Consider the following 69,886-nt stretch of genomic DNA (forward strand, 5'->3'; position numbering starts at 1 on the left):
GGTCACCTCACCTGAACTTGCAGAATGTTTGGCGATGAGGAGTGCAATTCAGTTTGCTCAAGCAGAAGGCCATCAACATGTGACCATGGCATCTGACTGCTTATCACTAATCCAATGGCTAAATGACAAGATTTTGGATCGGTCAGCCATGGGAGCGGTGGTAGCAGATATCAAACAGCTCGCAGCTTCCTTTTCGTCATGCTCATTTCGTCATATTCCACGTGGTTTGAGTGGTGCAGCACACCTGCTAGCTCGATCTTGTGAGAACTCTATTTTTGCTGTTTTTTCATGATGTTATTCCGGAACTGATCCGGCAAGCTATTTGTACTGATGTTAAGGTTTAAATAAAGAGCCGCACTTTCTCTAAAAAAAAAGACTAGTCACTGCCACATGTCCGTGGAAAGGCTACAATGTGCATTCTTGCGTTCCTCATGCTTAAACAAGTTCGCTGGTACATTTGGGCAATGATGGTGTTCTGTGTCTAATTTGGGCAATGATTGAGTTCTGTGACCTAGTTGCGCACACCCTAGAAGTTGCTGTGCCTGTTGTTCTTGTTTATTTGGTGTTGGCAACTTTTCTTATTATGAATTTATGATGATCTGCATGCATTTTATTGGTTTGTTATTTACATATTGTGCTAAGTTTCTAGAGTGCAGAATGTTAGGCTCTGAGACCCTGTCACTTGTAAACATTCACGCAACTTATGTAACTTCGTTGTTGCTTGAATCAGAATGCTATTAAATCAAGCCACCTTCAGTTGGCAACAGTGGAGCAACAGAGAGTTGATGAGGATGTGATGAAACTTGTGAGAGTACACAAGGTATGTATCCTGGTTCCTTTGGTGCAATATGATACTTTGGTTATTTAACAATATGTTTTAATACAAGTCTTACTATGTGAAAACTGCAGAGAGAAAAACAAGCAGCTTTAAGCAAGATTCTGATGTTAGAACAACAGTTGGAGGCAAAACAGACACTTGAATTAGAAATACAGCAGCTAAAGGGAAAATTGGAAGTGATGAAGTATATGCCAGGTCATGAAGACTTGGAGTCAAAGAACAAAATCAATGAACTGAGCGATGCGCTGCAAGAAAAAATTGATGAACTGGATTCAATGGAGTCACTTAACCAAACTCTTGTCATTAAAGAAAGCAAAAGCAATATTGAAATGCAAGAAGCTCGGAAAGAGCTGGAAAATGTATGTACCTTCTTACTAAGTTGATCCAGTTCTGCGATGCTTAGGAATAAGTTGTTTCACTGATGAGATTGTTTTTCTTATTGCTCTTCAGATCGTACGGCCATTCATCTTTTCATCTTCTTTATATTGCACAGGGCTTGCTTGATCTTTCAGTTGGCCGAGCGCATATAGGATTCAAGAGGATGGGTGAGCTTGATCTGGAAGCGATTTCAAATGCCTGCAGGAAGTTTTCGAAAGAGGACGCTGAAGTTACCGCTGCCATTATCTGTTCCAAGTGGGAAGCTGAAATAAAAAATCCAGACTGGCACCCATTTAGGGTTGTCATGGTTGATGGGAAGGAGACGGTATGAATCTTCATCTTTTACCACTGCTTCTATACGTCGATTGCCAGTCGATTGCCAATGTTGAGTTAAGCATTTCCTGCTACATTTGTTAATTTTCTTTTAAATGTTGAGATGTATCTTCTCTTTCTTATGTTTCGCAGTTGCATTTTTGTTACTGGCATGCGTTATCTGTTAGCTTTTAATCTTGATTCGTTGCATCTTGCATGTAATTAGGTGTGTAGTTAGTCGAAGATTGGCTAGATGTTGAAAGTTTTCGTGCATGTCCTAGGCCGTTAGGTGCATATGCATGTGAGTCAGCCAGTAAGGTCAAGTTTGTTAGTGCCGCTTAAGAATAGCTTATAGCTGCATGCATTGGATCATAGTATGATGAGTGGTGGAGTTAGTGGCAGGTGACCAGGTAGTTCAGTCCTTGTATAAATTGTGGCATCGCGTAAATGGAAAGGCAGCCATTGAGGCACCAGCAAATACGATGTAGCCATGGTGATCACGAAGGAGGTTTTCTAGGCAAAGCATTGTTCTTCTTCCTTGGGTGTGTGCGTGGGTGTTCTTGAGAGAAACAAGAGAGTGAGAGGAAGAAGAAGAAGATGGGACTGCGAGATGCAGCTCTAACATTATCATGACTAGAGTTTTTCGTCTTGGATACTGCTATTGAGCATGATTTTACTGACAATCATTACCTGGGGTACCTTATTTGATCCATTTGTGCATCCCATGTTTTAGGAAATAATTGATGCTGATGACGCGAAGCTTCAAGGATTAAAAGAAGAGCACGGTGAAGAAATATATGCATTGGTTACAAAGGCGCTGCGTGAAATTAATGAGAATAACGGTAGCACCAGGTATCCAGTTGCAGAGCTGTGGAACTTCAGAGAAGAACGGAAGGCGTCTCTGAAGGAAGCTGTTCAGTTCGTCATGAGACAGTGGCGAATGAACAGGAGGAAGCGTCAAGCCTAATTATTCACCGCGCCGTTAGTTCTTGTTGCTCTGTGCTTCTAGCAGTAGCAGTGTCGCCATTATTGTTTAGAGAGCACTATTCATATCTGTAATAAGTCGAATAATCCATTTGCACTATCATTAGCGAACACGATCATCTGTGTAGCAAGTTGAATAATCATGCTCGAGTATCAGCATCAGCGAACAGTCTGTGACCTGTATCCATCAGAATAAGTTGCTTTGTGCCTTTGTTCACGCAGACATGCACCACCAAACTTTTCTTTCTCGACCCTGTACCTGGCCCAACCAGGGTGATTTGTTTTTGAAACGGAGGTAAAATCTTTACCTCATGTGCATGGTGTTTTTGCTCCTGGATGCATATGTTACCTATATTTATTAAATAATGTCAAAATATTTCAAAAGAAAATGTTGAGCATGCATTTTTACATCTTACGTTTTCACAAAGTTGTTCCATGAAAAACCGAATTGTTATATATCTTGTGCAAAAAAGACAAAAAAATTACAGGCCATGAAAAATGTCAATTTGTTATGAAACTGTAAGTGAGCATGTAGAATGTAGAGATATATGAGCATAATTTTGTTCCTGAATTTTCTGCAATTTTGAAATATGTTTTTTTAATAAAGAGAGCATCTACATCCGGAATCAAAAGTGCACTTCCGTTACCTCATCCATTAATTAATAAGAGAGAAGAAAGTACTCATTTTTTAGGAGAAAATCGGCCAAAAACCTACAATAATAGAACCAAGCTCAAATAAACCACGCCCACACTTACAGCCAAGCCTAGCAAAGACCTGGACAACATGACCGCACCAACACTACCCAACACAAAGAACCACCTGTCGACACAAACAAACTCCATCATGACACTCCAACACCGTGCCGACAAAGACATGCCATGCCATTGTGGAACACCCATCAATCAACTAGATTCAGGGTAGGTAGCAGCCAAGGCGACGAGAAAATCGCGAACTTCTGTAACGACGACACCTTCAGGCACCGTTGCTAGCAAGCGTAACTTAGCAACCCCAACACCAACAGAAATCACATGCCTCACTTCGTCGATGAAAGGAGACATAGCCTCATGTAGAATTCGACAAGGTGGCAACACAACCAAAACCTTATATCCACCTTTTCCATTTTCCACTATTCCCACTCATTCCATTTTCCTGCCTATTTCTTTTCATTTCAGAAGCTCAAACACCGTGTTTTCGAATATAGAACCAAAGTAGTTCTTGTGCGATCTAGACATAGGGCTACTGGAATCCATTACTAAGAGAGAAGTTTCCCGAGCTCTATCACACAACAGGACTAGATAGTCGCTCATGTTCCCGCCCAAGTCAACACCGTCGGATGCCTCATCTCGGGAAGCCGCACAAGAAGCACCACACAGCTCAGCTAGAGGGGATGACAGATGATGAATTTGCGATGGATGTGGCCCGATAGATCGAATTGAACAAAGTGGGCTGATGTATACAATTCAATAAATGTATGTGATTTCGAGAGTACACGAAAATAAATGACATAGAGTCGGCTATGTCGCATAGGTGTGGTTACCATACAAGCGTTTTGCAACAAATTTCATGAACATCTTGAGCAAATTCACATAGACCTGAGGGTGACAAGAAGATGGAGGATCAATTGATCTTATCATGTATTTTTTTTCTTAGTTAAAGGATGCACTAAGGATGTTTTGAAGCCAGAGTGATGATAAGAAAATCTTCACGATGCATTGCTTCAGGAAGATCCAAACTTGCGCAAAATAGGATCAAGTTCGACCGAATCTGCCCTCCTCGATGGCCTCAACCGGACGTCCTACCCGGAAATAGAAAGCAAAAGCAGAGAGGCACATTGCGGTACAATCGGCCTTGAAGAAGCACCGAAGATAAGATCATCGTCAAGGTTTCATCGAACTCTAGAGATAGAGACCTAACAAATAGTGCAAGGTCATGCTAGAAAAGGCTAACAAGAAGATCGAGTTAGAGACCGCAAGAGTAAGGTCTTGCTAGAAAAGGCTGACATGAAGATCGAGTTAGAGACCGCAAGAGTTGAAGCCGCCATGCCACCATGATCAATGTGGTCATGACAATGAAACAAGATTCGGTCAACATTTATAATTTTATAATTTAATTAATATTTCACATTATTTTGCTCTTTGAGGTGTTTATTGTTTTCTCTCTATATATTTGTTCCAGTTGGTTGACGCGTGTCGTCATGTACTCGTCACGAGACGGACTCGAAGATCTTGATGCCTATGCGACACGTATATTTCCCTCAACAAAAGTTCCCAAAAATTGGTCCCGTTCGTCCGTCGGCGACCTGCCTGGCGGCTGCAACGAGGAAGGTGGGCTCTACCCGCTCGCGCCCCCCGTGCTCGCCAGGCCTCTTCCTCCTCCACGCTTCCTCCGGGCGGCGGCAACAGCGACGCCCGGCCTCCAGCGGCAGCACCAGGAATCGGCAGTGGGGCTTCTAGTTCTCAGGTTGGCTTCCCTGCCTCCATTTGATGCCGCTGCCAGTTTCTTCTGCCTAATTTCGGAAGAGACCTAACTGGTAGAAACGTGTCATAATTTTCTTGACGACATTTTCGACATCTGATTTCTCTTCATCTGATAGCACACTGCAAATCGGCATATAAAGCCAGAAAGATCTAATTTACAGTGAATACAAGGAACAATAGAATCACCCAATGCAAATGCTCCTGGTCTTTTTGACACACGTTGCAACTTCTTGTTGCGGCCACGAGATCCACATGAACTAGAGTTTGAATTTTTCGGCTGGCGAGATTTTCTGTAGGTCGAGGTCAGGAGGGTTTCTAGAGAAATTGCTTGTCTCTTGTCAGTGTTGCAGTAGCAAGGAAGATACATCCTCATTTCACTTCAGTCTGGTTAAAAGGGTACTCTACTTGCTGGTTAGTGGGAGTGTGTGACTGGAGGTTCGCGTTTTAGATCTGAATGTTTCTTAGCCATCACCTGTGTGCCATCAAGTTCGGCTGCATCCCCTTTCACTTATCTCGGCAACAACCTCGTACTCTCCTGCCCCTGTTACGCCGAAGCCCTCAGCCTGTTCGACAAAATGCCATAATGCAATGTTTTATTCTGGTCAGTCCAGCGTGTGCTTCACACTGGGGAGTGTCGGGTGCGAAAGCTGCGCTTACCAGAACTACTTCGCGGTTGGCACCTTTTTTTTTGTGTGTGTGGTGCACCCACACCAAAGACATTGGTGTGACTTTCGTACTAGTTTGCAACATATAAACAGCTAAATATGTTGCTTTCTGCAACTTATATGAGCGCGCAAGAAAAACACAAGAGTGTGGGGGCAGGGTTCAGACAGTAAGTAATGCTATGCTGATCCGTATATGAGTTGATATTTGATACGACATATCTAGGTTTTCTTCAGAGTTGATATAATTAAAGTTCATTTCTATTGTTATATCTGAAACTACTTCTAGTCTATCACTATTGAGAAAATGTTATTCCTCTCTACTATGGCAAGTACATATATATATCCTTAATTCCTTATTGGCATTCCATAATGTTGACTGGTACAAAATACATTTATTATCTTGTTACAATATTTGTTTCATGTCTAGGTAATCAAGGTTTTCCTTCCTTTCTGAAAATGGAATATAATTCAGATGACAATTCAGAAATCAGCGATTCTGAGATTGATGAGCATGAAGACAAAATTTATGCAAGATTGATGTCAGGAGATTTAAAAGCTAATGATGGTGAGAGTTACAGTTGCCCATTCTGCAGTGGAAAGAACAAGAAAGATTACAGTATACAGAATCTTCTTCAGCATGCCTCAGGAGTAGGTGCAGCACCTAATCGACCCGCAAAAGATAAGGCAACCCACCGTGCCCTTGCCAAATATTTGAAGAATGGCCTTTCTGAATCCCTCGAGCCACAGTCGCAGCTGATCGCTGTGGAGCCACAACCTCTGCAAAATAGAAATGAGAAGTATGCGTGGCCCTGGATGGGCGTTGTAGCTAACGTGCCTACTGAATGGAAGGATGGGCGCCAGATTGGAGAAAGTGGAAATCGTTTGAAAGAAACACTATCATGCTTTTGCCCGCTGAAGGTTATTCCTTTATGGACTTTTAGAGGTCATACAGGGAATGCTATTGTTGAGTTTGCAAGAGACTGGAATGGTTACAGAAATGCACTTGCATTTGAAAAATACTTTGAGGCAGAAGGCTGTGGGAGAAACGGCTGGAAGCAAAAACAGAATCAAGGGCCAAAGCTTTTTGGCTGGGTTGCAAGGGCGGAAGATCACAGCTCTCCAGGGCTAATTGGAGACCACTTGAGGAAAAATGCTGACTTGAAAACTATCAATGAAGTTGAGAACGAAGGAACACATAAAGACAATAAACTTGTAGCTAATTTAGCTAACCAAATTGAGGTCAAGAATCAGTATTTACAGGAGCTTGAATTTAGATACAAGGAAACAGCTGTGTCACTTGAGAAGATGATGGCGCAAAGGCAACAACTTGTCCAGGCGTATAATGAAGGTTTGTGTTAGTTTTCGTTACTTTATCCATATATGGTGTAGGTGTGATGCATGTTTTTCTGTCGTCAGCACATCCATGTTTTAGTTGTTAAATAATCAGTAAAACTTATGACTACCAGAAATTTGGAAGATGCAGCAGCTAGCTCACAGACATTCTCAAAAGATCATCGACGAAAACCAGAATCTGCGTTCAGAACTAGAGTCCAAGATAAGCGAACTTAATGCAAGATCCAAGCAATTTGATGACCTTTCTGAAAAAAGTGATTATGAGAGAAGGGATCTGGAGCAGGAGAAGCAGAAGGTGTGTGGTTTATTGGCTTCTTGTATCTCATCTTTTGCACCCTTCTTACATCTTTTGAACTGGAGTCCAGTGGCCCCACTAATCCCCACATGCAGTGGCGAGCGCTCTTGGGTGCAAGTGGGACCATCGCATTTTGGGATTCCAGGAAAAGCGGGTGCACTGTCTATTTGGCATTTGGGGGTGTTCTGTGCATCAGCAAACTAACATGAGCACCCCGTTTGTTTTTTCCTGGGCGCGTCACTGACCACATGCCCATTGTGCTACCGTGTGCATTTTTACCTGTCACGCACCTCCTCAATAAGTTTGATGACCTAGCTGTGTAGGCCTTATGAGTTTTTGTCCTGTAAGCTGTGTTGCTTTTTACTCATTTATTTTCGGCTGAGAGCTAGTATTTATTATGGGTCATATTCATGCATCTATGGGTCTGATACCATTTTACATACTATGTAAGGCACTAAAGTTCAGAAAATTAGGCCCTGTCGATACGTGTGCAACTTCTGTAACTTTATTTTTTTTGCTTTGATCCAGAATGCTAGTAAATCAAATCATCTTAAGTTGGCAACAGTGCAACAACAGAGAGCTAATGAGGATGTACTGAGGCTTGTGGACGATCAGAGGGTACGTGTCCTGGTTCCATTCGTGTGATATGATGGTGTGGTTTTTGAACAGTATGTCTTGTATATTAGCATTACTGTATGGAAATTGCAGAGAGAGAAACGCGCTGCTTTAAACAAAATCCTGGAGTTAGAACAGCAGTTGGAGGAAAAACAGATGCTTGAATTAGAAATACAACAACTGAAGGGCAAATTGGAAGTGATGAAGCACATGCCAGGTCATGAAGATTCAGAATCTATGAATAAAATTAATAAACTTGGTGAAGTACTGCAAGAGAGGATGGACGAACTGGATGCTATGGAGTCACTTAACCAAACTCTGGTTATTAAAGAAAGCAAAAGCAGCACTGAGTTGCAGGAAGCTCGGAAGGAGCTGGAAAATGTACGTTTCTTCTAAGTAGACCAAAATGCACAGGCAATGTTATGTTGCTTCAGTGTTGCGATGAACTTATTTATTATTTTTCTTCGGATCTTATGGCCATTCATCCTTCCATCTGCTGCATGCTCCACAGGGCTTGCTTGATCTTTCAGGTGGCCAAGCACATATAGGGATCAAGAGAATGGGTGAGCTTGATGTGAAAGCATTTTCAAATGCTTGCAGAGGGAAGTTGTCGGAAGAGGATGCAGAAGTTACTGCTGCCATTCTTTGTTCGAAGTGGGAAGCTGAAATTAGAAATCCGGAATGGCACCCTTTTAGGGTTATCATGGTTGGTGGGAAACACATGGTAAGAATCTTCATTTGTAAAATCCACTGCTTGTACATACTCCTACTTCCACAGCTTCGAGTTTCTAGTGGTAAGAAACCGTAGAACTAAGTCATCTTGTATATCATCTATGACCATAATGTGCTATACTATGGTGTCCTGACAATCGTATGAATATTTTTCTTTCAGTGTATGTTACCTCTTATTTGACTTGTAATGGTGCATGCTGTGTTTTAGGAAATAATAATTGATGCTGATGACGCCAAGCTTCGAGAATTAAAAGAAGAGCATGGCGAAGAAATATATTCATTGGTGACGAAGGCACTGCGTGAAATCAATGAGCACAGTGCTAGCACAAGGTATCCAGTGGGAGAGCTGTGGAACTTCAGAGAGGAACGGAAGGCGTCTCTGAAGGAAGCTGTCCAGTGCGTCCTGAGACGGTGGCGAAGCAACAAGAGGAAGCGCTGAGCCAAATGTTGGCCGTCATGGTCAAGCAGCATGCTAATGGACATCATCAGCATGCTGTTCTAGTAGTATTAGTGTTCTCTGGTAGATCTGTAGATATGAGACGAGCAGGCGCTAGACCATGAGGTGACAAGCTGGCACCGTTTGTCTATCAGACTCTCTTCTTAAGCATTGGTCTATGATGTGCTATGTTGCTGAGAATTGAGAGGACTGCTTTTGTAAGGCTGTAATGGAAAAAAAACATTGTAATGGAACAAGCAGATGCAGCAGAAAGCCAAGGCTAGAGTTCAGTGTCCATGAATTCTGTGTGAGAAGTGAAAGTTCAGTACTGTCCATGCTATGGAATTAGTACGTTTTAAGACAAAGTCGGATGTTCAAAATGACAGCCAAAGAAACTGGCTTTTTCTTAAAGACTTCAAATAGCGTGTACCTTCAAAAACAAAACTTGAGTACTCTTCAAGTTAGCTGAAAACAAATACTGATACTACTCTTGAAAAGAAAGAAACAGATTGTTTGAACAGCTACCAACATGGCAGACTATACCTCAAAAGGAAGGAAGAAAGAAGAAGGAACGGCAGGATGTGTGTAGGTCGTGCGCGCATATGCTCCAGGAAAGCAAAACTGTGACGAATCCAAATGCGACACGTACATACGGCAGCGAAAATGTGCGATTCCCATGTCAAAAGAAATGTGCGATACTGTCCTTTACATGTAGCCGACGGACTCGACGATCCGCGAAGGTCCGCGTGTCCCCACGCACCCGCAGACGTGTCCCGGCAACTGCACAAACAAAATGACATCGGCAGTTACCTTCACGGCCAGAGACACAGAGACAGGGACCGCCAGAAATGGAGATGGCGATAGGAGGAGCAGCAGCAGCGGCAGGGAAGGTCGGCGGAGCGGCGGCAAGGAAGGCCGAGGGAGCGACGGCGTCAGGGGAGTACTGGAGCGAGGCGCTCAAGTCGTTCCTCGACCACATCCCCGTCTCCTCCGTGTCCGGCGCGGCCCAGTCCTCCTCTACCTCCCCAGGTACAAGAACACGGAGCACGCCGTCCTTTGATTTTGCTGGGTTACACTGGCGTTCTCAACTTCTCATAGCCGTCTTGGTGGTATGCAGCGTTGGAGCTCAACCTCGATGGCTCCGTGCTGGACGCCATCGGCTCCATGTACCGCGGCGACGTCGGCGGCGCTGTCATCGTCGACGAGGTCCACAGTACCCTCGGCAAGTTCGTCGATCGCGACATCGGCTTTGTTGATTTCCAGAGCCTCGCATTGTGGGCACTCGAAGTAAGTTCGCTTTTGCCTGCGTGTACAGCCTTTTTTTAGCATCTACGCTGAACTGCAAAGATTGTTACTTTTGCTTGACATCTAATCCTGACGACCAGTTCGTCGGTTGCATTGTTCGTAGGAGCTCGACAAAGTGAGCACTGAACGAGAAGAGAAAAGTTCTGACTTCCTCTCAAGTCTAAAATGCCATCCTCAGATTGCAGAAACGAAGGTACTACTGTCTGTCGATTCATTGCTGAAATGGGTCTAAAGAATGGAAAATATGATTTCTCAGTGTTGACAACATGGAGGGTGTACATTACTAATGTCTTGGTTGTTTCTCGGATGAACAAACAGATTGCCTGGTTAGCGAAGCTATTCCTATTGGAGCCGTTCTTCCCCGTTCGGTCCCATGACACGCTGTTCCATGCAATGCTTCTCTTCTCGAAGCACCAAAGGCTCAATGTGATACCTGTCGTTGAGTCGGTGAACTCGAGTGTTGACGGATTTGTCACTCAGGTAAGTACTATTTATTTGCCATTCGTGGCGATCTCTTCTTTTGAAGGCAGAATTGGATATGAAACTAACTGTCAATGAATGAATGGCACTAGAACGCGGTGATAGAGTTGCTTCTCCAGTCAAGTGGTCTTGAATGGCTGGATAAAATCGCGGATAAACAACTATCTGAATTTAGGTAAGACCTATCTATGCTGAAAATGACGTACCTATATGAATTTCAGAATTGCTTGTTTTCACTGAAGAACATGCTTGTTGCCAGGTTTGTTAACGCGAGCAAGCCTGTTTTGGTTTACTCGGACCAGACGGCAGCCGATGCATTCCGTGTTCTTTCCAAGGAGAAAACAGGAGTTGCGGTTATCGACAGGAACACTCAGTGTTTGACTGGAATGATTCAGTGCAGCGATGTGTACCTGCTGTTGGACGACAACTCCCTATTTAGCAACAGAAGGCAAGTTTTTGTTTTCTCGTCTCAGTGTCAAAATATCTGTTACTGACAAACAAAATTTCCTGTTTATTAGGACTCTGAGTTGTGAAGAATTCGTGAAGCTGAAGAACAAGAATGACAATGGCAGCGCAGAGCATTCATCAGCATCTGATAGCCAGAGCATCCTCAGCCTCAGAAGCAGAGCGCAGCAAAGAGCAGGCCTATCGGTAACGAACCGGAAATCGGACACCCTGAAGCAAGCAATGGAGAATCTAGCTGCTTCAGGAAGCAGCTGCAGCTTCATCGTCGGCGAGCACGGGCTCGTGGAAGGAGTCGTGACGACAAGAGACATCATCTCCGTCTTCTCCCCGCCGTGCATGGACTCCAGGATCGATGGGGGCACCTTCTTCTCGGCGGCGCTTGAGCAGGCCGGCTGCCGCGTTGAGAACGGGCAGATGATTAGGAACTCTAATTAGTTTTCTCCTTGTTTTGATTCTGGTCTACAGGTTTGCCTTGTAGACTCCTCGTTGTCCGAATAAAGTGTGCGCCTAAGGTGTCATGTGTTTCAGAATATATGTATAATAGAAATACTTTTCCAATCCGTATAAGAGGAAAGAAGGGTCCGGCAATAAGCAGTAGAAGAATAACCCGCAGAAGAAGTTTAATCGCTTCCGGAGATCGGAGCTAGCTAGTAATGATTTGGACAAACTGAATCTCGTTAGGGCAGAATGCAGATAACTCGGCAGCTGATCTGCTCTTTTATGTTTACTATATTAATATGTGGCGCTGTTAGAGCTACTACATCATGCTCTGTTTTATTAACAAGAAAAATGAATCAGTTGAGCGGTCGACCTCCCATTTGTCAAAACACTATCTTTGTTCAGATGATCTCAAGAGGCTAGGAGGGAAGAGCATCCCAGCCACATCTTTCAAACAACGGCGTCGGACAGACGGTCTGTGTAATATCCCAGGTTTAAAGACGATCGAGGGGTAGAAATTAGAAAGGTCTGTGTAATATCCCAGGTTTAAAGACGATCGAGGGGTAGAAATTAGAAAGGGATGTGCATTGCATCGTAAAATCTGGAAAAATTTCGCGCTTTTCTAAAAAAACTTGCATCTTAGAGGGAACAAGTTTCTCTCTCGACACCACTTAGGGTTAGGGTTTCGAGAGTGCGATAAACTTGAACCTATCTAAACTCAACTAGGGTTTTCGAGAAGAGAGGGGAAAAATCTACCTCTCAACTTAAGTTGCATGATTGAATTTAAACAAGTTGAGTTTGAATTATTAATTATATATACCATAATTCAAGTTTTAGATAATTCATTAATTAAATAGATAATCAAGTATATAAAATAATACCACACATATTTAAAGCTCATTAAGGAAAACTTGAGCTTTATTGATAATCACATAAAATACATTGTCAATTTACAATATCCCAAATTGAATTATGAATATTACAACACTTTACAGAAATTACAAGAAATGAAAAGAAAAATGAAAATTACAAAGATGTTCAAATAACTAAACTATTAGCTAGATTTCTTCAAGTGATTCTTGATCAACACTTAATCATCCAGATGATCCCTGCAAAATAAAACAACAATACAAAGAAACTCATTATGCCAAGTGGTATTGCCTCTTGGCAGGTTAGCAAAAGAAACCAGAAATTGAGAGATAATCTCAAGTCTGCCGAGGGAACCAGGACAGGACCCAAGTGCCAACTTGTGAGCATACAGGCAACTCACAAGGAGAGCTGCATGCTCTCCACACACACAGCCAGGGGAGGAGAACCCAGCACAGGCCTTGCTGTCGACCAAAGGAGTGAAGAGAGGGGTAGTATAAATACTTTTCACAACAAACCCTAGCAGCTCCATCGACAGAAGCTTCACCAGGGTAAGAACACAAGAACAGAAAGAACACATAACCAGCAAACCATCCAAAAACAGTTCCACCAAGAACTGCTCACTGTTGATCAAGTCACCATGGAGTAGATCAAGCACAAGCTAGCCAGGAGGAGCAGGGCAAGCAAACAAACCATCTAGAAGCAAATCCTCTACACCAACACCTTTGTCTAGGAGCTGGAGTGAGGTATAACCAGAGAATCATGAGCAAGCTTTGTTTTGCTCATAAATAAGCATATGCATCAATCACAGAAGCAAAAATGGGTAGAAACCCTGTTTGTATCATCACTTGGCTGCTAGCCATTTGGTGCAAGCAAACATGGGAGAGGCTAGCAGGAAATTATCCAAGGGAACACTGGTTGTGTGAACACAATGACACAACCAAGGAAATCCAACAAGGATGGATCCTATCCAGTCAACCCAAAATCACCTAGCACAAATAGCTAGCTACACCATCAGACAGATAGACAATATAGTGTCTATTCATGTTGTCAACATCAAAAGCCACTGTAAATCCAATCAAGGATCAACCAGATAGCATGTGAGAGCCACAGCAAAGCCACAGAGGGGGAGCTACCCTTGGACAACATCAAGGAGCTGTCAGGGCCACCTCAAAACCACAGATCAACACACCAAGTCACTACATCATCACCCAATAGGGTTCAGAAGTGAGCTAGGGTTCCCAACCAGTGGTTCGCATCCTTCTAGCTCCAATATATCAAGCAATAGGATCATCACTGACAAGCAGTTCACATTATTTATCCATTCAATTAAACAATGCTACACAGATAAATGAGATATATAAACAAACAGTGCACAGACACTTGCACATGATCCAATGGATCACTGCAAGCATCAGCAAATGCTTGAGCAAGCACAAACATACACCAGCACATGCCAGTGTGTCACACAGACACAAGGAAGAGTAACAGTGAGATACAAGCATAGAATAGCAGCCCTCACTAAGCTACTGATGATCATATGATCATCAGGAACTTGCCAGAGCATGTAAGAACATGCTAGAGCCAAGCCTAGCATCAATTCCTTGACCAGATAAGATAAATAACCACTATTCATTACCAAATGCATCACAGATAATCAAATGGGTAATATACATTTATATCCAGAAGCAAACCATCAAGAGGTGGAGCTGGATAGGCACAGCTATGCTCAATAGAACATTTCCAGGATTCACAGCTCAATACACAACATTCCAGGAGCACTGGCTCTTGCAAATTGCAAGGATTACACACAGTCATCAAGCCAGGGGCCAAGATTATGAACACATAGAATATACTAGCAGCAATAGCAATAACAGGAGCAAGCCAGTAAGCCATGAGCATCACTGGATGCTCATGTGTAAATACAAGAGTGCCACAACAAGGATACAACATGAACATAAGCAATTAGGAAGCACATAACCATGCACAGATAATCAAGTAGAGTAGCACATAGCAGCAACACACAGCAACATACGCACAGCAATAGCCAGCATCGCAGCAGCATCCAATAGAGCCATACCAGCAACACGACAGGATCTCTCCATGAGGAGGAGCAGCCCAACTCAAACTAGAAGAAGGAGGAGAAGAGCTAAGAGAGAAAGAGAGAGACGGGGGAGCACTTATAGGCGTGGCGAACGAAGAACGCGGCCATGGAGGCCACGGCGGCACACGCCGGGGGCAAGGCGGCGCCAGGCAAAGCCAGGCCAGGCCACGGCATCGCTGCAACGTCTAGCGCCACCACGACAACGCTCACAGCGGCGCCACGACACCAGGAACACCGGCGCCCGGTGAATCGCCGTGGTTCCGTGCGGCCGTGCGGGCAGATGAGTTGGGGACGAGCGGAGGAGGCGACGAGGGCCAGATCGACGCGGACCATCAGGTTCGCCGTCGAGAGGCGGTCCTTCTGCAACCAACCACGTCGCCGGAGCTGGCCGGAGACGGCCGGAATAATTCGGCGACGGCGGAGGCGACGCAAGTCGCCAGAGCGTCGAGGAGAGAGTTAGGGTTAGGGGAGAGGAGCGTCTACGACGCGACTGGGTCGGTTGGACCGAGCCCAGTGGGCTGGTCCAACCTAACCAGCTCGGACCACCTGACAGGTGGGACCCGAGGGTATTTTGGTCATTTCCAAAATAACCATTTAACCAGTATTTTCCCAGAATTTTACAAAATAAATATGACTCTAAAAAAATACATAAACATATGTAAACCACTCAGAATAAAATTCTCTATCATAATAAAATATAAAATAGAATTTTTGAGACAAATAAAATTGAACCATAATTAAAGGCAGAGAATAAAGATTAAAAATAATCATTAAAAATAACACACCATATTTTTAATGATAAAATAATTCCGTAAAATTCTTTTGGACTTTAAAAACACCCTGGCAACATTCCAAGGTAGTATTTTGCCTTAAACAGAGTATCCCTAAATTACTCTTAGTAATCACTTCCGACATGAAATAATAAAGCACCGGGAAGGGGGGAACAAACCCTAAAAACCAAAAGCATGCATATTTGCTTCTTTTACCATTGCCCTTATAGGACAATGATGCTTCTTTCAGAAACAGAGGATCAGGGTCAATCCAAAGCATCCAACTGCATTACATTGCAGTTGCCAGGCAAGTTCATCGCTGGCTCATGTCATTTGAGTATTTTTACCAAATTACTTGCAAAGTACTATACTTATCACTCTTGCATGAAAATCAAAGATACTATTTTCATAACTATGAATATGACTATATGGTTGGCAATGGAAACATGGAATGTGTTGATATGGTGGAGGTTCCATTGCAAGGGTTTATATCCATCTAGGATTAAACAACAAATGTCGTCCAGTGATTCTTGTGCTGTAAAACTCGTGTTAACCATAAGATCTGGAGTGGGACGGAGTAGTCAGTTGTGCTTCCACCTCTCGTTCATCAACGGGTGCGCTTGCCGTAGACACTTGAATCCCGAGGGATAAGCGGTAGGGTGGGAAACCCGTTCAAGTCCCCACGGTAATGCGGTCTATGATGGGTTGCAACGGCCGGCGAAGGTATCAGTCCGTCGTGCCTGATAGTAGTCGAGGTAGGATGGTATCCTTTGGATACGCTGGCCGGCGAGGACCCAAGATCGGAATTGCAACAAAGGGTGGGTGTTCGAGGTAGCGGAGGAGTATAACTTGGCTATGACCTTATACCGGGCCTCTCACCATTGGAAGTGTGGACGGGAAAGCTACCCGGTTGGCACCAAGGTTAAGATTTCTTATGGGTAAAGCAACACACCTCTGCAGAGTGTAATGAATCGTGACCTATCACTCATTGTTCCGGGTTTGGAACTGCAAACGCTGCCGGAAAGGAACTCCATGAAGTTCTAGTAAATCGGTGAAAGCTGATGGACATAGTTCTTTTGAATAAAAGCAACCTCTTGAAGAAATGATTACCAAAACCTGCATTGGTATTAGACTTTCGGGTCTGATATCGTAGCTAGTGCATTAAACACCTCTTTTCTATAATGAACTTGTTGAGTACGCTCGTACTCATACCTCTTGTAATCCCCTGCTTATATTTCCTGAATCGTCTTGAGGAGAACAACGACAACCAAGAAGGAGCAGATGGGATCTGCTATGAAGAACCAGACCTCTCCGGAGGTGTAGAAGGAGTAGACTATCTCATAGTCTACGGAGGCGGAGACAGTACCGAAGGGGAACAAAACTAGGATAGAGTAGTAGTCGTGAGAACCGAGCAGTGCGAACCCTCTAGCACTACACTGCTCTAGTAGAATAAATGTATGACCTGCTGAGACTACTGTATTGTAAGATAAGTCGGGTTCACCTGGAACCCAGGAGGATTCCTCTCTGGACCTAGGAGGAACTTCGTGATGATGTATATATATGATTTGTAATAATAAATGAATGAGTTATGGACCAGCTATGTTCTGTTGTACTACTCCGAGGAATGTAATATTTACGGATTGGTACTTCATGAATGTTATATCAACGACTGGCATACTACAACATGCAGTGGTATGCAGGGTCACCACAGTCTGGGAGACGTCGGCACGGGCTGCTTTTGGGAACGCCTTTGCCCAGGGACATCCCCCAAACGGCTTTTAAATAAAAACACGATTTTACTTTCACGACACAATTTAAATTTGTATTCAAATATTGTTATATAGTATTACAAGTTTGAATGAAGAATAACTAAATTTAAACTAGACAACAAACCTACCCGCCGTTGGTCGGTGGTAGGGATGGCACCCGCAGGGTATGGGTACGGGTGGAGCCATCCTATACCCGTACATGTCACTTTCAATCTTACCCATCACCCGTACCCATACCCGTTGACAGGTACAATGGGTACAAGTTTTTCCCATACCCGTCACCCGGCAGGGTAAATGGATACCCGCGGGTAAAAGTACATGTACTTACATCACATCAAATTGATAAAAAAATATGACATGAGGTGAAGCGATCCTAAATAAGGGACTAATCCTCATTAACCTACCAGCAATTATGAGATCGGAAAACGTGAGGTTTCAACCTAGCTATGTGAAGACGTGATTAGGGGTGAAATTAAGTACTTTAGAATATTATAACGGCCTACTTGTCAAATTTAGATGGGTACTTGGGTACGTGGATATGGGTTCTACGATCTCATATCCGTACCCGCTCTATCCGATGGGTATGATATTTTCCAATTTACGAACCCATGTGTAAAATTTTGTCCCATGCCCGTACTCCTATTAGATTTTTACCCGGCAGGTACGCGGGTCAATGGTACCCATTGCCATCCCTAGTCGGTGGCCGTGAGGCCCGTGACGGCCTAGCTTCGCCGTCGTTCTTCGCTCACGTCCTCCTCTCATCCTCCCGCCTCCTTCTCTCGGTATTGGACAGTGAGGCCTTAGCAGCGGCTCGGCGCTGGATTATCGTCAAGTGCCGCCTCATGCTAAAGTCAGCGTTCAGGGCGAGCCACTCTGCTTCTTCACGATTTTCTTCCAAGCGTTAAGCTCAAGGATATTTTGTCGCTCAGTCTTCATGAGGAGCCGCCCAGACTTCTTCGAAGGAAACTTCCTGCGGGTGACCGCCGTGACGCGTTGGAGGAGGTGCTGGTCAGCCTCCTCCAATGTGCGGGCGATGTTCCTCTGGTCGTACGCCAGCCGGCAAGACTAGAGTATTGCTGCCTGCTTTGGATTGGCCGCGGACTACTCCCGCTCGACCGTCTGTTCCTTGACATGTCGAGGAGGACGAGCTCCGCCATTTCAGCCCTGTCGAGATCAAGGTCATAGAGCTCAGGTTCGAGCTCCAGCGTTGCATGCTCCAGAGACGGAGGTGCAGACGCGGTGCGGCCGTCGCGGTTCAACATGGAGTAGGTGGTGGGAAGGCGGCGTGGCATCGTGGCTATGCACCCATGCCCTGTAGGCCGGGATGGCCTGAGGACGCTGAACATGTTATTGAACCACGCCAGACAAAAAACGTTCGATGTACCAAAAAAAATCTTTGGAGCTCTCTTTGAAAGACGCGGGTGAGATGCTGTAACCACGTGTATCTACTACGCTGAAAGGCACAACTCTACACATCGGCGTTTCAAACGTAAAGCTAGTCGGTGCACGTGCCATGCACCTACCTAACACTTGTAGTAGTATTAGGTACGACTACGAGCGCGGAACGTACGGTGGCGCTCTCGCGTGCGCATGCGGGCGGCGCTCACTCGCTCAGCTCTCTTATATATTGTGGACGAAGCCAAAATAGTTGCCAGGCAGCACGGAAATCTACAAGAGGCAGAAAAGAGCATCACGGGAATCCAGCTAAGCTCTTGAGTGGAAGATGAAGCAGGAGGTGAAGATCGAGATGAACGGCGAGAAGACGAGCGGGAACAAAGGGCCGGTGGTGGTGACCGGGGCGTCGGGTTTCGTCGGGTCATGGCTCGTCATGAAGCTCCTGCAGGCCGGGTACACCGTCAGGGCCACCGTGCGCGACCCTGGTGAGCGCTCTCTCCGTCTCTGTCCTTGGTCTCGCGCATACACGATGGCATGTAGTGTCATCGCATTTTGTTTCTTTCTTTCGTCTCAGGGAACGTGGAGAAGACGAAGCCATTGCTGGAGCTTCCCGGAGCCAAGGAGCGGCTGTCCATCTGGCGAGCCGACCTGAGCGAGGAAGGCAGCTTCGACGAGGCCATCGCGGGCTGCACCGGCGTCTTCCACGTCGCCACGCCCATGGACTTCGAGTCCAAGGACCCCGAGGTAAGCAGAATGGAGAGCATGCATCCATGGATGCCAACTGAAACGAAAGCTTTCCATCATCCAAGAAGCACCAACTTAACATGGATCCAAAAAAATTGGATGCTGCCGCAGAACGAGGTGATCAAGCCGACAGTGGAAGGGATGCTGAGCATCATGAGAGCGTGCAAGGAGGCCGGCACCGTCAAGCGCGTCGTCTTCACCTCCTCCGCCGGCACCGTCAACATCGAGGAACAGAAGAGGCCGGCCTACGACCAGGACAACTGGAGCGACATCGACTTCTGCCGCCGCGTCAAGATGACAGGATGGGTACGTGAGGCTTCTTCTGCTGCGCTCACATACTTGCTGCTACTTGTGGATACGACTGCCGTGCTCATCATGTCTCGGTTCTGTGTCGTCAGATGTACTTCGTGTCCAAGTCCCTGGCGGAGAAGGCCGCCATGGACTACGCCAAGGAGAACGGCGTGGACTTCATCAGCATCATCCCCACGCTCGTCGTCGGCCCCTTCCTCAGCGCCGGCATGCCGCCCAGCCTGGTCACCGCCCTGGCACTCATCACGGGGAACGAGGCCCACTACTCCATCCTGAAGCAGGTGCAGCTGGTCCACCTGGACGACCTCTGCGACTCCATGACCTACCTCTTCGAGCACCCGGACGCCAACGGCCGCTACATCTGCTCCTCCCACGACACCACCATCCACGGCATCGCCAGGCTGCTCAAGGAGAGGTTCCCCGAGTACGACATCCCACAGAAATTCCCGGGAGTCGACGACGACCTCCAGCCGATCCACTTCTCCTCCAAGAAGCTGCTCGACCACGGGTTCAGGTTCAGGTACACCGCCGAGGACATGTTCGACGCCGCGGTCTGGACGTGCAGGGAGAAGGGCCTGATTCCGCTCGGAGCGGAAGGGGCAGGCGGCAAGGCCAGCGCAACAAGCAAGCTGGGAGCTGTTCTTGTGGGCGAAGGTCAGGCGATTGGTGCTGAGACATAAGCGCACATTGCATTAAGAGAGAGCCCTGTAATTGGTGGGATATATTATGAACAGATTGTGGAATGCAAATAACTTTCATGACATAAAGAAGAACAAGGGATGCTATATTATTGAATTGGTAAAAAAATTGTTCCCCCTGAACCGCATATTTACATCGATATAAAAATGTCAACGATATAGCTATATGGATTTGACCTAATTTCCTGTTCTCCTAGAAATAAAAGAATGACCACCGCTGCCTATCTTCCCTCCTTAGCGCTCTCCGGAATTGAATTTGTTCCAAGCTTCCTGCAAAATGGCAGAAGATAAAAATTAGCCTCCATTATTGCAGCAAGCAAATGCACATTGATAATCAATCGACCTGGAGTAACTTTCTTTACGAATCGCTACACACAAACATATAAATTTCCAGGTTTTAACTAGTTTGGCTTTGATGAAAATCTGCCTGCGGTTTTCAGCTTTAGGCAAAAGGTGTTAACAACAAACACACCTTAAGAAGATCAAACACCTTCTCACAGATGTATTTTTGTCTGATGGTTGCACCCCTTTGTTGTAATTTGTCCGGATGGACACAAAGGGTTGCCTTCCTGTATGCTTTCTTGACAGCAGCAGCTGTAATGAGATCTGTGAGCGGAACCGACTGCCAGCCACTGTCTGAACCAAGTATCTGCCCAAAATAAAAATAAAAAGGTTTGAGAGTGATTTGATAAAATGTGTAGTCAGATTTCAATATCACTGGATGTGGACTCAATGCAGAATTAGTTGTAAGCACAGGTTAATTCAAGTCTGCTTCCATGAGAATATTTTTATCCAATGAAGTGGACAAACAGATAAGCCACAAGATATTAACAAATTATAACATAACTAAATGTTTGGCCAATATGGTCAATTTAGCATCGGATATAGTTCTTGCATGGGAAACATTTTTAAATTGACACCTAAAAGCTGCAGAAAAAAAAATGGAAACTGCCTTGCGAAGCTCTGTTGACTACTCCCATAACCCACCCTAACCTTGACATCTATCTTCTAGACAAACTGGACAAGTGAATATGTATCTGTATCCATTTCCCGACCAAATTGTCACTCAGTAGTCTATGGGTATCTTATAATTTTAGCAGAAGGAAACTTCACTTTCAGAATTCTGTTATAGCTTATTTTTATTTGTATTGTGCAAATGATTCCAAACCCAACTAAATTCTAAGTTCATTCATCTTTATACAGATTAGTAAGTAAAAGCTCCCAATTCTCAAAGTCGCTTCTTAAATCTACCGAAATGAACTTGGCACATGATTTACTGGAAGTTAAAAATACATATATTGCAAAATTAAACACAGTGAAACTGTGAAGTTAGAGGCCAACAAAAGAAATAATGGTTCAAGTAGATATCTTGTAAGTTGACATGCGTACATATTGTAACGTAGAGAGCAATGCTCGCAGATTTCCTTCCTTCCCATTCGACCATCTCTTGACTTCAGGATCAAGGAATTCAGACAATCTCTGCATCAAAAAATATATGAGTAACCAATAGTGGAAGAAATAATCTTAAGAAATAGTGCGGAAAAAATTCCTTCCTGGTGAGTGATAGCATAATTGTCTTACGTGCTTTTCTGTTTGCTCCCTCTGAGCCAGCATGTCCCGCATATTCTTTTCGGCTAGAGCTTTTTCCTGAAAATTGGCCATCATGAAACTACCAATAAATATACAATAGTAACAAGTAAAGGAGACAGAAAATCATTTGATTATACCGCTCGTTCAGCTGTCCGCTGGTGCCTCTCCGATCTTGCTTTGTGCCTGAGAGCTGATTCAAACTCGGTTTCTGTACATAAATGTCAAAACATACAAATAAGGCAAAAATAAATAAGTTCCCACAAATCATGATTACATAACATAGCTGCAAAAAGTACTACAGAAAATTTTACAATGACATGGAAAGTTTTTATTTCCCTGTTTACAGTGAGAGTAAGAATACCTTGATTAAAAGAATCTGAGCTTCTTCCATAGTTATTAGAAGCTGCCTTCTGTTCCTATTTATCGAGCATCAAGAGCAAGGATGAGAAATTATATAATGCAATATTGGTAGCTGCTTAGGGTAAATCAGAAGTATTCAGTTTGTTAACTGTGGCAAAAATCGTTTATAACCACATAAATCACATGATTAGCAGCCTTAATTTCCTTGAATGAGGAACTAACCTTTTCTATTCGCTCCTTAGCATCTGCAGCAGCCTTTGCCTTTCCGATTGCCCTCTCCCGAGCTTCCAAAGTTGCTCTCTCAACTGCTGCACGTTCTGCTTTTATTCTAGCTTCTCTAGAAGCCTTCTCTGAAGCTGGTTCATCACTTGCCTTATCTTTCACTCGTGCTTCTGCAGATGCTCTCTGTCGTGAAGAGGTAATCCTTTCTAAAGCTATTCTTTCAGCTGTTGCACGAGCCTCAGCAAATGCCCTCTCGTGAGCTTCTCTTGTAGCCCTCTGAACAGCAAGCCTGTCTTTTGCCCGCTCCCTCTCCCGCTCCTTCTCTTCCTCTAGTTCTCTTCTTGATTTCTCTTTACTTTGTTCTTTTTCACTTTTGCATTCCCTTTCTTTATCTTTATCTGATCTTAGGGAGACCTCATTTTCATTTTCATTTTCGCTTTCATTCTTTCTTATATCATCTCTCGCTTCAACTCTCTCAGCATCAGGGGTATCTTTTCTTGATTTCTGAGCAAACTTTGATGCACTATCCTCTGCCAATGACTGCTGATCCTTGAAATCTAGAGTCAATTTTCTGTCTTTGTCACCTCTTTCTTGCATTTTGTCTACAGTCTTTTTCCCTTCTGATGTTGTGTATCTTGTTGTCCAAAATCCAGTATCTGATTTTGTGCATTCCTCAATATTTTCAACGAAAGGAGTGCTTTCACCAGATGTCAGAGCACAAACAGATTCAGCATTCTGAGACAAGTGTGGCATGCTAGTGCATGCTTCTGAGAATGAAGGCTGCAGATCTTTTGAACATGTGCCCATCTTCATGGTATAATCATTGTAATCATCGGTGATTACTTCAGTTCCAGAATGAAGTACGCTATGCTCCCTACCATTCCTTGCAATTATTTCTGCATAGACATCATTTAGTCCTTTGGTGGTGTCAAGTTCCGTGGATGTTTGGCTCTCCTTATCATGGTTTAACGTTTCTTCCACCACTGTCTTCTCGCTATTCTCCGACAAGGTTTGTTTTGCTTCCATTTCGTTACCATGGGATACAAGATTCTCAACTCTATCCATTTTGTTTACCAACCCTTCAGGCGATCCCTGAGACTCTGGGTGTTGATCTGAATCTTCGGCAAAAGTATCACATGTTTTAACATTGCTTTCCATATCGCAATCCCCCAAAAATGTGTTCAACACTTCTGCTTCGTCATTTGCATCAGCATTCGAACTTCTGGGAGTATCATTAGCATCCTTTTCAGGAGATCCGGCATCCCAGAACACGTCTTCCTCTTGGAAATCATCATGCGGGCCTGTTTTCTCCTTAGTTTCAAATTCTTTCGTTTCTTCATGTATGGGCGTTTCCGATGGTACTTCGGTTATTTTTCCTTTTTCATTTTGCAGGCTTGCTTCAGCAACAAAACTGTTCAACTTGTCTTTCTCGTAAGTTTCAGCCTCCCTGTGAACTGTACTCGACATCTTCTGGGAACATTGGGTTTCATAATATTCCGCAGACTCTTCTAATGTTGCTACTTTCGCTTCTTCACACGGGCCTGCTTTCTCTTCAGTTTCAAATTTCTTCATTTCTTCATGGATGAGTGTTTCCAAAGGTACGTCAGATATTTTTTCTTTTTCATTCTGCTGACATGCTTCATCAACAGAACTAAACAACTTGTCTTTCTCGTAAGTTTCAGCCTCCCTGTGAACTGTCCTCGACATCTTCTGGGAACATTGGGTTTCATGATATTCCGTAGGCTCTTCTAATTTTGCTATTTTCTCTTGACTCGTCTCAATTTCACTAATATAAGGAACTTCCAGATGTTCATCTGATATTTGATTCCTTATAGAAGTGCAAGGTGTCTCGGCAGCACAAAGAATCTCAAGTTCCTCTTTATCATCATTTTCTTTGTTAGGATTTCCTACTAGTGGAGTTTCCTCAGTACTAGCAGCACAATAGTTTTTTTTACCATTGGCATGGTCTTCAGATATACAAGCCTCCAAAGAAAAACTGGATATGTGTTGGACAACATGCAGCTTTGGAGGTGTACTATTTATAGATGAAGTCTCAAATATCTTATCATTATCACGGCCTTTTGGAGAATTATTTTGCCCTACATATTTGTTAATGTGGGAATCGATTGTTTCTTGGTATACCGCTCTTTCCTCCCATGATGAAACTTCAGGAGCTGTAGAAGCCTTATGCTCAACCCCCAAAGAAGCTGCATCAGGTTCTCTAAGATCTACACGTTTCATTCTCAGCTCTGTTTTGTCATTACCATCCGACAAATTTCCATATACTTCCAAATCCCCTGTAGTAACCTCTTCTTTTGCTTTCTCAGCCTGGCTGTGCGTGATGAAGGGATTTGCTGTCAGACCATTATCATCTTCACATGCAGCTGCGTTAGTTGTGCATTTCTGATCATGGCTAATCCGGTCATAAAATTCAGCGCTGGATGCCCACTTGCCTAGTTGATCTACTTTACTGCCATCCTCCATCATCTGCTGAGGCTTCCCTGGAGGTAGAACTCCCTTCTCTTCATGACAACAGTCAACCATCTTAACTACACTATTGTCTCTGCATTTATCCAGAAAAGCCAGATCATCATAATTATTTTCCTCTTCTCCTAACCGTCTCAAGGTCTCATTTTCTTCAACTAAATGCACCTCTTCAAGACTCTTATCTTCCTTGATTTCTGTCGATTTTGTGCCTCTATGATGACCTGACCTCTTCCGGAGTTTAAAACTATCGCCTTTTCTCTCCATCAATTCTTTTGCAGCTTTTAGCCTCGCTTCAGCAAAATCCATTGCTTCCTTTATAGCAGCAGCAGCAGCAGAGTTAGGATTGACCTGAGAATCTCCATTTGCTTTACTTTCCTTTTTATTAAGAGAAGTTGATTTATTAAGCAAAGTTGATGGTATCATCGATGGTGGCTGTACTTTGATGGGTGGTGTTTGAATGCAGGTGTTGGACACCCTTAAGAATGGATAGTCTGGAGAAGGCACTTCCTCACTTGAGGCTGAATGAGTACTAGACCTCCTGTTGTCTTTTTCATCTTCATAAAGGTTTTCAGAAGTGAAAGGACAAGCTGCGACATGCTGCTGCTCATCAGCTACAGACTCGCTACTTGCAGGGACTGGTGTTGGGCTCATCTCCTTATTTTCGCCATTAGCATGTGTGCCATCTTCCATTGCAGGTAGATGATCCGTTGCTGAGTCATTTGACAAGTTGCAAGAGTCAACCACAAAACTTATTGAAGGTTCCACCACACAAGTAGTTATTTCAACTAGATCATCCAGCCTTCCTCTAGCGGCCTTATTATATGACATGCTGAACTGTTGTTCACCACCTTGAGGCAAGGAGATTGGAGAAAACTGTTCGTCATCAAAATGTTGGTCATAAACCACATTTGGATAGTGTTGATAGAGTAGAGATGGCTCAGCATCCACTTCGCCAGATTCTTTTCGGATAGACGATCTGTAGATTTGAAATTAATGAGCCATACGTTAGAAGCATAACATGTGCATTGTTTTTTTTTTAAAATATGCTAATCAAAACAAGCCTCTGTTGAACAAATGTGAAGAAGATGATGACAACACAACACGGGCTTCGAAGCAGGTGGTGAAGTGTTCAATAAGCATAACAAGTGGCTGCTCAAGCTCAAGGAATGAAAAGACCATAGTAGTATGAAAAAATAAAGGATTTTGTTTCCGCCCTCCACCCTAGTTTAAATTAGCGTATCTTATAGCAAAAACAGTTGGGCAGGGGCAATTCCATAGTAATAGTTTCACTTTGATTTTGAAGACCTACAAAGATCAGATTTCCAAAAACACATTATTGCTTCTTTTTTTAAAGTCAAAAGATGATATCAGCTCTGTGGTCTCTAGCGAACAGGTCCCGACTGGACAACAATAATGTGCCTCCATGATATTCCCTTCTGCGTGCTTCCACGGATTGAAGGGAAGAACAGTTCCTGACGGTCGGCTGTAAACTGCCTCTATGCATGAGTAGCAGTGGATGGAGGAGTTTATCCACACACGTGGGCAAACGTGAACTAACAAATGTAAGAGAATTTGCATTGTGGGTCAAATTACAAGTTTTCTGGAACACAGGTATGGTTGGTTTGATCTATATGCGTTTGTATAGTAGACAAATAAGGGTGTGAAAACACTGGGGAGACATGGGATTTAGGATAGGAGCAGGATAATCAAGCCACTGACCACTAGTTCAAATTGTTCCTTCCCATTAATAACGACTTTTGCTTTAAGGTCTTTAAACACTTTAAGGTGGACTGCCTACACAACACCCTATATCATTTACATCTTATATTAAGGCCAATTTGGGGTATTTATTCTGTTCTGCGGAAGGAACAGAATTAAGTATGATACCCTTATGGCTTTAAGAGAGAGGTTACCAATTAGTTTATATGTATAGAAACAGTTAAGCAAAAAAGCACTTTTAAAAAGTCACCACTTGCCACAAGTGCCAACCACCCTAATAGGCTTCTATATGAATCAACTTGGCAGAACTTGGTTGCCTGCAGCAAGCTAAAAGTGGACACTCATGAATGGGGATCAGAGAAGCATCCGCATCTTGGAAGATCCGATAAATTTCCAAGTGTCAAACCTTCATAATTTGTATCTCATAGTAATATGCTAGTGTCACAAATATGTGAGCAGACAACATATTTTTTTACCATAAATAACGTGGAGGAACGGTAAAGGGATAATTTGGTGGAAGAAGAAGATATTACAGTACATGATTAGATCACACAGGAAGATGTTTTCTTAGGAATCATGTGTTATTTCCAATTTGGCAATGACTTCCTGTGAAATGTACAATCACTATTTCACTTCACCTGTCTCTTCAGTGCAGCTTAGCAATTTAGCCAATGATCTAATCAAGGCTAATGAACTCTGGTGCAGACTAAAATTTCTAATGGCTGGGAGCCTGGGATCAGGATTAATAAGTGAACATCATTGGAAGTGTGAGCACGACAATGGTCTCGAGAAAAAACAATGAAACGCGACCCATATGCAGTTAGCACAGGACTGAAATCCAGGCAACAAACACCAGTATCAAGTATGTGACTGATTACCACTAGAAAGCTGGTATTTAATGAACCCTGAACAACAGTATTTTGATAAAAGATCTAAGGTGGAGCGTGGGTTTCCTCCCAAATTCTTGTGGTTCACACTAACTCCAAAGTTGAGGAGGAAAGACAGCACTTGGTCTGAAAGGAACCACCTTTCTGCAAAAGAGCTGCACCCAGAAGAAACTGATGTATATAGCGTAAGTAGACTATGCAACCCCGTTGTTCCACCACATGCATGACAGCGTAAGAGCTAAAATGGTGGCAAAAGCAGTTAACGTTTCAAAAAATTCTACGGAACAGAGTCATAGAGTGCACTTAGGTCGCAAAAAATGGCATGCCACCACACTTACTGAAAGAGAAGCAAAAACTTGAATTAAACCATAATTGGCGTAGGGAACGGGATACATGAGGGGATCGCTAGCTATACTGTCCAGCACCCAGCTCTAATTCTGTATGCCACGAGCAAAGAATGCCAGCATTCTTTATATTTACCCCCCAAAACAGTGTGCGGGCAACAGTAGCGCAGCGGGGAGAAGAAGCAAGAAAAGCGAAAATCCTATAGGACGGGGGCACAGACAAAATCCGTACCTTGAGCTGCCGCTCCACGACGCGATCTCCTCCGCCATCCCCTGCTCCTCCTCCTCCTGCTCGGCGACCGCGAACACGTCCTCGTAGGGCGCGGCGAGCTCCCCGAAGTCGAACCGCGCGAAGATCTCGCCGTACCTGCCCGCGCCGCCGTCGCGGCCCCCGGCGGCGGCCGGGGGCAGGTCGAGGTAGGGGATGGAGCAGGAGGCGGCGACGCCGCCGAACACGTCCGAGTACGGGACCCCCGCCCCCGCGAGAGGGGGCGGCGGCTCGAACCGCGGGCCCCCGCCGAACACGTCCCCGTACGTGGCCGAGTCGGACGCCTTCCTCCGGTGCCTCCGCGGGCGGTGCCGCGGCGGCGGCAGCGCGGTGGCCAGCTCCTCCATGCCCGCCCGCCTTTTCGCTCCTGGCGGCGAATTGGGGAATGGGGGGACGCCGGAGCAGCCGGCCGGCGGAGCAGGACAGTCACGCGTCGCGTCGCGATGATTCAAAAACAGTAGCTTTGGTGAAGAGTGAGATTTCCGTTGGGGTACGGGAGGGGAATGAGGAGCCGGCGGTAGAGTTCATGGCCTCATGGGATCCGAGTTTATTTTGGCCTCACGTGGTGGGCCCGGATGTCCAGTCACCAGCATCCTAGGGCAGGTCAGGTTGCCTGGAAACTGCAGGTGACTTTTGTCGGCCAGCAGATTCGGTGTTCGCTACCAACCTAGTCGCTCGTCTGCTTGCAATTTTATTTTACCATCAACTCTCCCTAGTAGTAAATCGTTTATGAGAGCATCTTTATCTTAAATTAACTGCCAATAATTTTCTGGGGTTCGAGAGGCTTGCATCTAGTCCTTTCACTAAAAAAAAAAACTTCGTCCTTTGCTAGTTCTTACACTCACTTGCACACATGAACCTCATTTTATTTGTAATACCCCTCCGTCTAAAAAAAGGCATCTCAATTTTTTCTAGATACATATGTAGTATATCTATAACTAAGATGCGTCTACATACATAAGTACCTCGACAAAACAAAACTAAGACATCTATTTTAGATGGAGGAGTACATATGAACAATTCAAACTTTGCCATCTCTAGTGCAAAAAAAATTCTAGAACATTCCAAAATCAAAATACTAACAGCACTTTCTAAATTCAAAGCACGTGGAAATCAACTAAAATCGACAATGTTCCAAGCCCAATGTTGCACGCTAGCGAGCAACGAGAACCAAGCAAACCAGCAATAGTTTTCTCGATTCCTATCCCTAACTCAGCATCTCGGCCTCCAGCAGCCCTAGCTCTAGCGGTCACAGTCGGCTGCACGGCACCCTAGACAGTCGCCAGGGGCGGACCTACGTTCATGTAGCAGGGTAACAGGACACCGGGTTCAAAGCCATTCTCTTCTATATAATGCATGTATTAGAGTGTGTGACACCCAAACCTGGCCATGTCTCGAGCCGGGCCGAGGAAAGCTCGACGCTCAAAATCTAGGCCCAAGCCCGGCCCGGCCCGACCAACTACCCACCAAGCCCGTCGGGCGTCGGGCCGTGGGCTGGGCCATAGTGTAAAATGGCATTTTCGGGCTACCCAAGCCCGGCCCGGGTGTCGGGCCAACATTTCTAGGCCCATTGAATGGATCGTAGCGAACAAGAGGGGGGGTGAATGGGCGCTACGTCAAGTTTTAACCTTTTTCAATTTTTAGTGCAACGGAAGATAAATATGATAGCTTTAGCGATGGTGGTGTTCCTACAATGATCCTAGACAAGCACAACAAGCAAAGGAACAATCACAAGATAGTAAGAGTAAGGAGCGGGACAACCGGAGGGCGCGGAGACGAGGCAAGGTTTGTTTCCCGCAGTTCCTCCCACAAAAGGGAGTACGTCTGCGTTGAGGAGGTGCTAGCCTCACACAAGAGACTAGACGGCCACACCACGAAGGAAGGCCTCACCTTCTTCCTCGAGAGAGCTCCACAAAGGTGCTCCCCCTTCTCCACTAAGGCACCGGTCGAGGCGGTGATTCCTTCACAAGGTTGGGGCGAGCTCCACACCACAAGGAGGCTCCCAAAAATCCATGGAGCTAGTACAACACCAAGCTAGCCTCCATGGATGCACTTCTTCCAAGATTCAACAATAGGAACTCTACCACCAAGATCCACTAAGGACTACCACGAATTGGTGAAATTTCTCTCGGTAGAACGATAGATCGGGGTCTCCTCCACCACTCCTCAAAGTATGGGCAAGATTGATTGGGTAGGGAGAGAGATCCACTAAGTTTGAGCTCAGCAACAATGGAGGAGAGAGAGAGAGAAGAGCTAAAAACGAGCTGGGAAAGAAGGGGCCTTTATATAGGTCCCTCCAAAATCCAACTGTTATGTGCTGTTTTTGCCTAAGCGGTACTACCGCTTCCTGGAAGCGGTACTACCGCTCTGAGTTCGAATCCCCACTGAACTTGTCCACGTGGACACGTTGCGGTACTACCGCTTGCGGTACCGCTCGAGGTACCGCAACAGGGTCCAGAGCTTACTGGACTCGAAGCGGTACCGAAGCGGTACCATAGCGGTACGACCGTAACGCGTTACGGTACTTGAGCGGTACCGTGGGCGGTACTACCGCTCATGGTACCGTAAAGGTACTGTAACGGGTTCTGTGGGACATTTCCATATGTAATCCTCAGAGCGGTATCTCGGGCGGTACCAGTAGGGTAGCGGTACTACCGCTGCTGGTACCGGTAGTACCGCTATGGCTAAAACAGCTTTTTCCTCTTTTCCTCTCCTACCATGTTACCTCACAACACACACACACAAAACCAGAAAACCTAAGATCTACGCTTCAGTCTTCCGATCATAGCGTGTTCAGCGAGGGCACCGTACACCTACAAATCCATCAAAGATAATCTTTGTGCACGGTTAGAATTGTTCGAGTGTTGTTATCAAACACACAAAACAAGGGTCATAGATCTTGCTCTTACAATCTCCCCCTTTTTGGTGTTTGATGACAACACACGAATTTGCAATAATTCATAGGATATTATGATAAGGTATATGACTTGTAAGTATTATGATAAGGTATATGACTTGTAAGAGTAGACGAAGCTCCCCCTAGATGTGTGCATATTTAGAATATGCATTTGTATACAAATGCACACATCCTAGAGAGAAACTCCCCCTAGATTCTACAAACCAAGCATAAGTGCTAAGATGATCATATGACAAGATCATATAGCACAAGCACACTATGGAGGCAAGTATAAGAGAATATAGGAGAGTTTGGGTGAAACTTTTCATACCTTTGCCTTGAGAAAACCCAAACTCATAATAATAAGAGCCTCCATAGGATTGATGTAGCCAATCAAGGATAAATAGTGAAGACCATTAAGCTACGAACTATTAAGTCTTAATACAAACCGAGGGATCGGGAGATCCACAAATAGAGTAGCAAGCACACATACGAATAAGTTCCAAATAACTAGGGGAAGATTTGATGCCAATGCCGAAAGAACCAAAACGAAGCACCAAGCCCTTGGCATCCCCATGCAAATTCCCGTCCTAATAGATCAACTTCTCCCCCTTTGGCATCGAGACACCAAAAAGGGAGAAGGAGCATACTAACGTCCCAAAGGAATCACTCGTCATCATCATCCTCATCGTCTTCATCTTCATCGTCCTCATCACCCTCGTTCTCAACATCTTCCTCCTCTTCATCTTCGTCTTCATCATCATCGTCTTCATCTTGAGCAAGACCCTTGCCATGAGGTGGTGGGGATGGACGAACAATGTGCTCGGGGATGGAGTCCTCGGAACTTGACCAAGTAAGCTTGGACTTCCACTCACCGGGAGGAGTGATGTTGTCCTCGGAGCCCTCAGAGACAGGAAGCTGCATATGCCTCATCATCGCCTTTTGGCATTGGCGGATCTTCTTGTTGTCATGGTGAGCTTGATACATCCTATCTTCAAGGTCCCTCTTGAAGCAAAAGGACTTCTTGAGGCGAGCGGTGAGCTTGGAAAAGAGGCCCTTGGTCTTGACGGAGTTGGGCACATAGTCGGAATCATCACTATCGGCTTCGTCTTCGTCCTTGTCCTTGGGAGCATTCTTACCATACCTTGGAGGGTCATGCTTTTTGACAAGGGGGCTCTTCTCCTTATGGATAGTGATGTTGGGGCGGCATTGTTCAAGAAGATCTCCACGGCCCGCTTGATCCCACTTGAGGCAAATGAGTCTCATAATGTAGGGGGCATATTGAGGGAGCTTGCGAAGAAATGCACAATCACGCATCTCATGCCAAATGTAATCCATGACATCCAATTGCTTGCCGCGGCCCCTCATCTCATGAGTACGCACAAGAAGGTTCACAAGAAACCCATGCACTTCATCATGGTTGATGTGCTTGGGATTGATGGTGCTGCGATAGATCCGATTCATGATGTCGTAGACGGGGAGGAGGTTGTAAGCACTTCCACACAACATCCTTCCGGGAATGTAGAGGTCGGCCATCTTCTCTTTGGCCATTGGCTTGGGCTGAAGGTGAATCTTGAAGATGTTGGTGTCATAGTCATAAAGCTCATATCCAATACCTCTAGCAAACTCCTCCCACGTGGCCTCCATCACATGCTCCCTAGTCATCCATTTCAACGAGCGAAAACCTCCTTCATCCTCAAGGAAAACAGCTGTGGCATAGAATTGGCATATCACTTCCTTCGAGTAGTTGTGAGAGAAGGTCATCAGAGGTGTAAGTCCTTGTTCTTCACAAATCTCAAGAGCTTCTCCGAAATACTCGAGGTTGGAGTTGAGCTTATCCATGCTGATGGAGTATTGGGGACAGCAGTTGAATTCCTTGGCCCCATAGACCTCGTTGTAGATCCTTTCCTGATTGACATGATAGAAGAGAGGATTGGGGCATTGACGGGCATTCCTTGGTAATAAATACGGATTGGCCCCTCGTATTTCCAAGAATTGGGCTTTCTTGACCTCAATCATAGACTTCTGAGGACCTTGGGCGGTTCTAGCTGCTGCCTCTCTCTGACGCTTGGTGGTTCTTGCCGGTATAATCTCCGCTTGCTCGTCTTCATCTCGTTGACGACGAGAGGATGGCTTGACCTTGCCACCACGGGTCCTAGGTGCTCCTGTGAATAGCAAAGGTTTGGGAGGGAATAGGGGATAAGTGCACAAGCCGAGAAATTAAGGATCAAAGAGGACACTAACAAGCAACATTGGTGACTTTAGACAGAGCGGTAGTACCGCAAATCAATCCAGTAGTGCCGCTTTGACCGGTAGTACCGCCCGAGGATGAGCGGTACTACCGCTTAAGCTCCGCACAGCCAAATCAAGATCGGGTTCATGGTGAAAATCGATCTAGAGTCACACATTGTTGCTAGCTAGTATCCCTGGACATGAATAGCTTCCAAGGATACTTCTCCACCACAAAACTCCAACAAACCCTAGCATATGCATCTAGGGAGTTCAACACACCCTAGAGAGAGAATTTGGGGTTCATACCGGAGGACATGGCAGAGAAGGGGTTGGGGAAGCTTCTCCACGGAGGAGATTTGGCCGGCGGCGGCTGGAAAAGGAGATTGGGGCCGATCTCCTCGAGGTCTTGAGCTTGGAGGAGCTTTTGACTTGAGGTGGAAGAGGAGTTGTGGTGATTTGGGGTAAACCCGACCCCAACCGGTACCTCTTGTCAAAAGATGCAAGCGGTAGTACCGCTCCTAAAGCGCTAGTACCGCTTACCGGTACTGGCCCAGTACTTAGAGTGGTAGTACCATTCTGGGGATAATTGTTCAGTTTCGTCAGAGAACTGCCCCAGAGCGGTAGTACCGGCCCAAGAAGCGGTAGTATCGTCCTCCAAATTCAAAAACCTCAGATTTTGGTGTAGACTTGTGCTTTTAGACTGAGTTGGCTCAAGAGGTAGATCATGGCTTAGGATTTAGATGGTGGAACTGTTAAGGTACTACCCAACCAAGCTTGCAAGAATCAAAGCAAGAAGAGCCAAGCTTGGGTGAATCTCCCGAGAAGAAACAAAGAGAAAAGAAGAAACGAAAAGCAAAAACAAGAAGAGAAAAGAAAAACAAAAGGAACACAAACTCCTTGAGAAGGAGGTTTGGTGGACGAAGCCACCGTGTAAGAGTTTAGTAGTGTGAGATCGCGTAGATATATCTAGGATTCACGGCTACAACTCAACATGAAGCTCATTAGTCACTTAGTTGACGAATAGCATATGTTTTGGGTTTCTTTGTGCATCATGGGGGAGGGATAGCTCAATAATTTAAACCGCACTCCCCCTATATCCATGCGTGCTATCCATCTAGACATGTAGCATGAAGGTGGTATGATGGCCACATTCGATGCAATGTCCGGATGAAGCGCACAAAGGTAGAGAAGCAAACCTTGACGACTATCGGTAGAGAGTGACACCATCGTCTTGTTGGACTCATTTGGGAAGAATTGTGACTTGGGGTTGCTATACCGTTGGACCCCCTCATATCTTGCTCTTGAGAATGTCTTGTACTTTGCTTGAATTATGAAAGAGTCTTGACGCATTAGCACCCCGGCGAGAATGGACCAAAGGATAGATTCTTGTGAGGTCACTTGATCTTCATCATGGTTTAGGTCCTCGCCTTGACCCCATTGTTGTTGATGTCGAACTTGAGGTTGTGGTAGAGATGATCTAGCACTTGGTTATCCAATGGAAAAGACTTGGCCTTGTGGTGTAGATGGCTCCACAAAGGTGGAACTTCGTCCTTCCCCGGTACTCATAGAAGGTAGCTTTTGAGATCGGCGTGTGCCACCACTCATCCTTCCTATGGTAATCGGGGGAATTGCATCTCCTTTCTCACAAGAAGCACTTCGCCTCCTCCAAAGAACTATCATATTCATTGAATGAGTCTCATCACACAATACCACCAACCACACAATAGACTCATACTCCATCATCATGTTTGAATGTCTTCTTAGGTTTGATTCTCACTTCCGGCAACCCCATGGTATGAGGGTAAGAGTATGGCTAGGAGAATATAGAGGATTCCTCCTTTGCCAATGGAGGCATCCAAGATCTTGAGTATAAACTCCATTCCATTGTTACTTCTTCTTGCAATGATCATGTTCTAGAATTTGTATTGAGATTGTTTGAGAAACTTCATCATGGTTCCTTTTCCTCAACACAAACCCTACAAAAACACAATCTCTACACAAAGAAGCAAATTCCATTAGTCCTAGGCCGTGGCCTCTTGAAGAGACTAGCTCCACAAGAGAACCACTACATGTTCATAATAGTAGGTACAAAGACCCAAGAGTGTAACACAATGAACACGGAAAACAAATGCAAGAGTCTTGACAAGATAGGACTTGGTCACCACCTTGTCAAGGCTCCAATACCTTTAAGCTCGCTTGTGTTGACGCCATAAGAAGATATAGAGTGAGATAGCACGAAGGCGACAACAACTTCTTTGCTTCCGGTCGAGAGAAATGTGGCTTCAATTTTCCACCAATGAAGCACCACCGGAAGCAAAGACCTCCATGGATCAAGCTTTGGAGATAGGGACCCATTTTACAATGGGCCCTATCTTGATGCTCCTCTTTATCTTGATCCTCCTTCTTATCTTCTCTTTTGGCCTTATAGCCACTCCTCCTTCATTGCAAGAGGCATCATTGGACTTATCTCTATTTTCAATAACTCCTTCCAAGAATTGAGCTTGAATTTGGAGTCTTTCAATTTTGGACTTCAAGCGGTTGACTTCATGAACATCTTCCGGATGAGGATGAGTGTTGTCGAATTCTTGAGCCTCTTTCTCCTTGTTCACTCGGAAATGTTCCAACAAAGCTTCTTCTTGAAGAGAATTCATGGTTAAAAGTGAGCGCTTTTGTTTTTCCAAGGTGGCAATATCGTCTTCATGATTGCGACAAATATAGTCTTTGCTAGCCCGTTTATATTCCATCAAGGCTTCCTCATACATGGTCTTGATCACCATAAGCTTGTCATTTCTTCTCTTGAGGGTAGCAATTTCGTTCTCATGGTCACAACAAGTTTCCTTTCCTTTACTCAACCGAAAGTACTCCATCAAGGACTCATTTTGCCTATCATTTACTTCAACTAGCTTGGCCTTGTGTCTCTTTAGAGCGGCAATCTCTTCTATATGGTCGCAACATGACACCTTCTCTTTGCTCAAACGAAAGTACTCATCCAAAGCTTCCTCTTGGTGAGAGATGATATCCAAGAGTCTTGCATTATGTCTTCTCAACCAACCTAGAGCATAATCTTGATCCTTGATGAGTTGGGAGACGAAGTAATTGTTTGAATCTTCAAGAACCATGGCACTAGTTTCAAGAGACATGCGCATGCACCATTCTTCCTCATAAGCTTGAGTGAGAGAGATAATTTCCAACCCCGCTTCAACACGATCTTGAGCCACTTCAAGTTGAGTTACAAGTTCTTCATCATGAGTCTCCGAAGATACCTTTGCCATAAGACAATGGAAGTTGTTGACGATGAGGTTCTCGTTTGGAGAGTTGAGGAGGGAGGTGAAGGAAGTGGAGATGGCGATGGCGGCCACTTCCCTTTCCTCCTTGTTTTTGTGCTCTTCACCTTCATCGGAGGAATATTCCTCATGAACAATGAAAGCTCTAGTCTTCTTGGTGAAGGAGGCCTTGGAGTCACCGGAGTTGGAGGAAAACTTGGAGAAACCTTTTGAGGGAGATTTGAACTTGTCCTTTCGTACAAGCTTTCCACCATTTTCTTCTCTCCTCTCAAAGATACAATCGGCAACGAAGTGGCTTGTGTCGCCACAATTGTAACAAGCTTTCCCTCTTGGACTTGTGGAGGAGTATCTTGAGGAGTCATGAGGTGAGTATCTTCTTAACCTTGAGCCCCGTGTCTTGTTCCCACTCCAAAAGTTCTTGGCGGCAAGAGCCATGTGCTCATGATAGTTGGCCTTTAGATCATCCGGACCCCACTCGATGGGATCCTCATCACTCTCACTAGCTTCATGTTCCTTCATCTTCAATGCAAGGTTGGGCTTGCGTGTGTTGTGGGCGCGAGCAACAAGATCTTCCGCATTCTTCTTGGAGATGTGCAAAGCGATGACTTCACTAAGGACTTCATCGGATGTCATTGCACGGAAGGAGGCATTTTGGCGGATGGCCGTCAACTTCACTTCCTCATAAGGAAGAAGAGCATTATAGAGCTTTCGCTTGATCCAAGGGTCATCCACAAATGTTGCTCCAAGATCTTGCATTTGCACGGCGAGAGCGATAAGGCGCCGATACATCTCTTCGGGTGATTCTCCTTCATTCATGACAAAGTTGTCCGCCATATTGTTCACTTCATCGAAACGAGAGCTTTGGATGCTCTCATTTCCGAGGAAGAGCTTGTCGAGTTTATTCCATGCTTCCTTGGCGGTCTTGAGCGAGCGGATATGAGCGCGGTCCTTGGGTGTGACGGCCATGTGAATCATGTTGATGGCGGTGGCGTTGAGTTGATCATCCACGACCTCTCTTCTTGTCAAGTTCTTTGGGTCTCTTGGTGAATAACATTCCTCAATGATGCGCCAAAGTTCGGTAGACGCACTGCGCACATGAGACTTCATCAAGAATTGCCAATTTTCAAAGGTATTGGAATCAAGTAGCGGTGGTGAGCCATGAGTCAAGATACGAGGCATGGGTATTGGGACATTTAGGGAGTAATCACTTGGTGGGGGCACCGCATGATAACCTCCTAATTGTCCCTCAACCGGTGATTCATCCTTCCCTTTTGATGAAGTGCTAATGTCCTCAAGTTCCCTTTCTCGAGGTGGTTTTGTCGATTGCGCGACAAAATCAACAAGAGGAAGGGTGTTGACTTGTGGTGGAGGAACATCGACACTTGCCTTGGGGGTTGATTTGGGAGCAATCAACTCCATCATCATTGCCTTCAATTGAGATACAATGGATGACTCCAATTTCTTGAGGTCATCCAAAGTAGCCGGAGTGCTATCGACAATTGATGGTGGAGGTGATTGCTCACCGGGAAGGAACCCATTCTCTCCATTCTCTTGTTCGGCCATTTCTTAGGCGGTAAAGCCCGAGCAAGAAAACCTTGCTCTGATACCAATTGAATGGATCGTAGCGAACAAGAGGGGGGGGGGGGGGGTGAATGGGCGCTACGTCAAGTTTTAACCTTTTTCAATTTTTAGTGCAACGGAAGATAAATATGATAGCTTTAGCGATGGTGGTGTTCCTACAATGATCCTAGACAAGCACAACAAGCAAAGGAACAATCACAAGATAGTAAGAGTAAGGAGCGGGACAACCGGAGGGCGCGGAGACGAGGCAAGGTTTGTTTCCCGCAGTTCCTCCTACAAAAGGGAGTACGTCTGCGTTGAGGAGGTGCTAGCCTCACACAAGAGACTAGACGGCCACACCACGAAGGAAGGCCTCACCTTCTTCCTCGAGAGAGCTCCACAAAGGTGCTCCCTCTTCTCCACTAAGGCACCGGTCGAGGCGGTGATTCCTTCACAAGGTTGGGGCGAGCTCCACACCACAAGGAGGCTCCCAACAATCCATGGAGCTAGTACAACACCAAGCTAGCCTCCATGGATGCACTTCTTCCAAGATTCCACAATAGGAACTCTACCACCAAGATCCACTAAGGACTACCACGAATTGGAGAAATTTCTCTCGGTAGAACGATAGATCGGGGTCTCCTCCACCACTCCTCAAAGTATGGGCAAGATTGATTGGGTAGGGAGAGAGATCCACTAAGTTTGAGCTCAGCAACAATGGAGGAGAGAGAGAGAAGAGCTAAAAACGAGCTGGGGAAGAAGGGGCCTTTATATAGGTCCCTCCAAAATCCAACTGTTATGTGCTGTTTTTGCCTAAGCGGTACTACCGCTTCCTGGAAGCGGTACTACCGCTCTGAGTTCGAATCCCCACTGAACTTGTCCACGTGGACACGTTGCGGTACTACCGCTTGCGGTACTACCGCTTGCGGTACCGCTCGAGGTACCGCAACAGGGTCCAGAGCTTACTGGACTCGAAGCGGTACCGAAGCGGTACCACAGCGGTACGACCGTAACGCGTTACGGTACTTGAGCGGTACCGTGGGCGGTACTACCGCTCATGGTACCGTAAAGGTACCGTAACGGGTTCTGTGGGACATTTCCATATGTAATCCTCAGAGCTGTTCTCGGGCGGTACCAGTAGGGTAGCGGTACTACCGCTGCTGGTACCGGTAGTACCGCTATGGCTAAAACAGCTTTTTCCTCTTTTCCTCTCCTACCATGTTACCTCACGACACACACACACAAAACCAGAAAACCTAAGATCTACGCTTCAGTCTTCCGATCATAGTGTGTTCAGCGAGGGCACCGTACACCTACAAATCCATCAAAGATAATCTTTGTGCACGGTTAGAATTGTTCGAGTGTTGTTATCAAACACACAAAACAAGGGTCATAGATCTTGCTCTTACACCCATGCACGATTTTTCGGGCTGGGCTGCCCATGGCCAGGTACACCGGGTAATTTATGCTCTAGGTCCGCCCCTGACAGTCGCCCGCATTGCCGCTTGCCGCGTGGCTATGCACTCGCGCTACTTTGCAGCATGCCAGCGCCACCACCGGATCGAGCCAGAGCAGCTACGGTCAACCGGGAGTACCAAGTCTCCACCTGACCAACTTACTTCTAATTTTTGCATCTAGTGTCTTGTTTATATTGATCATGAAGAAGAGAAATGGTGATATTGCGTTTCTTCTCTGAAATCATGAAGCAAATAAGACTGCATCTTATTTTGTCACATCGATGTTGGTTAGAGCAGATGAGCAAACTGGATTGTGGGTTTGCTGTTGAAGTGTCTTGATTCCGAACATATGTCCAATACGGTAGTGAGAGTGAGACTGAAACTAATGATGTAACACCAAATCCACCATCACATCAACGTAATGTGTGCAAGTTCATAACTTCATATGATGGTCACTTTTTATAATTATTTGTATGTCGGTTTTGAAACCCTTGAATTCATGCTTCTTATGATGCAAAGAATAGATTCAACTGGTGACATTTATTGAGCGAGATGTGTCCATGCGATCGTTAACTGCAATATTTTGAAATGGACTGAATAATTATGTTATCAATTTGACAGATTTTTAACGCACAGGGGCTAGTGAAAGGACTTTTGTTCTAGCGTGTCCACCCTTTTAGCTTTCCCCGATGCCCGTTGCTGATCCCATCGTTCATGGTTAACGTGGTTGGTGCATGTCAGTCCAGGTTCGATCCACATGTTTTATATGGCTCCGAAGCAGTCACGATCACTAAACTCAGTACTATTGCGTTGTCCCATATAACTCCAAACCGAAATGGTCGGATGATGTTAACACTTCGAGCATTAAACTTTTCTTAGTGGAGTGGTTGGTCGAATAGCGCAGTACCTTGAGATGTAGGCTATTAGCGCAGTACCTCGAGTTTGAGGGCGCCATCGCGGAGGCTGTTGAGGACGGCAGAGAGAGTGCACCCCGGCACACACCAAAACGGGCGCCTCCGTCCTTGTTCCACACTTCCACGACGTGAACAACCTTATGAGGCCCTCGATGTTGCGCAGCTCTTCATCTCAGCGCGCGTTGAAGAAATTGACCCACCAAGTGTCATTGTCGGTAGCAGCCCATGTGGGATTGACGCGCTCATCCAGGCGCAGGCGCCGCCGCTGGGCCCTAATCTCGTCGCGCCATCGGTTTGTCCCCGGCGTGGGCGCCGGCAGGATGCCAATCCCGTTGACCGCCATCTTCCAGCCACCGCTGCTCGGCGGGCGTGGCACCTTGTGCCGCGCCCCATACAACGACCATGCCTCCGCAACGGTGAGTTTGTTGCGTCTGAATCCGTTGGCGGCGAGAACGTTCTGGTGGCTACTAGACATGTTTGCGGTGGGCGCGATCCAGGGGGCGACGAGGTAATGGAGCGGCGCGAATGAATTGCCGAGAAGACGGGTTCGCCTTTTATACAGTGGCGGCAGGCGAAGCGATATGTAGGGGCGGTACGACGCAATAACGCCAACGCGCAAGGCCTCGAGCGACGAGAGACGGGAAAGCTGGGAAACTGCGCAACTCGTGCAGATTAGGACGCTATGTGCATGCTCTACTTTCAGGCCAGAGGCCGTCGTGGCGCACGGTCGTCGCCGTTTATTGCCATGCAATCCAATGCCGTGATCACCATGGAACGGCCGTGCTCCACGACAGCCAGTTGGTGCCTTTGATCACCATTGCTCATCACAAGGGGCAATCGCATGATCGTGCTAACTTTGTTCATCGTCCTCACCATGAACAAGACTGGAACGCGATTGTAGCCTCATACGTGCATTGTCCTGTAGAGGAGGAGGACGAGCTCCCGGTGAACCCATACATTGACGAGAGGCTTGACGTTCCTGGGGTGGTGGCGTATCTGCAGGCGCGGGGGGCCAGGGCGACGCCGGGGCGCAAAAGCGCACCTTGGACATCATGATGTCCCTACCATGCCAAGGCGCTTCTACCTGAAGCTCAGGACGAGCGACCTTTCAGCTCTGTCCGTGCCGCCACATATTGTGTCGGCGGTCGCTAGGAAGCTAAAGGTGACCCTGCATGCACCTGTCAGTGTGCCACTTCGGCACGACGAGTTATGTGAGTACACCGTCCAGAGGGAGTGGTTCAATGTCGCGTTGTACTTCGTGAGGGGCTAAAACAGGTACGTTAGGGAGATGACGCCGCGGAAGGACATTATCGTCTTCGAGCTGGAGAGCGATGGCTTCACCATGATGATCATCCGAGCCACCTTCTCCTACCAGCCGTACATGAATAAGTGCCCGCGCCATGGCATGACGGTGCTGACCTGAGTATGCTCTCCTAATCACTGCCTCAATGTCTAGATAACTAAATGAGGAGTGTTCCCCTAGTGTGCAGTATGGTTAGATAAAGCTGATGGTTGTTATCTAAACCCTGTTTATGTTTTGTGTTAGGGGAATGTTCCCCTGGTGTGTAGTCTGGTTAAACGTTGTAGTTAAATATGCTATCATCAGCTTACTCATGATGTGAAGTTTGTGTTATGCTGTGATGGTTTATGTTGTGATCAGTGTGTGATGGAACTGAGTTCTGTTCGCTATGTGTAGTGATGCTACCGTTTGAAGGTAAACTCGCCAAAATTTGAAAGTGGTGTCATTTAGCTAGTATGCTGGTTAACAAACATCCCACACTTTGCTCTGCTCGGCAAAAAACGGAGACAACAAACAACCAATCAATTTGGGCTTTCTGCCTCTCTGAATCCGATATGGGCTACCAAGTGCAGAAGTTGGCTTTTTTTACCGTTTCCGCCCGTCATGTCCCCATGAGCCCCAAATGTCCCGCAACCTACCAATCGCATCCCTGATGTTTTTTTCCGAGCCAATTTTCATTGTAGAACTTTGTGAATAATGTACTTCTAACCAGGTTGGATATAAAGTGATATGATTGATCAATAGAGTGCCGGTTGTTTCTAAGAAAATCCTTTCCAATTGCGATTCGTTTATATATAGTGAACGTGAGGTTGTGTATAGCATCGGTCAAACCTTGCAGCTGGTGGGCCCGGAGCGGGAATCTTACAGCGACGACGACGGCTGTTGATACCAACAACGCCCGAGATCAGCTGCGCGAACGCATTTTCGCTTCTACAGAAGAAGTACAAATAAACTAGCACCACACCAATCAACTGTTCTCTACTGAAGCCATTGTTGTCCCCCAATCCAAGCCTTGGTGATGAAGGGTGCTGCTTCAGCCTGCGAGAGGTTGCGAGACCACGCGACCCTGCGATCAGTCCTGGATCCTTCGCCGTAGCATTGGTACTGCCCGTAGAACGCCGTCCTGCAACAGAAACCAAGCACACAAAACTCGTCAGCCGAGCAAAACTTCTCGCAGGGAATTGGCAGTGCGATGGCCGACGGGGCATCGCAGAGCAGTACTGCTAGTTTTGTTACCTCTGCCTGTCGCTCTCGCCCCAGTCGTCCCAGCCTCGAGGGCTCACCGCGCTGGACATGTAGCTGAGGGCGAACACAACGCGGGAGTAGGGGCCCCATGGCCGGCCCAGGATGGACGTGGCGACCCCGACGCCGGTGAGCTTGCACCCGACGAAGCTGTACCCCGTCTCCTCCGCCTCCGACAACCGATACTGCGCCGTGAACGCGCCGCCGATGCGCGAGGTGGAGTGCAGATGGCATTTCTGCACGCCAACTTTTGTTAGCAGTAGCAGCTTAACCTCTTTTGATACTTACAGTCACTCCTCGTCCTTGGCCTGAATTAAGTACGTTTGGCGTCAGTTACATGTAACCGATGGAGCACTTACGTCGAAGAGCGCCTGCCCGTTTCCGAAGATGAAGTCGGTGCCCCCTTCCACGTAGCACCCGCGGTAGTAATGGCGGCCCGCGTCGTCGAGGAGCGTGTCCTGGAACGACACGAAGCTGCACCCGTAGAACGCCGCCCGGTCGCCGGCGACCCTCACCGCGACGGCCGCCTTGCTGTCCCCAAACGTGTTCTGAACCCCGAGAAGATCAAACAGCAAACCGTCTGTCAGCACGCGCGCGCGTTCGTTCATGTGCAGGCACGACGAATGAGAAACCTCTTACCTGAAACGTCAGGCGCTTTGCGACGAAATCGGAGGCCACCACGGAGACGGTCGGCGAGTCGAACGAGAGCCACTGCTCGTTCCAGGTGATGACGGTCGCGCGGGCGCTGGCCCCGGTCAGTGTGATGCGGGGCTTGTTCACCACGATCTTCTCCCTGCAACGGACGATCACGGGCACAGGGACATGGATCACGCGACTGTTCGTCTTCAACCTCCGTATCGGAAGATATAGTGGTCAGTTTCGGTTACTTGCCTGTAAACCCCGGGCCTGATCCGGATGACGGTGGCGGCGGAGCTGTTCGCAGGGACGGCGTCGATCGCGTCCTGGATCGTCCTGTGGTCGCCCTTGCCGGACTGGTCCACCGTGAGGAGATAGCTGACCGAGCCCGGCATGGCGCTGGCGCCGGCCGCGTCGGAGGAGGAAGAGATGGCAGAGCAAAGGCAGAGCAGGGCCAGCAGTAGTGTCGCTGCCGCGGCCCTGGCCGGCGAGTTGACGCGATTTAACATCTCCCGATGATTCAACCTCAAGGGAGATGCAGTTCGCTTTTGGGGCAACTTGGTGCAGGCGGGATCGGCTTTATATACGTGCAGCTGCATCTTCGTCAACGGAGGTCGCCGGTGTAAAATCTCATGCGCGCGCATGCTGAGCGAGTTGCTGAAGTTGCTCGCCGCTGACCCGGTGTTAAATAAGTCGAGAAATTTGCAGGTACATTAGTACTACTTAGCGTTTGGTAGAAGGCATAAACATTTGAGCGAATGAACGCGAGATTAGTACGTGTGGTCAATATAAAACACTACAGAAAGTCTTGTGCTAACTTTGGGACAACGGAAATTCCTAGATTACGAGAACTTGATTGTGATGCTGGACTAGTACACATGTACCCTAACCTTATGTAGTCATCAAGCCTTGGTAGGCATGCCAATAGCGGACTACACTTTTCCATATCTTACTGATCAATTTACATATAAAAATCTGGCTGTACATTTTCTTTTAGTGAAGTTCAACTATGGTGTTGCAGAAAATAGAAACTAGAATTATGTATAGAACTCTGGTTGCACTTTTCTCGACGAGCTAATTGTACATTTCTATAAACATGGTGTGGCAAAAGTGCAACCTATTAGTAACTAACTAGACAGAACAAACAACTATGGCGTGGCAAAAAGTGCAACCTATTTGTAACTAGACAAAAAAAAATGGAAAAAAAATAACCAGGAGGAGGAGGAGATTCAACGGTTTGGAACCCAAAGTTGGTACTTGGTCATCAATTTTTTTTTTAGAAAAGACATCTCAATATCTGATATTTATCCAGGAAAACGTACACAAGCCAACAAGAGGCAAAATGTCCAGCAAATTGTAAAATAACATCAGAAATCATATTGGCCGTTCTTTTTTTCTTCGCCTGCACATGGTGCGCTACAAGTTAGTCATCGATCTCTGCCTGATGTATACCGCAACGACTCTCACCAAATGTCAATGTGTTGCTTCATTTATGCTACTGTACAAGATAGCTGACATAATGTAGTCTTAGAACTGAGGCATAATCCGTGTAGATCTCACTTACGGCTTATGGACCTAAGAGAATGTTTAAAAGGTCCTCTATTTTTCTGCCCCATAAAACGCGAGTAGAAGGTCCTGTATCGAAAAAAATGCTCACGCAAGAACCATTCCGTCTAACAGACCCCGTATTCCATCCCGTATTTTTGAAAGTTGCAAACCCCGGGAAATTTTTTCGATACTTCATCACGTTCATAGATAGATCATAGATAAGATTTTACAAAATTGCACGATCCTACTGGATCGCGACTTCTACGAAGCGACCTACTCGTCGAGGATGACAATTGTCGCATTGGCGGCGGCCTCCCGCGCCTCCATCTCCTTCCTGCGTCGCCTCGTCTTCCTCCGCCCGAGCCTTGTCGGTGGCATCCTTCATGGACGCGGCCACTTCCTGCAAGTACATGAGGTCCTCCTCCTCCGCCTCCTCTTCCTCCTCTTCCTCCTCGCTGGCTTGCGGCGCTCCTCCGCCGTTGGTGCTCTGCTGCCATGCCGCCTTCCATGCACGCTGCTGCTCCCAATCCCTTCGCCATTTCTCGAAGTCGCCGCCGCTCATCGGCTTGAGCGGCGGATCGGCCTTGTAGTAGCGCCCGCCCGCCGCGAACTCGCGCACGTAGAGGGCGCCGGCGTATTTGCACGCCGCGTGCCGACTCCCGGCGGTGGAGAGCTTGCAATGGCGCTGCCACGCCTCCTTGAGCGTGTTCGGCGAGCGGGATCGCTTCGATCCGGACGCGGGGGAGGCGCTACTGCTGCGGCGTGTGGACATGGCCGGAGAACTAGCAAATGCTGCGATGCCCGGCTGCGAATTTCTCGCCGGAGCGTGTGCGGGGAGACGGCGGCGCACGGCGGAGCTAGGGTTGCGAGTGAGGGGTCAACCCCTCACTCGAACCTACACCATGTATTAGTAGGGGCGGAGAGGTGGGTTTGACGGGCCCCGTATTCCGCCGATACGGGCCGGTCTAAATACGGAGTCTGCTAAACGGCCCAAAATGATTTCACCCCCTATACCACCGGAATTTTATGGGCTGGGCGTGTTTTGAGGGGCCTGCTAGACATGCTCTAAGGAAACTCCATAGAAGTCAGAATTCACGAAGGCCAAAGCCTTGATGTCTTCCATCGTAGAAACTATCTTTGCTAAACGTATTTTCCGTTCTTTCGGCCTAAGCTAACGCATTCTCCTTTTGTTCGGATGTCTGATGTTCCTTTAATTCTGTGGTAGCACCAAGGTCAGAAGCCGGAGTTGCGTACGTGGGGTAGCAAATACTGTTTGGCCAGGAATACGTGCAAACTGGAAAAGCTTTTGTTGCGATTGCGTACGCGTGGACATACTCTTGCTTTACACCAAGTGTTTTCTCATCAGAGAACATGGCCAGAAATTAGGCATGGCGTGCAATGCTGCATCGGTGCATGGTTTAGCAACGGGGATTTGACGTGGTTTGTACTGCATCAGGGCCGGGCCGGCAAAATTTGGGGCCCTATGCGAAACTTTAAAATGGGCCCTACCGGTAAAATTAAATCGTAGGAATTATTTAATAAAATGAGCAATCAAATATTTGTGCCATCGGCATCAATTGGAATAGAAAAAGCTAAAGAAAATAAGGCAACAAGAGCGCTGCCGGTGGGATTTCAATTCGAATAGAAAAAAAAACCAAAGAAAATAGGGCAACAAAAGTGACTGCCGTGGGAATTGAACTTGCAACCCCTAAGTCGGCAGGCACGTACGGTTGATGCGAAAACCGTCTGCGCTGGGCTTGCGAAAACGGCAGCAACGGGGATTTGACGTGGTTTGTACTGCATCAGGGCCGGGCCAGCAAAATTTGGGGCCCTATGCAAAACTTTAAAATGGGCCCTACCAGTAAAATTAAAATCGTATGAATTATTTAATAAAATGAGCAATCAAATATTTGTGTCATCGGCATCAATTGGAATAGAAAAAGCTAAAGAAAATAAGGCAACAAGGGCGCTGCCGGTGGGATTTCAATTCGAATAGAAAAAAAATCAAAGAAAATAGGGCAACAAAAGTGACTGCCGTGGGAATTGAACTTGCAACCCCTAAGTCGGCAGGCACATACGGTTGATGCGAAAACCGTCTGCGCTAGGCTTGCTATGTTCTCTGTATCAGAAGTAAATGTCAATAGTCCATCCGAGAGGCCCTTTCCAAAATTTTGGGCCCCCGAAAATTTGGGGCCCTGTGCGGCCGCACGGGCCACACTCCCGTGGGCCCGGGCCTGTACTGCATAAGAAAAGGAGATTACGGACAATGAATCAGGGCCACCTCCTATATATACATAGAAGGAAGGAGCAATTCATTCATTGATATCATTTTATAAACATTTTTATGTACTTACATGTTGTTCAATGATCTTTGTAATGAGGATTATTTACATTTTCTTTCTAAAGAAAAAAAAGTAAAATATAGCGCAATGAAGTTATTAACCACATTTGTTTTGTGCTAAATATTTTGAACAATTTACAGAAATATTTTTTATTGAACGCATGAATATTCATGGACAAAATAGTTCTCGATATAAAATATTTTTTTATCCTTCGAACATTTTTAAAATTTTGCGTGTACCCTTCGTTTGACATACACAAACATTTTATTTTAGAATACATAATTATTTTTCCATTAATACATTTCTTTTCATTTGATCAACTATATTTTACATGCATGTATATTTTATTTGGCACATATGGTGAGCCATTATTTTATTTTAAACGTTTTTTATAATATATCATACTATTTATCAAGTGTGACTATATACTTATCCATTCAACCAATAAACAAAAATCTAAAGAGATTAATGAGCTAACACCCAGGCTCGGGCCCACCGGAGGGCGGCCCTTGCGGCCTCAAAGGACCCCAATTTTTTTGAGGCCCATATTTTTTTTTTTGCATCATATATAGCTCTGGTGGTAGTAGTATGCGGGCCTTGACCTGGTTTTCTCCTGGAGGTAGGAAGGTCGATTCCTGCAATGCACATTTTCTCAAAAAATTTGCTACTCCGATTGATGGCTGGTATGTAAAAATAGTTCTCCAAAATTTAGCTACTGCGATTGATGGCAACTTTGTAAAAAATAGTTCTAAATACAAAACATAGTATACCTACTCTTGAAACAAAATTTTAGTTTCAATTCTTAAACATGTAGGAAGAAGACTACATTGTTTACTTCATTTTCTTCAAGCTACTCCGATTGTGATGGCTACTATGTAAAAATAGTTCTAGATACAAAACACAGTATACTATTGAAACAAATTCTTAAACATTTCGGAAGAAGACTACACTGAGATATGATGACTTCTCACATTTTAATTAATCAACATGGTTTTAATTTATAAATTGCGAGGTAATTTTTTATCAACAATTGCGAGTATGGTGGTATTGTATTTCTTTCATGGGATAGTTATAGTTCTTTATTTGTCGAGATTCGTGCCCCTCGAGATATAGTGAGTTTATCTATTACACGTACTTGTTGGTGTGATAGCTTTACATGCTCATTTTTAAAAACCTAAATAGTTCAAATGTATCAAAACCATTGAATGTAGTTTATTATTTTATCAACAATTGGTCCACTCGGTTTTTAGACTATATGTGTTTCCTCTTAAAATCGTTCTTAATATGATTTTACCCCTAGTTTCCTCTTAAAATTGTTCTTAATATGATTTTACCCCTAGTTTAAAATTTAGAGATGGAGAGAGAATTCCAGTTCAAACATCCATTTAAAAATATATAAATAATAGCTGTTTATTAGTTATACTTTTCTAGTAAGAGAGGGCCCATTTTAGAATTTCGCACAGGCCCGGATTTCGCCGGGCAGGCCCTGCTGCCACCCATCTGCCTTCCTCACCTCCTGTGAGCGGGGCTTCCTTCCCTGCGAAGCCGGTGAACGAATTAGCGATGCGGCCATGAAAGGTGGAAGTAGTGCAAAGGGACAGAAAGCTCGAGAATTCGTGCAGGCGTTGAAGCGGTTGTGCCCCTGAACTGTGCCGGCAGGAAGAGCACCTTGCCCGTTTACGCGCGTCTCTTCTTTCAGCCCAGCTCTATTTTGCTGCCCCGCCGCATATACCTTTCGGGAATCCTCGCGAGAATCTGCCATGAAACTTCGTCTGAGGGTAAGATCGAAGCTATCCCTTACTATTTTTGCTACCACCTGGGAAAGCACACCTGAACAAGGCAATGTTAGCACGTCTCGAAAGGAAACGAAATACCTGAACTACGCGACCTGAAATATTCCTTGCTTCGCTCGAAATGACGAAGGTAAGTAGCGGTTCTTGTGTGCCAGCCAGGAGATCATCGGTTTCTATGATAAGAGCCAACAATGCTATGTACCCCATTCCTGAACTAGAAACACAGAAACATCATCTTCAGCGACCCGTTCCAGGCCAGCTAGGTACTGCCAGAAGCAGCGAAGCACGAGGGGCCGGCTGCTAGCTGCAATCTTATTCAGGCAGAACCACAATTGTTAAGGTATGGTGTTTAATGAATCATTTCAGCAGAAACTGTTCTCGAATTCTGACTAATTGCTGGTAACTCCTCATGTTGTTCGGGCAGATACTGCAAGATGCAAGGAATTGCCAAGGCGCTGGGCTTACACGGAAAGCAGCTGAGGCTCACGGTTCTGCAGCACATGAACAAGGGGATCTTCTCCTGGGCCACCCTGATTTCGCGCATACAGAGTGAATCTCCGGCTGTGATCATACCTCACATGGGGCTGGAGAACATCACCGTCCGAGAGATTCTCAAGGCGAAAGGGGAGGCTCAAGCTGGGGCGGTCTACTGGTGCAGCACCAGCCATTTGGTGCATGAAGCCGTCAAGCATGTAAGAGTTTACATTGCGTACATGGCTGAACTTCCTTCGATAAGTGCATATAATTAACTAATTAAGTGACCAAGTATATATCGTGCTTGATCTGTAGATGACGGCCCAGAATGTCGGAGCTCTAGTTGTGCTCAAGTCAGGGGACGAGAAGCAGCTTGCAGGAATTGTAACTGAGCGAGGTAAGCAGAAATCAGCATCTGCAAACTCATGGGAAAAATATATCATTTAACCGCACTACGTGCACCAACCTTTAAAATCTTGCTACACAATGCAGATTTCGCTAGGAAAATCCTCTTACCAGGGCGACCTTCAGAGGAAACAAGAGTTGAAGATATCATGACCGAAGAGGTGAATGGACTTACAAATGAAAAAGAGAAGTTACTCTAACAGAGTGAATATCATCACACATTTCATTAGTCCTCATAATTTTCTTTACCGTGTTACAGGACAAGCTAATAACTGTAACCAGCAATACCAATATTCTACGTGCAATGGAGCTAATGACAGGTAATACAACATTCACTTGGTGAATTATTTGACCACTCCGGTCCTATCATAGGTGCAAGCTCGAGCAAAATTCGATTTCCTTGATTACCAATTTCTTTTTGTATTTCCTTCAGACGAGCACATTCGACATGTACCAGTTTTTGACGAGAAAGTAGTTGGCATGATCTCAGTTGGTGATGTGGTCAGAGCGATTGTTGACCAGCAGCACCAAGAAGTAAAACAACTGAAGAAGTACATCACAGGAGATTACTATTAGCATTTATCTCTGATCAATGAAGAAATATATTGTCTATGCAAATTATTCACTTTAATTAACAAATATTCATATGCTCCTATGGCCATTTGCGCTAACCAACCATCCAGTTAATTTTGTTCATATACTTACAGACAAAGGTATGCAACGCAGAAGATACACGTGTCTTTGCTCGAGCGTCTTTGAAAAACATAATAACGCATCAGTAATTTACAGACAAGTCTGCAAGAATCAATCAACATACATTTTTTTCGATAAAGGATGCTTTATTATTTTTGGGAAGCAATTACATCTAGCCTCTGCATAACAGGATGCACACAGCCCTTCAAGTGTCTGAATTCAAAGTATATAAAAACTAGGCGAATACATATCGAAATGATGAATCATATAACGCCTAGGATGAGGGTGGTGCTGCAATCCGTAGACTATGCTGCCACCCATGTAGGGAAAAAGTATCCCTCACCGTAGCCTCCAACCGTGCGCAGACCTCCGTAAATAGGTCGCGGTTCTCCACCCGCTGAAGAGGTAACCACGAACGGAGAATACATGTACATTTGTAGATGACATGCAACAAAGAACAATTTTTATCGTTAAAAATCTGGTCATTTCTACTTAGCCAAAGCGCCCAGATAACTGCTAGCGCCCCCACCCTAAGAAGCAATTTAAACCTTGAATCAATACCGTGAAGCCAGTTGCCAAAGACATTGGCCACACTAGTCGGGGGATACAGGGTAGACGCTACTTAGATGACTGACCATATAGATCTCGCGAAATGGCACTGGAAAAAAAGGTGTTTAATGGTTTCATCATGATGACAGAAAACACACCGTGAACTTCCATGCCAATTCCGCTTAACAAGATTATCTTTGGTAAGAATAACTCCTCGACGAAGATACCATCCAATTTTTTTAATTTTTAATGGTATCTTCATCTTCCAGATTTTCTTATTATTATCAACTAGTATATCAGAATGAAGGATCACATTGTATAAAGATTTGACTGAGAAAGTTCCATCTACATGAAGATTTCATCTAAATTCGTCCGGTTCAGGCGATAGGTGAATATCTCCCAGCCGGTGAATTAGAGCATTCCATGCCAATAGCATTTGTCCAAGCAAACCCGTCTGAACGTCACATTCGGGGGTGAGGTAGCCATTACTGTGGCAATGATATCACCTTTGCGACGAATAATACTATACAAAGCAGGATACTGTTCACTTAAGGAAGCATTGTCTAACCAAACATCTTCCTAGAAACGTATATGTTCTCCATTCTTAACCGAGAAAGTACCATGGCGAAAGAAGACATTCTTTGTCGCCATGAGTCCAGTCCAGAAGTGAGAATCCCCAGGTTTTCAAACCACTTGGGATAACGTCTTCGAGCCAATATTCTTTCTCCGAAGGATAGTTTGCCATATCCCATCCTCGGTAAGAAGCTTAAAAAGCCATTTACCCAGCAGAGCTGAATTCTTGACCTCCAGGCCGTGAACTCCAAGTCCGCCTTGATCTTTGGGACTACAAACTATACTCCATTTCACCGGTCGGTATTTCTTTTTCTCGCTGTCCCCTTGCCAAAAGAATCTGGATCGATAATAATCGAGTTTATGCATAATTCCTTTCGGTAACAGAAAGAATGATAACATATACAGTACCATATTTGTGAGTACCAAATTAATGAGAATCAATCTTCCTCCCAGGGATAACAATTTACCCTTCTAACTACTAAGGTGTTTTTGTAATCTTTCTTCCACAATTTTCCATTCAGCAATTGTAAGTCTCCGATAATGAATCGGAATACCCAAATAGCGAATAGGAAATTGGCTTTGCCCGCAACCAAACAACTCTGTATATAGAGTCATATCATTTTGGGCATCGCCGAAACAGAACAATTCACTTTTATGGAAATTGATTTTCAGTCCCGACAACTGCTCGAAAGCCGCCAAAATTAATTTCAGATTGCGAGCCTTTTCGAGATCGTGATCCATAAATAGAATTGTATTGTCGGCATATTGAAGGATAGATAAACCCCCATCAACCAGATGTGGGATCACACCTTCAATCTGACCATCAGACTTGGCCCGCTCTATGAGTACCGCCAACATATCCGCTACAATATTTAATAACATCGGTGATAGCGGATCCCCTTGGTGTAACCCTTTTCGTGTTTGGAAATAGTGGCCGGTGTCATCATTAACCCGAATTGCCACACTACCTCCATACACAAAATCATAAATTAGAGAACGCCACTCTGGAGAAAAACCTTTCATCCTGAGTGTCTGCTCAAGGAAAGACCACTTGACCTTATCATACGCCTTTTCGAAATCTAATTTTAAAATGACCCCATTTAATTTCTCATGTACCGTTTCGTGCAAAACTGCCACTCCATCAAGGATGTTCCTTCCTTGCATGAAAGCGGTCTGTGATGGCTGAACGACATGATCCGCAACCGTATTAAGTCTAATGGTGGCCACTTTCGTGAAAATCTTGAAACTGTCATTTAAAAGGCAAATAGGTCTATATTATTGAATCCTTTCTGCCTAATTAACTTTCGGTAACAAAATTACTTCACCAAAATTTAGACGAAATAATTCTAGTTGTCTTGTGTGTAGATCACTGAACAAATCTAGAAGATCCGATTTAATAGTATCCCATAAAGTTTGATAAAACTCCGCAGGAAAACCAACTGGACCCGGTGCTTTGTTGCATTCCATTTGGAAAATTGCCTTCTGAACCTCATCCTCAGAATAAGGTGCGGTTAGTAGGCCATTCTCTTCTATAGAAATTTGGGGTATATCATTCGTTAAGTTCTCGTTAAGAGAAAATGAGCTTTCCTCCGGAGGACCAAACAGGCCTTTATAATAATTAGTAATGTATGATTTGAGTTGCTCGTGGCCTTCAATCACCCCTTCATCTTGGATGAGAGAGTGAATATGAAAGGACGAGATATCGCCTAGAGGGGGGTGAATAGGCGTTTAAAAACTCTTACGGATTTGGTTTGTAAGAATACATAATTAAACTAACATTTAGTTTACAAGCACAAACCCTAAATATGCTAGGCTCACCTAAGTGTAACAATAAGTGCTAAGCAAGATAGGCACAAGATATATGTAGCACAAGTGATAGCAAGATATATGTACTTCAAGCACGATGGCTATCACAAGGAAAGTAAGCTCGGGTATAGAAATAACCAAGGCACGCGGAGGCGAGGATGTATTCCCGTGTTCCCTTCCTTTGCAAGAATGTACGTCACGTTTGGAGGGATGGAGGTCCCATGAAGGATTCCCCAACGCCACGAAGGCTCACCCTATTCTCCGAGCCAAACCCACGAAGGATAATGGCCCTTTCCTTATGGTTAGCTTTTTATCCATTCCGGAGATGGCAAGCTCCACAACCACTTCACAAGCTCCACGAAGGAGAAGCCCGGACATCTTCACAATCTTCCTTGAAGAGATCACCAGAGCACCAACCGCCAAGCCAACTAGGAGGTCTCCCTCCAAGAGTAACAAGCTCACGGTCTCTCACTCAAACTAATCGTGGTGGAGAGCTCAACACTATGCAATGATGCAAAGCAAGAACACTAGAGGTGTTCAAATCCTTCGCACTCAAATCCCACCAAAGCAACAAATGCTAGAATGGGATTAGAGAGGAAGAACAGAGAGGAAATCAACAAATGACTCCAAGATCTAGATCTAAAGAGTTCCCCTCACTTAGAGGAGAGATGGATTGGTGGGGATTGTAGATCTATATCTCCTCTCTTAGATCCCTCAAGAATGAGCAAGAATCATGGGGGGAATCAAGAGATGGGGCAAGTTCTTCAAAGTCGACAATGGAGGAGAGAGAGTGGAAGAACTATCCAGCCCAAGGTGGAAGAATGGCTATTTATAGCCCAAGAGAAAATATAACCGTTGGGAAAAAGTTGGGCTGAGTCAACCATCGAGGAGGCCGGTCAACCGGGCCTGGGGCCGGGCCGTCCGGTTCAGGACCCGGTCAGACCGGGCCATCCGGCCCAAACTGGACCGGGCGCGGGGCCATGACCGGGCTAAGGAGCCGGAGATACTGGATGGCGCCCGGAAGGCACCGGTCCAGGGGCGGTTGGAACTAGGCCAGCCGGTCCACGACCGGTCCAACCGGACCACAGACCGGCAGGGGCAAAACAGCTTTTCTTCATTTTAAACAGAAAATGCTCCCGAACTCCGATTGACATGAAACCAATTTTGTTGAAAAGATAACGACAAATAGAACCCAAAAAAATATTTTTAGACTCCTCACAAGATATTTTTAGATGAATTTAGAGAGGGAGTCCCCCACCGTCAAGAAACGGTGAAGACGTCCAAACTCGAAAACGCAATAGAAGATGCATGCGGATTCCGTTTTCGATGAACTTGGGCTTGTTGTAAAGCTAGCAACAAGCTCAAGAACCTCACACAGAGAAACATCAAGAAGCAATAGGGATATGCAAAGTATGCATAGGGTTGAGCTCCCTAAGACGATGTGATCAAGTTACCCAACCGAAAGCCCCTCTTGATAGTGCGGCTATCTATCCTATAATCCGGTCTCCCAACATCCACATTGAGACCGGTAAAAGGAAAACCTAGCAAGGTCATACCTTTGCCTTGCTCATCCCTCTTGATCTTGATGATAACTCTTCAAGCTCCACTCAAGCCGGAATGCCTTACTTGATCATTGTTGCTTCGTGAAGACTCACAAATGCTCCCCCATACACCATGATGGGAAAGCTCCATTGATGAATATATTCATATGTACATTATCATCAAATGGACGGCAAGCTTCAAGCATATGATCCTCTTGAGATGCTCAACTTGAACTTCCCCAAACCAACCTTGATGACGATCACCACTTGATGTCATCCTCTCATGGACTATATGAGATCTCACTTTTTGATGCATGCTGATACGCGTACAGCACGCGTCCGTTGGGAACCCCAAGAGGAAGGTGTGATGCGTACAGCGGCAAGTTTTCCCTCAGTAAGAAACCAAGGTTTATCGAACCAGTAGGAGCCAAGAAGCACGTTGAAGGTTGATGGCGGCGAGATGTAGTGCGGCGCAACACCAGGGATTCCGGCGCCAACGTGGAACCTGCACAACACAACCAAAGTACTTTGCCCCAAAGAAACAGTGAGGTTGTCAATCTCACCGGCTTGCTGTAACAAAGGATTAGATGTATAGTGTGGATGATGATTGTTTGCGTAAAACAAGAGAACAAGTATTGCAGTAGATTGTATTCGATGTAAAAGAATGGACCGGGGTCCACAGTTCACTAGAGGTGTCTCTCCCATAAGATAAATAGCATGTTGGGTGAACAAATTACAGTTGGGCAATTGACAAATAGAGAGGGCATGACAATGCACATACATGATATGATGAGTATTGTGAGATTTAATTGGGCATTACGACAAAGTACATAGACCGCTATCCAGCATGCATCTATGCCTAAAAAGTCCACCTTCAGGTTATCATCCGAACCCCTTCCAGTATTAAGTTGAAAACAACAGACAATTGCATTAAGTATGGTGCGTAATGTAATCAATAACTACATCCTCGGACATATCATCGATGTTTTATCCCTAGTGGCAACAGCACATCCACAACCTTAGAACTTTCTGTCACTGTCCCAGATTTAATGGAGGCATGAACCCACTATCGAGCATAAATACTCCCTCTTGGAGTTAAGAGTAAAAACTTGGCCAGAGCCTCTACTAATAACGGAGAGCATGCAAGATCATAAACAACACATAGGTAATAGATTGATAATCAACATAACATAGTATTGTCTATCCATCGGATCCCAACAAACACAACATATAGTATTACAGATAGATGATCTTGATCATGTTAGGCAGCTCACAAGATCCGACAATGAAGCATAATTAGGAGAAGACGACCATCTAGCTACTGCTATGGACCCATAGTCCAGGGGTGAATGATGACGCGTAAAGCACACGCTCGTTGGGAACCCCAAGTGGAAGGTGTGATGCGTACAGCAGCAAGTTTCCCTCAGTAAGAAACCAAGGTTTATCGAACCAGTAGGAGTCAAGAAGCACGTTGAAGGTTGATGGCGGCGGGATGTAGTGCGGCGCAACACCAGGGATTCCGGCGCCAACGTGGAACCTGCACAACACAACCAAAGTACTTTGCCCCAACGAAACAGTGAGGTTGTCAATCTCACCGGCTTGCTGTAACAAAGGATTAACCGTATTGTGTGGAAGATGATTGTTTGCAGAAAACAGTAGAACAAGTATTGCAGTAGATTGTATTTCAGTAAAGAGAACTGGACCGGGGTCCACAGTTCACTAGAGGTGTCTCTCCCATAAGACAAACAGCATGTTGGGTGAACAAATTACAGTTGGGCAATTGACAAATAAAGAGAGCATGACCATGCACATACATATCATGATGATTATAGTGAGATTTAATTGGGCATTACGACAAAGTACATAGACCGCCATCCAACTGCATCTATGCCTAAAAAGTCCACCTTCAGGTTATCATCCGAACCCCTCCTTATTAAGTTGCAAAGCAATGACAATTGCATTAAGTATGGTGCGTAATGTAATCAACAACTACATCCTTAGACATAGCATCAATGTTTTATCCCTAGTGGCAACAGCACAACACAACCTTAGAACTTTCTCACATCCTTTGTCCCGGTGTCAATGCGAGCATGAACCCACTATCGAGCATAAGTACTCCCTCTTGGAGTTACAAGCATCTACTTGGCCAGAGCATCTACTAGTAACGGAAAGCATGCAAGATCATAAACAACACGTAGATATAACTTTGATAATCAACATAACAAGTATTCTCTATTCATCGGATCCCAACAAACGCAACATATAGAATTACAGATAGATGATCTTGATCATGTTAGGCAGCTCACAAGATCCGACAATGATAGCACAATGGGGAGAAGACAACCATCTAGCTACTGCTATGGACCCATAGTCCAGGGGTAGACTACTCACTCATCACAGCGGAGGCGACCATGGCGGCGTAGAGTCCTCCGGGAGATGATTCCCCTCTCCGGCAGGGTGCCGGAGGCGATCTCCTGGATCCCCCGAGATGGGATCGGCGTTGGCGGCGTCTCTGGAAGGTTTTCCGTATCGTGGCTCTCGGTCCTGGGGGTTTCGTCACGGAGGCTTTAAGTAGGCGGAAGGGCAAGTCAGGAGGGGGCACAGGGGCCCCACACCATAGGCCGGCGCGGCCAGGGGGGGGCCGCGCCGCCCTAGGGTTTGGGCACCCTGTGGCCCCACTTCGTTTCGTCTTTGGACTTCTGGAAGCTTCGTGGAAAAATAGGCCCCTGGGCGTTGATTTCGTCCAATTCCGAGAATATTTCCTTACTAGGATTTCTGAAACCAAAAACAGCAAAACAAAGAATCGGCACTTCGGCATCTTGTTAATAGGTTAGTTCCAGAAAATGCACGAATATGACATAAAGTGTGCATAAAACATGTAGATAACATAAATAATGTGGCATGGAACATAAGAAATTATCGATACGTCGGAGACGTATCAGGATCCCCAAGCTTAGTTCGGCTCGTCCCGAGCAGGTAAAACGATAACACAGATAATTTCTGGAGTGACATGCCATCATAATCTTGATCATACTATTTGTAAAGCATATGTAGTGAATGCAGCGATCAAAACAATGTATATGACATGAGTAAACAAGTGAATCATAAAGCAAAGACTTTTCATGAATAGCACTTCAAGACAAGCATCAATTAAGTCTTGCATAAGAGTTAACTCATAAAGCAATAATTCAAAGTAAAGGCATTGAAGCAACACAAAAGAAGATTAAGTTTCAGCGGTTGCTTTCAACTTATAACATGTATATCTCATGGATATTGTCAACATAGAGTAATATAATAAGTGCAATAAGCAAATATGTAGAAATCAATGCACAGTTCACACAAGTGTTTGCTTCTTGAGGTGGAGAGAAATATGTGAACTGACTCAACATTGAAAGTAAAAGAATGGTCCTCCATAGAGGAAAAGCATCGATTGCTATATTTGTGCTAGAGCTTTGATTTTGAAAACATGAAACAATTTTGTCAACGGTAGTAATAAAGCATATGTATCATGTAAATTATATCTTACAAGTTGCAAGCCTCATGCATAGTGTACTAATAGTGCCCGCACCTTGTCCTAATTAGCTTGGACTACCGGATCATCACAATGCACATGTTTTTACCAAGTGTCACAAAGGGGTACCTCTATGCCGCCTGTACAAAGGTCTAAGGAGAAAGCTCGCATTGGATTTCTCGCTATTGATTATTCTTCAACTTAGACATCCATACCGGGACAACATAGACAACAGATAATGGACTCCTCTTTTATGCATAAGCATGTAACAACAATTAATAATTTTCTCATTTGAGATTGAGGATATATGTCCAAAACTGAAACTTCCACCATGGATCATGGCTTTAGTTAGCGGCCCAATGTTCTTCTCTAACATTATGCATGCTTAATCATAAGGTGGTAGATCTCTCTTACTTCAGACAAGACGGACATGCATAGCAACTCACATGAAATTCAACAATGAATAGTTGATGGCGTCCCCAGTGAACATGGTTATCGCACAACAAGCAACTTAATAAAAGATAAAGTGCATAATTACATATTCAATACCACAATAGTTTTTAAGCTATTTGTCCCATGAGCTATATATTGCAAAGGTGAATGATGGAATTTTAAAGGTAGCACTCAAGCAATTTACTTTGGAATGGCGGAAAATACCATGTAGTAGGTAGGTATGGTGGACACAAATGGCATAGTAGTTGGCTCAAGTATTTTGGATGCATGAGAAGTATTCCCTCTCGATACAAGGTTTAGGCTAGCAAGGCTTATTTGAAACAAACACAAGGATGAACCGGTGTAGCAAAACTCACATAAGAGACATATTGAAAACATTATAAGACTCTACACCGTCTTCCTTGTTGTTCAAACTCAATACTAGAAATTATCTAGACCTTAGAGAAACCAAATATGCAAACCAAATTTTAGCATGCTCTATGTATTTCTTCATTAATGGGTGCAAAGCATATGATGCAAGAGCTTAATCATGAGCACAACAATTGCCAAGTATCACATTACCCAAGACATTAATAGCAATTACTACATGTATCATTTTCCAATTCCAACCATATAACAATTTAACGAAGGAGAAACTTCGCCATGAATACTATGAGTAGAAACCAAGGACATACTTGTCCATATGCTACAGCGGAGCGTGTCTCTCTCCCATAAAGTGAATGCTAGGATCCATTTTATTCAAACAAAACAAAAACAAAAACAAACCGACGCTCCAAGCAAAGCACATAAGATGTGATGGAATAAAAATATAGTTTCAGGGGAGGAACCTGATAATGTTGTCGATGAAGAAGGGGATGCCTTGGGCATCCCCAAGCTTAGACGCTTGAGACTTCTTAGAATATGCAGGGGTGAACCACCGGGGCATCCCCAAGCTTAGAGCTTTCACTCTCCTTGATCATGTTGCATCATACTCCTCTCTTGATCCTTGAAAACTTCCTCCACACCAAACTCGAAACAACTCATTAGAGGGTTAGTGCACAATAAAAATTAACATATTCAGAGGTGACACAATCATTCTTAACACTTCTGGACATTGCATAAAGCTACTGGACATTAATGGATCAAAGAAATTCATCCAACATAGCAAAAGAGGCAATGCGAAATAAAAGGCAGAATCTGTCAAAACAGAACAGTTCGTATTGACGAATTTTAAAATGGCACCAGACTTGCTCAAATGAAAATGCCCAAATTGAATGAAAGTTGCGTACATATCTGAGGATCATGCACGTAAATTGGCTTAATTTTCTGAGCTACCTACAGGGAGGTAGACCCAGATTCGTGACAGCAAAGAAATCTGGAACTGCGCAGTAATCCAAATCCAGTACTTACTTTTCTATCAAAGACTTTACTTGGCACAACAAAACACTAAACTAAGATAAGGAGAGGTTGCTACAGTAGTAAACAACTTCCAAGACACAAATATAAAACAAAGTACTGTAGCAAAATAACACATGGGTTATCTCCCAAGAAGTTCTTTCTTTATAGCCATTAAGATGGGCTCAGCAGTTTTAATGATGCACTCGCAAGAAATAGTATTTGAAGCAAAAGAGAGCATCAAGAGGCAAATTCAAAACAAATTTAAGCCTAACATGCTTCCTATGAAAAGGAATCTTGTACACAAATAAATTCATGAAGAGCAAAGTAACAAGCATAGGAAGATAAAACAAGTGTAGCTTCAAAAATTTCAGCACATAGAGAGGTATTTTAGTAACATGAAATTTTTTGCAACCATATTTTCCTCTCTCATAATAATTTTCAGAGGCATCATGAACAAACTCAACAATATAAGTATCACATAAAGCATTCTTATTCACATGCATAAAAGTATCATTACTCTCCACATAAGCATAATCAATTTTATTAGTTGTAGTGGGAGCAAATTCAACAAAGTAGCTATCATTATTATTCTCATCATCAAATATAGGAGGCATATTGTAATCATAATCAAATTTATCCTCCATAACAGGTGGTACTAAAAGACCAATATCATTATCATAAATAGGAGGCAAAGTATCATCAAACAAAATTTTCTCCTCAATGCTTGGGGGACTAAAAAGATCATGAAAACCAGCTTCCCCAAGCTTAGAACTTTCTATATTATTATCAACAATGGTGTTCAAAGCGTTCATACTAATATTACTACCAGCATGCAAATAAGATTCCATAGGTTTTTTAATTTTCGCATCAAACAATCCATGTTTTAAATCAGGAAATAGAATAAGAAGATCATTCTTGTCCATTATGCCAAACTAGTGAAATAAAAAAATGCATGATATTAAGTAAAGTAAAACAAGTAACTAATTTTTTTGTGTTTTTGATATAGCAAACAAGATAGCAAATAAAGTAAAACTAGCAACTAATTTTTTTGTATTTTGATTTAGTGCCGCAAACAAAGTAGTAAATAAAACTAAGCAAGACAAAAACAAAGTAAAGAGATTGAGAAGTGGAGACTCCCCTTGCAGCGTGTCTTGATCTCCCCGGCAACGGCGCCAGAAATTTAGCTTGATGACGCGTAAAGCACACGCTCGTTGGGAACCCCAAGTGGAAGGTGTGATGCGTACAGCAGCAAGTTTCCCTCAGTAAGAAACCAAGGTTTATCGAACCAGTAGGAGTCAAGAAGCACGTTGAAGGTTGATGGCGGCGGGATGTAGTGCGGCACAACACCAGGGATTCCGGCGCCAACGTGGAACCTGCACAACACAACCAAAGTACTTTGCCCCAACGAAACAGTGAGGTTGTCAATCTCACCGGCTTGCTGTAACAAAGGATTAACCGTATTGTGTGGAAGATGATTGTTTGCAGAAAACAGTAGAACAAGTATTGCAGTAGATTGTATTTCAGTAAAGAGAATTGGACCGGGGTCCACAGTTCACTAGAGGTGTCTCTCCCATAAGACAAACAGCATGTTGGGTGAACAAATTACAGGTGGGCAATTGACAAATAAAGAGAGCATGACCATGCACATACATATCATGATGATTATAGTGAGATTTAATTGGGCATTACGACAAAGTACATAGACCGCCATCCAACCGCATCTATGCCTAAAAAGTCCACCTTCAAAGTTATCATCCGAACCCCTCCGTATTAAGTTGCAAAGCAACAGACAATTGCATTAAGTATGGTGCGTAATGTAATCAACAACTACATCCTTAGACATAGCATCAATGTTTTATCCCTAGTGGCAACAAAGCACAACACAACCTTAGAACTTTCATCACTTGTCCTGTGTGTCAATGCAGGCATGAACCCACTATCGAGCATAAGTACTCCCTCTTGGAGTTACAAGCATCTACTTGGCCAGAGCATCTACTAGTAACGGAAAGCATGCAAGATCATAAACAACACGTAGATATAACTTTGATAATCAACATAACAAGTATTCTCTATTCATCGGATCCCAACAAACGCAACATATAGAATTACAGATAGATGATCTTGATCATGTTAGGCAGCTCACAAGATCCGACAATGATAGCACAATGGGGAGAAGACAACCATCTAGCTACTGCTATGGACCCATAGTCCAGGGGTAGACTACTCACTCATCACACCGGAGGCGACCATGGCGGCGTAGAGTCCTCCGGGAGATGATTCCCCTCTCCCGGCAGGTGCCGGAGGCGATCTCTGGATCCCCCGAGATGGGATCGGCGTTGGCGGCGTCTCTGGAAGGTTTTCCGTATCGTGGCTCTCGGTCCTGGGGGTTTCGTCACGGAGGCTTTAAGTAGGCGGAAGCGCAAGTCGAGGGGGCACAGGGCCCCACACCACCGCCCGGCGCGGCCGGGGGGGCCGCGCCGCCCTAGGGTTTGGGCACCCTGTGGCCCCACTTCGTTTCGTCTTCGGACTTCTGGAAGCTTCGTGGAAAAATAGGCCCCTGGGCGTTGATTTCGTCCAATTCCGAGAATATTTCCTTACTAGGATTTCTGAAACCAAAAACAGCAGAAAACAGCAGCTGGCACTTCGGCATCTTGTTAATAGGTTAGTTCCAGAAAATGCACGAATATGACATAAAGTGTGCATAAAACATGTAGATAACATCAATAATGTGGCATGGAACATAAGAAATTATCGATACGTCGGAGACGTATCAGTGAACTACTCACTCATCACTCCGGAGGTGACCATGGCGGTGAAGAGTCCTCCGGGAGATGATTCCCCTCTCCGGCAGGGTGCCGGAGGCGATCTCCTGAATCCCCCGAGATGGGATTGGCGGCGGCGGCATCTCTGGAAGGTTTTCTGTATCGTGGCTCTCGGTACTGGGGGTTTCGCGATGAAGGCTATAAGTAGGCGGAGGAGATAGGTCAGGGGGCCACACGAGGGCCCCACACAATAGGCCGGCGCGGCCAAGGCCCAGGCCGCGCCGCCCTAGTGTGTCGCCAGCTCGTGGCCCCACTTCGTATCATCTTCGGTCTTCTGGAAGCTTCGTGTGAAAATAGGCCCCTGGGCGTTGATTTCGTCCAATTCCGAGAATATTTCCTTACTAGGATTTCTGAAACCAAAAACAGCAGAAAACAACAACTGGCTCTTCGGCATCTCGTTAATAGGTTAGTGCCGGAAAATGCATAAATATGACATAAAGTATGCATAAAACATGTAGATATCATCAATAATGTGGCATGGAACATAAGAAATTATCGATACGTCGGAGACGTATCACATGCCCATGGAAAGATACCTAACCCACATACACAACACAAGTGCACATATATGATGGGTTAGTTCATAAAGCATAATTGACAAGACTTACCATACCACGTGACTTTATGTGTCACATTCTTCATGCTTCATGTGTTGACCAAACTTGAATCTATTATTCACTCTTTGTATTGGTCAACCTTGTATCTTCTCATGCTCTATCATACTATCTTGAGGTGTATAAAGAACTCTTCATTTGTTTGCATGCTCTAAATCTTAGTCAACCATGGCTCAACTCATGAGCCTATCATGACACCGACTTAGAGCCATATCTTGAGTTCTTCACTTGTAATCAAGCACTCAAGATCTTGATCATTCATTGCTTATCACATAAGCTAGAGCATGGCTAATATTGAGTTCCACATAAGAACTCCATCCTCATTTCTTCTTCTTGATCATATCACATATATATCTTCAAATCGATGATCTTGATACCAATACACAAGGTATATCTTTATCTTCATGGCATCCATACTTGAATCCAACACATGGAATACAAGTAGTACCTATGGAATATTCCTTCATATAAACTCAATGAAAACATTAGTCCATAGGGGTTGTCATTAATTACCAAAACCACACATAGGGGCAATATAACCTTACAGAATACGTTTTTTCCGATGTCTTCCATTGGCCAAGCCATGAAAATATTGCGTATTCGAATCACCTTCCAAAATAAACTAGGCTTTGGATCGTTCATACCATTTGAGTTCCTCTTCGCGGAGAAGACTCGCCATCTTCGCATTGGATTGATTCTTAAGGTCAATCTCTTGCATGGACAACGGTCTCACTTCCGCTACGGCCTCTAGTTCATCGATCACTTTTGATAAGCGAGCCTTCTCTATTTTAAGAATACCAGCCATATGGGCAGCCCAACCAGAGACATGTTTGCGCATTGCCCGCATCTTATTATTCCATCTCAATATTGGAGTGCTACCCCGACTGGTCTTTCCCAAACCGTATTAACCATCTCATGAAATCCTTCCCGATGTAACTACCCAAGTTCAAATTTGAACGGCCTTTTACAAACAAGTCAGGGATTCCTAGTAGTTAGGAGGATAGGAGCATGGTCTGACAGTTTTTCAATATGTTCTAGTGCACGGACAGACACCATAGGATATTTATGTTCCCATTCGGTATCCATCAACACGCGATCTAGTTTCTCATATGTGGGTTCAGGCAAGCTGTTGGCCCAAGTAAACTGTCGACCGGACATAAACACCTCTCTTAAGTCCAAGCTATCAATGACATCATTAAACAAGAAAGGCCAAAGTCCAACGAAAAGGCCTTTTGCTTTTCTCGTGAGGAAATCTCAGCAAATTAAAGTCCCCTCCGATTAAAATCGTATGCGGGTTGTCTTTTGCAAGATTTACCAACTTACGTAAAGAGTCAGCCTTAAAGGCGTCTTGGGCAGCACCATACACATCAACTAGACTCCAAATGAAACCGTCTGCTTTGTTCAGAATATCGAGTTTAATATGATACTCTCCATCAGAACTAGCTAACACAGTCATGGTGTCTATGCGGACGCCAAGAAAAATGCCCCCAGACCTACCACGAGGTGGGCGAGAAAACCACTGAAAGTTAATCCCGCCTGACAAACGGTCGAGAAAACTCTGTGAGAATTTTCGCCTACCCGCCTCTGATATAGCTATAAAATCTAAATCATAATCTCTACAACCATCGGCAATGTGAAAATTCTAAGCCAAGTCACCAAGACCTCTGCTATTCCGAAACATGTCATTCATCGAGAAATTATTTTAGATCTAGTATTTTTGCCATATCTATGAGATTTCTTTCCAGCCAACGATCGAGAACCACGTGCAGAAGCATTTAGATCATAAATTGAACTAAGCTCTGAATGTTCTAAATCGACTTATGTAACACTCCCAATTATAGTTGAGAGAAGCTGACCATCTAGGATTTCATCATCTTCATCATCGTCTACAATGGAAGTAACAGGCTCAGTGGATCCAATTGAAGCAACCGTTAAACGGTCAAGCTCCGTCTGTCTTAACACATTAGCCGAAGCTAAAATCTCATCAGACCGACTACCCAACGAGACCCCTACACTACTCAAATTAGAAGAAATCCTAGTATCCGAAAAAGAGGTAAGCGACTTGGCTGAATGTTTACTACCTGTCGTGTCGAGGTTCTTCTCCGCCTTGCGCCGCATGGCCCTCTGCATCACGTCTTCATTCGTATCCCCCGCACCGTCCTCCGTCAAAGCATACCTCCCACTCCTCCTCACCGTTGGCTGAGCAACCGGTGGAGGCACTAGTAGGGAAAGCCTCATCAGTGGCGCACCAAAAACTGATTATGTGGCGCATGGGCGGTGCGCCACAGAAAGTTCGCCACAAAAATAAGGTTTCTTTGGTGCACCAGTCCGTGCGCCATAGAATTAAGGTTTCTGTGGCGCACTGGAGTGGGTGCAACACATAATAGAAGGTTCTGTGGCGCAGGTGGTCCTGGTGCGTCACAGATTCAGGTGCGCCACTGAATTATATTTTGATGTGCCACAGAAAAATGTACAGGTATACTCGATTTTTTGCTGCCTGGTGTATTATACGGGTTTTATACAGGTTTTATACGCAGTATATAGGTTATATATAGATATAATATAGACAGATATAATATGGACACATAGAACATAGCAACATTATACATCATCATCACATTACTTAGAGCCCGGTCAAATTATACATATAGCTCCATACAACTCATAATCCATGCAAATTAATTAAGTTCATCATCTCTAGATACAAGTGAAGTGACACCGGCTGCCGCCTACACTAGGATGAAATAGAGTACCGCTGCGACGATGGTGAGCAAGAGTGAGAGCACAAGGAAGGTCTTCATCTTCATCTTGCTCTTGTTCGACTGGTGCTTCCTCCACTTGGCAACCGCCTCGTGTCTAGTCGGGTACCCTTTGTAGCAGTTGCCGCTGAACTTGTGCACATGTTTCTTGCACTCCTCCCACTCCTCGTACACTCCTGGAACCAGCCCCTCAAACACGACGTAGTACGTAATCTCTATGGACATAAGGCATATTATTATATAATGCAATGGAAAGAGTTAGAGGGTTTACATGCATACATATTCACAAGAATTAAAGCAAGGAAATAATAATAAACTTAAAAGACATATAGCATCGGTATCTGATACGTCTCCGACGTATCGATAATTTCTTATGTTCCATGCCACATTATTGATGATATCTACATGTTTTATGCATACTTTATGTCATATTTATGCATTTTCTGGATCTAACCTATTAACGAGATGCCGAAGAGCCAGTTGCTGTTTTCTGCTGTTTTTGGTTTCAGAAATCCTAGTAAGAAAATATTCTCGGAATTGGACGAAATCAACGCCCAGGGGCCTATTTTCACACGAAGCTTCCAGAAGACCGGAGAGTCAACGAAGTGGGGCCACGAGGCGGCCAGGTGATAGGGCGGCGCGGCCCAAGCCCTGGCCGCGCCACCCTGTCATCTGGGCCCCTCGTGACGCCCCTTGACCTGCCCTTCCGCCTACAAATAGCCTTCGTCGCGAAACCCCCAGTACCGAGAGCCACGATACGAAAAACCTTCCAGAGACGCCGCCGCCGCCAATCCCATCTCGGGGGATTCAGGAGATCGCCTCCGGCACCCTGCCGGAGAGGGGATTCATCTCCCGGAGGACTCTACACCGCCATGGTCGCCTCCGGAGTGATGAGTGAGTAGTTCACCCCTGGACTATGGGTCCATAGCAGTAGCTAGATGGTCGTCTTCTCCTTATGTGCTTCATTGTCGGATCTTGTGAGCTGCCGAACATGATCAAGATCATCTATCTGTAATGCTATATGTTGTGTTTGTTGGGATTCGATGGATAGAGAATACTATGTTATGTTGATTATCAATTTATATCTATGTGTTGTTTATGATCTTGCATGCTCTCCGTTATTAGTAGAGGCTCTGGCCAAGTTTTTGCTAGTAACTCCAAGAGGGGGTATTTATGCTCGATAGTGGGTTCATGTCTCCGTGAATCTGGGGGAGTGACAGAAACCTCTAAGGTTACGGATGTACTGTTGCCACTAGGGATAAAACATTGATGCTATGTCCGAGGATGTAGTTATTGATTACATTACGCACCATACTTATTGCAATTGTCTGTTGTTTTCAACTTAATACTGGAAGGGGTTCGGATGATAACCTGAAGGTGGACTTTTTAGGCATAGATGCATGCTGGATAGCGGTCTATGTACTTTGTCGTAATGCCCAATTAAATCTCACAATACTCATCATATCATGTATGTGCATGGTCATGCCCTCTCTATTTGTCAATTGCCCAACTGTAATTTGTTCACCCAACATGCTATTTATCTTATGGGAGAGACACCTCTAGTGAACTGTGGACCCCGGTCCATTCTTTACATCTGAAATACAATCTACTGCAATTGTTCTACTGTTCTCTGCAAACAATCATCATCCACACTATACATCTAATCCTTTGTTACAGCAAGCCGGTGAGATTGACAACCTCACTGTTTCGTTGGGGCAAAGTACTTTGGTTGTGTTGTGCAGGTTCCACGTTGGCGCCGGAATCCCTGGTGTTGCGCCGCACTACATCTCGCTGCCATCAACCTTCAACGTGCTTCTTGGCTCCTACTGGTTCGATAAACCTTGGTTTCATACTGAGGGAAAACTTGCCGCTGTACGCATCACACCTTCCTCTTGGGGTTCCCAACGGTCGCGTGCTGTACGCGTATCAAGACTGTTTTCTGGCGCCGTTACCGGGGAGATCAAGACACGCTGCAAGGGGAGTCTCCACATCGCAATCTCTTTACTTTGTTTTTGTCTTGCTTTATTTTATTTACTACTTTGTTTGCTGCACTAAATCAAAACACAAAAAAATTAGTTGCTAGTTTTACTTTATTTACTATCTTGTTTGCTATATCAAAAACACAAAAAATTAGTTACTTGCATTTTACTTTTGTTACCATGTCTAGATCTACACCTGTTAATTCACCTGAGTCTGAGCAATCTAGCGATGATCTTTATGAATATTATGTGGAAGTTGATGATGATTTTATTAATAAATGCCATGCCACTACTAGTACAAGCGACATTAAAAAGCTTCTTGCACAACATTCTGTTAGACATAAACTATCTCCTAATGATAGTCCTATAAAATTAACCTTTACAAAATATACTACAAACGCTCTCATAAAAGCTAGAGAAAAGAAACTAGAACGCGAAGCTTCTATTCCTAGGAAGTTAGAGGATGGTTGGGAGCCCATCATTAAGATGAAGGTCAATAACTTTGATTGTAATGCTTTATGTGATCTTGGTGCAAGTATTTCTGTTATGCCTAAGAAAATCTATAATATGCTTGACTTGCCACCATTGAAAAATTGTTATTTGGATGTTAATCTTGCTGATCATTCTACAAAGAAACCTTTGGGGAGAGTTGATAATGTTCGCATTACCGTTAACAATAACCTTGTCCCCGTTGATTTTGTTGTCTTGGATATTGAATGCAATGCATCTTGTCCCATTGTATTGGGAAGACCTTTTCTTCGAACTGTTGGTGCTATCATTGATATGAAGGAAGGTAATATTAAATATCAATTTCCTCTC

The 69,886-nt window shown here is 44.8% G+C and overlaps 7 protein-coding genes across 7 annotated transcripts in view; 5 read left to right on the forward strand and 2 right to left on the reverse strand.

Moving 5' to 3' along the window:
* Positions 1-2,729, forward strand: part of LOC127343056 (factor of DNA methylation 1) — a 7,365-nt gene extending 4,636 nt beyond the window's left edge. The window contains exons 4-7 of the mRNA XM_051369132.2: positions 731-820; positions 910-1,197; positions 1,332-1,541; positions 2,262-2,729. Coding sequence (XP_051225092.1) covers positions 731-820; positions 910-1,197; positions 1,332-1,541; positions 2,262-2,495 — 822 coding nt within the window. The 3' untranslated portion in view covers positions 2,496-2,729. The remainder of the gene's footprint in view (positions 1-730; positions 821-909; positions 1,198-1,331; positions 1,542-2,261) is intronic.
* Positions 2,730-4,768: 2,039 nt separating this feature from the next.
* On the forward strand, positions 4,769-9,383 carry LOC127343057 (protein INVOLVED IN DE NOVO 2). The gene is made up of 7 exons (XM_051369133.1): positions 4,769-4,973; positions 6,083-7,003; positions 7,122-7,303; positions 7,832-7,921; positions 8,012-8,299; positions 8,430-8,642; positions 8,859-9,383. The coding sequence occupies exons 2-7, from the start codon at positions 6,112-6,114 to the stop codon at positions 9,087-9,089; spliced, it is 1,896 nt and encodes a 631-aa protein (XP_051225093.1). The 5' UTR covers positions 4,769-4,973; positions 6,083-6,111; the 3' UTR covers positions 9,090-9,383.
* A 290-nt stretch (positions 9,384-9,673) lies between these two features.
* On the forward strand, positions 9,674-11,896 carry LOC127343058 (SNF1-related protein kinase regulatory subunit gamma-1). Its single transcript, XM_051369134.2, has 7 exons — positions 9,674-10,115; positions 10,204-10,373; positions 10,495-10,584; positions 10,710-10,871; positions 10,964-11,046; positions 11,131-11,319; positions 11,390-11,896. Exons 1-7 carry the CDS (start codon positions 9,935-9,937, stop codon positions 11,769-11,771), a joined length of 1,257 nt encoding a protein of 418 aa, XP_051225094.1. The 5' UTR covers positions 9,674-9,934; the 3' UTR covers positions 11,772-11,896.
* Positions 11,897-18,919: 7,023 nt separating this feature from the next.
* Positions 18,920-20,553, forward strand: LOC127343060 (dihydroflavonol 4-reductase). The gene is made up of 4 exons (XM_051369136.2): positions 18,920-19,164; positions 19,254-19,423; positions 19,535-19,729; positions 19,822-20,553. The coding sequence occupies exons 1-4, from the start codon at positions 19,008-19,010 to the stop codon at positions 20,410-20,412; spliced, it is 1,113 nt and encodes a 370-aa protein (XP_051225096.1). The 5' UTR covers positions 18,920-19,007; the 3' UTR covers positions 20,413-20,553.
* LOC127343059 (uncharacterized) lies at positions 20,496-28,816 on the reverse strand. Its single transcript, XM_051369135.2, has 8 exons — positions 28,272-28,816; positions 22,603-26,065; positions 22,382-22,436; positions 22,158-22,228; positions 22,012-22,077; positions 21,820-21,909; positions 20,903-21,079; positions 20,496-20,700 (listed from the first exon to the last, which is right to left on the reverse strand). The coding sequence occupies exons 1-8, from the start codon at positions 28,652-28,654 to the stop codon at positions 20,665-20,667; spliced, it is 4,341 nt and encodes a 1,446-aa protein (XP_051225095.1). The 5' UTR covers positions 28,655-28,816; the 3' UTR covers positions 20,496-20,664.
* Positions 28,817-42,759: 13,943 nt separating this feature from the next.
* Positions 42,760-44,406, reverse strand: LOC127338488 (putative pectinesterase 11). The gene is made up of 5 exons (XM_071826975.1): positions 44,080-44,406; positions 43,832-43,981; positions 43,552-43,740; positions 43,187-43,428; positions 42,760-43,073 (listed from the first exon to the last, which is right to left on the reverse strand). Exons 1-5 carry the CDS (start codon positions 44,335-44,337, stop codon positions 42,929-42,931), a joined length of 984 nt encoding a protein of 327 aa, XP_071683076.1. The 5' UTR covers positions 44,338-44,406; the 3' UTR covers positions 42,760-42,928.
* A 5,296-nt stretch (positions 44,407-49,702) lies between these two features.
* Positions 49,703-51,042, forward strand: LOC127338489 (CBS domain-containing protein CBSX3, mitochondrial). The gene is made up of 6 exons (XM_051364580.1): positions 49,703-49,851; positions 49,936-50,203; positions 50,301-50,382; positions 50,478-50,551; positions 50,650-50,710; positions 50,824-51,042. The coding sequence occupies exons 2-6, from the start codon at positions 49,946-49,948 to the stop codon at positions 50,964-50,966; spliced, it is 618 nt and encodes a 205-aa protein (XP_051220540.1). The 5' UTR covers positions 49,703-49,851; positions 49,936-49,945; the 3' UTR covers positions 50,967-51,042.
* Positions 51,043-69,886: the final 18,844 nt, after the last annotated feature.

This window comes from Lolium perenne, chromosome 3 (assembly GCF_019359855.2).
Source record: "Lolium perenne isolate Kyuss_39 chromosome 3, Kyuss_2.0, whole genome shotgun sequence".
Lineage (NCBI taxonomy): Eukaryota > Viridiplantae > Streptophyta > Magnoliopsida > Poales > Poaceae > Lolium > Lolium perenne.

Coding starts and splice junctions, on each gene's coding strand:
- LOC127343058 (XM_051369134.2), top strand. CDS start 9,935: ATGGAGATGGCGATAGGAGGAGCAGCAGCAGCGGCAGGGAAGGTCGGC. Junction 10,116..10,203: donor GTCCTCCTCTACCTCCCCAG/GTACAAGAACAC, acceptor GGTGGTATGCAG/CGTTGGAGCTCAACCTCGAT. Junction 10,872..10,963: donor TTGACGGATTTGTCACTCAG/GTAAGTACTATT, acceptor GAATGGCACTAG/AACGCGGTGATAGAGTTGCT.
- LOC127343059 (XM_051369135.2), bottom strand. CDS start 28,654: ATGGAGGAGCTGGCCACCGCGCTGCCGCCGCCGCGGCACCGCCCGCGG. Junction 26,066..28,271: donor TCGTGGAGCGGCAGCTCAAG/GTACGGATTTTG, acceptor TCAAATCTACAG/ATCGTCTATCCGAAAAGAAT. Junction 22,229..22,381: donor CTCAGATTCTTTTAATCAAG/GTATTCTTACTC, acceptor ATTTATGTACAG/AAACCGAGTTTGAATCAGCT.
- LOC127343060 (XM_051369136.2), top strand. CDS start 19,008: ATGAAGCAGGAGGTGAAGATCGAGATGAACGGCGAGAAGACGAGCGGG. Junction 19,165..19,253: donor GGCCACCGTGCGCGACCCTG/GTGAGCGCTCTC, acceptor CTTTCGTCTCAG/GGAACGTGGAGAAGACGAAG. Junction 19,730..19,821: donor GCGTCAAGATGACAGGATGG/GTACGTGAGGCT, acceptor CTGTGTCGTCAG/ATGTACTTCGTGTCCAAGTC.
- LOC127338489 (XM_051364580.1), top strand. CDS start 49,946: ATGCAAGGAATTGCCAAGGCGCTGGGCTTACACGGAAAGCAGCTGAGG. Junction 50,204..50,300: donor TGCATGAAGCCGTCAAGCAT/GTAAGAGTTTAC, acceptor CTTGATCTGTAG/ATGACGGCCCAGAATGTCGG. Junction 50,383..50,477: donor AGGAATTGTAACTGAGCGAG/GTAAGCAGAAAT, acceptor TACACAATGCAG/ATTTCGCTAGGAAAATCCTC.
- LOC127338488 (XM_071826975.1), bottom strand. CDS start 44,337: ATGTTAAATCGCGTCAACTCGCCGGCCAGGGCCGCGGCAGCGACACTA. Junction 43,741..43,831: donor CAAAGCGCCTGACGTTTCAG/GTAAGAGGTTTC, acceptor CTCGGGGTTCAG/AACACGTTTGGGGACAGCAA. Junction 43,074..43,186: donor GGCGAGAGCGACAGGCAGAG/GTAACAAAACTA, acceptor TTTCTGTTGCAG/GACGGCGTTCTACGGGCAGT.
- LOC127343057 (XM_051369133.1), top strand. CDS start 6,112: ATGGAATATAATTCAGATGACAATTCAGAAATCAGCGATTCTGAGATT. Junction 7,004..7,121: donor TGTCCAGGCGTATAATGAAG/GTTTGTGTTAGT, acceptor TATGACTACCAG/AAATTTGGAAGATGCAGCAG. Junction 7,304..7,831: donor TGGAGCAGGAGAAGCAGAAG/GTGTGTGGTTTA, acceptor GCTTTGATCCAG/AATGCTAGTAAATCAAATCA.